The sequence below is a fragment of the Mauremys reevesii genome, linkage group 1, assembly GCF_016161935.1.
Source record: "Mauremys reevesii isolate NIE-2019 linkage group 1, ASM1616193v1, whole genome shotgun sequence".
NCBI lineage: Eukaryota > Metazoa > Chordata > Testudines > Geoemydidae > Mauremys > Mauremys reevesii.
This window is the reverse complement of record NC_052623.1, coordinates 304519270-304591358: the sequence shown is the minus strand read 5'-3', so window position 1 is coordinate 304591358 and position 72089 is coordinate 304519270. Positions and strand designations below refer to the sequence as shown.

The 72089-nt window shown below is 42.4% G+C and overlaps 2 protein-coding genes across 2 annotated transcripts; one reads left to right on the top strand and one right to left on the bottom strand.

Annotated features, from left to right (window-relative positions):
* The first annotated feature begins 4581 nt into the window (after positions 1 to 4581).
* On the top strand, positions 4582 to 12165 carry LOC120395496 (prolactin-like). Its single transcript, XM_039519947.1, has 5 exons — positions 4582 to 4712; positions 4802 to 4986; positions 5448 to 5555; positions 9243 to 9422; positions 11503 to 12165. The coding sequence occupies exons 1-5, from the start codon at positions 4694 to 4696 to the stop codon at positions 11695 to 11697; spliced, it is 687 nt and encodes a 228-aa protein (XP_039375881.1). The 5' UTR covers positions 4582 to 4693; the 3' UTR covers positions 11698 to 12165.
* A 9049-nt stretch (positions 12166 to 21214) lies between these two features.
* DBX2 (developing brain homeobox 2) lies at positions 21215 to 45402 on the bottom strand. The gene is made up of 4 exons (XM_039520658.1): positions 44743 to 45402; positions 29229 to 29324; positions 24465 to 24652; positions 21215 to 21724 (listed from the first exon to the last, which is right to left on the bottom strand). Exons 1-4 carry the CDS (start codon positions 45056 to 45058, stop codon positions 21395 to 21397), a joined length of 930 nt encoding a protein of 309 aa, XP_039376592.1. The 5' UTR covers positions 45059 to 45402; the 3' UTR covers positions 21215 to 21394.
* Between the last annotated feature and the right edge of the window lie 26687 nt (positions 45403 to 72089).

Here is a 72089-nt window from a genome sequence, read left to right as displayed (position 1 = left end):
ATGTATTAACTAAATTATACTGAAAGTACCCGTGTCACTTATTCAATGTGTGCAACCTCCCCCTCTTGTGGTTGATTTTTTAATATGCTTTACATTTACAGTGGAACCCTGTTTATCTGATCTAATTGGGACTGGGGCCAGATCAGATAATCAAAAATTGGGATAATCAGGAGAATTGGCAAAGAGCTTTCTATCCCTTATTTTAAGCTAGGAGGGCTTGGGGTTCTACTGCATATCAGTAAAATGTGTTCAGCTGATAGCTATATATATTGTGACTAGGGGAGTTAAAGTTCAGTGTTTCATTTGAATTGTGCAAAAAAATGTGGGTTTTGATGTCTTTAGGAGAGAATTTTGGTTTGTTTAATCACAGAAAACTAGGATCCCTTTTCATTGTTGAAAGATACAGCAGAGCTAAGAAAGTGAGAGCAACATGTTGACTTTAATGATCCACTTTAAAAATTAATTTAAGGCCTCCCAACAAGGCACAAGTTCTTGCAACAAACTATCATGCGGACCTATGCCACAACCAACCCTTCCAAGCTAATTCCAAGAGCCATAAGTAAACTGATGGACTCAAAGATATGTGGATTTGTGTTACTAAATGTGGACCTGTTGGAGAGTGTGGAAAGGCAGCATGGATTAAGCATAGGTGGGGGATTTCCTATATTTACCCACATTAACTAAACCAATTTACCCCTTGCTTAAATCAGTTTAAGTCCATCTACAGAAGGGGCTTGCACTTATTTAACTAAATCAATTTTAAGGTAGTTTAGTTAAACCAGTACAATATAGAAAAATCCAGAGGACTATTCCATGTTCATATATACACCTCTACCTCGATATAACGCGACCTGACATAACACAAATTCGGATATAACGTGGTAAAGAAGTGCTCCGGGGGGCGGGGCTGCACAGTCCAGTGGATCAAAGCAAGTTCGACATAATGCGGTTTCACCTATAACGCGGCAAGATTTTTTGGCTCCCGAGGACAGCATCATATCAAGATAGAGGTGTAGTTCTTTCTCCACAGAGAAAAGTCATCCTCTTATGAGGGTAATGTGTGAAGATAGTCCATGAAAGGCATTTTACTATCCTTTTGTTCAAATCATACAGCTTGCTATCTTTTCAACCTTTCTTCAGAGTAGAAAGGAATCTAATTTTCTTCTTTTTTTCTCTTTAAGGATTTATCTATTAACGAAGAGACTAGAGCTTAGCTAAAGCTGGAAGTCTTCTAGTGAAAGCAGAGGCTCTTACCAGCATGGAGAATCAATGGTTGTTTTTTTCTCTATATTTGCCTCCAGAAAGAGGCTGAACTTGATTTCCGCCATTTTCTGATCATTGGTTTCCATTAGCCCCCAGCCAACCTAGCTGTGGCTAATTTATGTAAGTGACAGGTAAGCATAGGTCAGCAGAAACAGAGATAACTTGGGTGTCCTGCTGTATAAAAATCCACCAGCAGAAGCCTCCCTGATTCTCTCATGTAGTTTTCAAAGGGGATAAAATGCTAGTGAACATGTTAAGAGTTATATAGAGAGTCTGATTCTCTACTTTGTTATTCCAGTTTTCTGTCAGTAGAGCTCTACTGTAATAAAACTGGTGTTACACCATGGAGACTCAGGGCTCTGGAATACAAATGAACAACAAAATGAGAAGCTGTAACCTACACTTACTGTTAATGTTTCTCTATTTGGTTAATGTTTTTATTTTGTGCATTCCATGTGCTTGCCCTGGATTGTTATTTTTTAAGATTATCCGTGGTTCTTGCCTGGTGATGTATTCAACCTGAAGCTGAAAAAAATAAAGAATTATGAATATGCATCAGCAAAAGATAACTCAAGCACTGTTGATGTTGGCGATGAATAGACTGAAGGACATTTTTACCTTGTGGATGAGGGTGGTATCAATGGTATCCAGAAAAATTTAACTATGGCACAATAAGGCCCAGATCCACAAAAGGATGTAGGTGCCTAACTTTCCACTTTGGACACCTAAATCCAAGATTTAGGCATCACTGAGATTCTCAAAACCCCCACTCAGGTGTTGCTTAATCCTGTAGGAACCTAAAATCCCTTGACACCTAACTTTTTGCTGTAAAAGTTCCCTAGGCACCTAAGATTCTGCCACTGGGCATGCAACTAACAAGTCACTCTAGATGCCTGCATGACTCACTTGTGCCTCAGCCCCACTAGGATCCTCAAACCAGGTCAAGGTGGGAAGCATTGCCCTGCTTATATTGCCCAATCAAGTAAGCAGCACACCTACCAGATTGCACCCCATAAAAATTTGTCTGGTGGAGAAGCTGGTGGTATGACCTCTCACTAGCACAGTGGGTAGAGCACTCACCAGGGATATGGAAGATCTAGGTTCAATTCCCCCCATTTATTGCCTGAGGAGGGCTTTCAGAAGAACTCTCACCAGTGGGAGATGGGTTATTCTTATATAGGGCTCCCACAGGAGAGATTGAGGAGGCTGTTCCACTTTGTATTCATACTTAAATAGTAATTACAGAACCAGATTGGACCCTAGACTTTCCTCTTTGTGGGTGAGTGTTCTAACCACCATCCTAGTCATTTTCATATTCTACCTCAATGATTACCTAAGTAGTGTACAGCGTGGAACAGCTTCAACAACAATCATTGCGAGAGCCCCACATTACAATACCCTGGTGATTAGAACACACTCCTGAGAGCTAAGAGCAGTGCTTAATTTGTGTCAGGGCTTGCCAGAGCTGAGCCTGGTGCCTCTAAGCTTGGCAGTTCATAGCCCTGGCACCTCTGAGCTTGCCGCATCAGTTATGAAAGTAAAAAAATTGCTTGAGCCCAAGCATCTAATTGCTTGAGCTCTGGCACCTCTTTCATTACAAATTAAACACTGGCTAGGAGACCCCCAGTTCAATCCTTTCTCTGCAACAGGCAGAAAGGGGAATTTACCCTACATCTCCGATCTCCATGGTGAGTGGGCTAACCACTAGTCTGAAAGATATAAGGGAGTCTCCACCTCTAACATTTCTTGCAAAAAACAGCTTAGGCACCTGACTCCAGGAGAGGATTCATGGCTAGGGATCCTAAGCAAAGAGAGACACCTTCCTTTAGCTTAGGGTGGGAGCTGCCTATTTTGTGGCTTGCATTCTCAGGCACCTATCTCTCCCCATTCATTGTACAGGAGAGTTTACGGGTGGGATCTACAAAGGCACTTGGGTGTTGCAAAGCTGAGCGCCACAGCACCTAACTTTTAGGCATGTAGAAAAATCACTGGAACAACACTGAAGGCATGGCTACACTTGCAAGTTAGAGCACATTAAAGCAGCCCTGTGCACTCTAACTCACGACACATACACACTGGCAAGGCATATAGAATGCACTGACTCCACGGCTGGAGCGCTCCTGCGAGAGGCATAACACTTGGTGCACCATGGCTGGAGCACCGCAACACCAGTGTGGACGCCCTGGTCTGTTAATGCACTCTGATCGGCCTCCAGAAGTATCCCACAATGCCTGTTCTAACCACTCTGGTCATCACTTTGAACTCTACTTCCCTGCCCTCAGGTGACCAATCGTCAGACCTGCCCTTCAAATTATCTGGGAATTTTGAAAATCCCCTTCCTGATGGGGGTGTTCAGAGCTGCCCTTAGGGGTAAGCAACATGGGCAACCTGCCAACCGCCCAGGGCACCTTGGTCAGGGGGGCACCATCGAAGTTCTGCAAGCTGGTGGGCCTGGGTTGCCAGAGCAGGGTGAGTGCAGGTGAGCCCGGGGCTGGAGCACCTGGCCAGACAGGCAGAGGGCAGGCAATACCACCCCGAGTTACCAGTCTTGGTGGGGAGGTGCAGGCAGCAGGCCTTGCCCCTGTGGAGCCAGTGGGCCAGACCCTGGGTTCCCCCTTCCTGTGGCAGAGTAGTCAGTGGCCGGGGGATCCTGCCTGTGCAGCCCTTCTAGTGGGTGATGGGGGGGAGGGGAGCTGATGGAGCCTGCAGGGGCCACAGGCAATGGAGGCGTGGTGCCTGCAAGTGCCAGGTGCCAAAATACAAGCTTGCCCAGGGTGCCGTTTTCCCTAAGGCCAGCCCTGGGGGGGGGGGGGTTTGAGAGAGGGGGGTGGTATGGGGCTAGTATGGCTGCTTCTGTGCCGGCCAGGGGTAGCTGGGGAATCACCAACTTGCCTGCTGTGGTTCTCTGTGCTGCCCAGAGTAGCATTGATGGAGGCCAAGGCCATAGTGTGCACCGCCCCCCCGCGGTGTAGGTGCTATGTACAAAGGACCTATTCTCTGCCTTGTGCCAGTATAGATCAGGCCTCATTCCACACGGAGTCAGGGGAGTGACTGGTGAGGCCAGTCCGGTGACCGTTCATGAGGGGCACGCAGGCTGTGTGCAATAGCCAATACCCCCGCGCAGCGTTTCCTCGCTCTCCCATAGGCCCCTAGTTAACACTCGCTCTCCCGGGGTTAACACTCGCCGCCCCAGGGGAGCGCGCTCAGAGCTCGGCCTTTCCCGGAGCCAGGGCCCCGCTCCGCGCCCTTTGCTAACCCCGCAAGCCCGGGGGCCCGCGCTGAGGAACCCAGCCGTGACGAACAGCAGCCGCCCCGCACGCACCCGCGTGGCCTTAGCTCACCCTGGTGCCCAGCGCCACGCGCGCATATATAGGGGCGCCAGGGGCATCCCAGAGCCACCCGGCCCAGCGTCCGCCCTCCCGCCTGCACCATGCGCGCCGCGCGCAAAGGTAAGCAGCTGCCCCCGACCCCGCGCCAGTCGCGCCACAGCGTCGCCTGCAGGGTAGCGGGCTGGCCTTGACCCATCCGCTCTTCCCAGGTTACGCCTGGCTGTGCGCCCTGCTCTGGCTGCTGGGGAAGCCGCCCGGAGCCGTTTTCGTGGCAATTTGTGCCCGGCAGGGAGACTCGAGCTGCCGCTTCTTGTCCGTGTCTGATCTTTTCGACCGGGTGATCCAGCACTCGGACAGGCTACACAGCCTCTCCACCGCGCTCTACTTGGACTTGGTGAGTGCCCCGTCCTGCCACGCCACAGGCTCCCCTGCTCTCCCAGGGATCGCCTCCGCTGCCCACCTGAACTGGGCACGCAGCGATCTCTGACCTCAGGGCATGTTTGCCAAAGCATCTGGCTTCCTCTCTCCTCCCGACAGTTCAAGCCCGGGGCTGGGTATGCGGTCTGTCTGTTGCTTGCTGTCTCCGTTCTGTATCGCTGATCACCTACGGGAGCAGCAGGAAAGCCTTGGCACTGCCTGCTCGGTGTGCATTTACTCACACCACGTGAGACATAGTAGCTCCATGGGCTAGCTCTGCTCACAAGTTTTCCCGCTGTATGTCCGTGTTTTGATTGTAATGTGGGGGTTTGGCAAAAGGAAATATGCAAGGTGACAAAGTGGCTATTGAAAACCACCAAAGTTACAAACTACAGTTCTACAACATCTGGTGTCTTGGGTTCTTTTTCTTTCCCTTAGGAAAAAAACTTTCTACCCAATGGAAACGAGTTGGGCAAATGGACAGGTAAATGCCACACCTCCAGGATGCTAACGCCTAATGGCAAGGAGTATGTCCAAAAAATACCGGTAAGGCCCTATTAGCTTGCACTGGATTTGATATGGCATGCAGTGATGAAAGATACAGCCACAATTTGTATGGGGAAACTCAAGGGGACAGTTTGTCAAACTGAGCTGTGCCAGATTCTAAGGAAGGAAGGAAGGTCGTCACTGAAGAGTCAGGCCCGATCCTGCAAAGTGCTGTGCACCCTCCACTCCCCACGGGCTTCAAAGGAAGTTGAAAACGCTCAGCATCTGCGGGTAGGGACCCCCACGTGGCTAATAGGTGAATTCTCACCATAGTCCCAGCCAGGGGATTTTTGTACTCTTGGAATGTTATAGCTAAGGCTAAGATTTTGTCATGGATATTTTTAGTAAAAGTCAGGGACAGATCAGGGGCTTCCATGATTTTTAATGTATTGCCTGTGACCTGTTCCTGACTTTTACTAAAAATATCCATGATAAAATGGGAAAGGACTGGGCAGCTGTGGGTTGGCTGGGAGCTCCAGGGCCCCCACCACCTGTGGGGACTCAGAGCTCCGGGGTCCCCCTGCATGGTGGCGGCCAGGGAGCTGTGGGGTACCCCTGCCTGTGCTGGCTGGAAACTATGGGGTACCCCTGCTGCCCATGGCGGCTGGGAGCTTGGGGGCCTAACTGCCTCAGGTGGTGGGGGTATCTTACAGCTCCCTGCTGCTGCGGGAGTTGTTGGGACCCTGCAGCTCTCAGCCGCCAGGGCTGAAGTCCCAGAAGTCTTTGGAAGTCACGGATTCCGTGGCTTCCACGACCTCTGTGACAAAATCATAGCCTTAGTTATAGCTGATGCTTCCTCTTTAAAGTTCTTGCATCCTACATATTTGCAGAGTGTAAGCAGGGTAGCTGATGAAATTGAGATCTCACAATTAATCCCAATTTCCTTCTATATTGTAAGAAATAATGTTTGTGGGGCTCTATAAGATTAATTCATAATCATTAGTTATAAAAATGGCACTGAAATACTTAAACAAAGGTGAGACATCCCAAAGGACAGAGAGGGATACATTTTCCCTTTAATTTACTCTGGCACAATGAAAGACAAATCTAGGAATTAGCTGTGAACTCTACAAATAAATTTGATTAATCAGTGCCACTGTAAAACTTAGACAGCCATTTTGAGAAAACCATAGAGGGGATGGGGAGAGAAGCAAATATTTTTAAACAGAAATGTTTCAAAGAGGAAAAAGTATAGTGAGGAACAGAAATCAAGCAAAGAAACTGTAAGAGCTCAAAGCTAAGAAAAGTAATCAGTATTTTAAAAATAGTGACGAAAAGCTGACATTGAAAAGCCAAGGACACAAAGACAGGTGTGAAAAATATTGTAAAAGGGGGATGGATAAAAAGAAAAAATGGGAGAAAAGAAAAAAAATCTACAAAAGTGTTATTTAGTAACTTTTCTCTTTGGTTTTGACAGTTAAAATAATGGGGAAAACAAATGAAAACAGATTGGCTCAGAATACATACAGCTGACAAGAAGGATAACAGTTTCAAAAGCAGCTAAGGGACTTTAGTGCCATTTTCAAAAGCAATTTAAGCATTTAGGAGCCTAAATCTCATGGAAAGTCAGAAGCTTAGGCTCCTAAGTCACATAGCCCCAGACCCAGCGGTATTTAGGTGCCTAAATCCCAGTTTTGACTCCACTACAATCCACAAAACTCCCACCAAACCCTATAGGTGCCTATACTCACTTGGTGCCTATGTTTTTCAGTGTAAAAATTCCCTAGGTATAGAAGTTCCTGCCTCTGAGCATATGCACTGCTGCCTCCCTAGGCACCCAGAGGCCTATCTCCTGCATAAGCTCTGGAGCAATCCATGAACCAGGGGACACACAGGCATTTGGCCACCTAAGGTGTGCTCAGAGGTCGCCTACTGCATTGGGTCCACTTCAAAAATCTCACCAGTGGAAGTGTTTCCAACCTCCCAACTTTTAGCCCAGTGGATAGAGCATTCACCTGGGATGTGGGAAACCCAGCTTCAATCTCCCCTGCCCCCCCGCCTGAGAGGCAGTAAAAGAGTTGACCAGGAGGGTCTCCCGCCTCTCAGGGGGAGCTCTAACCACTGAGTTACAAGGTACTCTGATGTTGGGCTCCCTCAATCTCTCCTGTTAAAACTGTTCCACTTGGCTAACTAATGAAAGGGTGATTGGAACAAGGCAACTGCACCTGTGTCTCCCACCTATCAGGTAGTGCCCTAAGCACTGAACCAGTCATTCTTGCACTTTTGCTCAATGACTATTTATTTATCCACAGTGGAAATGTAACTGGGCCACAGAGACTTTGTAATCTAGAGATTAGGGCACCTACGTGGAAGGTGGGAGACCCAGAATCTAGTCCCCCTGCTCTAATCACTCTTTCATTAGTTAGCCACAGTGGAAGAACTTCAAAAGGAGAGATTCAGTGAGTCCCCACATCAAACTATCCCATAGCTCAGTGGTTAGAATGCTCCGAGGTGGAAGCCTCCTGTTCACATCCCTTCTCCCACTCAGACGGGGTTGGGGTGGGGGACTGGAGCTGCATTACCCTCATCTGAAAGGAATGCTCCAACCACTGGGCTAAAAGTTAGACAGTAGGAACCAGCAACTCCTCCTCTGGGTGTTTTGTGTGGAGCAAGGCAGGTGCCTAACTTATTCCCACCAGAAACTACTTAGACGTCTAAGATACCTGATTCCAGGCAAGGGGGTTTCCTTTGTAAATTGTTAAGCACAGATAGGCACCTCCCCACAGGCTGGGCATAGGCACCTATCTTCCTGAGAGGGGCCAGGCTCATCACACACACCCCTCTCATTAGCCTCTCCATTGGCTAGTTTAGGTGGTTCTCCACCTAGCATGCTGGCTTTTGTGGATTGCAGACTACACTTATACCTCAATAGTGAAACAGCTGCAGCTATGCCTCTGTAGTGCTTCATAGACCCTACCTATGCCAATGGGGGAGTTCTCCCATTGATGTAGGCAATCTACCTCCCCGAGAGGCTGTAGCTAGGTCGATGGAAGAATTCTTCCATTGACCTAGTGCTGTCTACGCTGAGGGTTAGGAAGGCATAGCTACATTTCTCATGGGTGTGGATTTTCACTCCCCGAGAGACATAGCTATGCTGATGTACGCTCCCAATGTAGAGGAGCCCTAAGGCAGCTATCTCTCCCCATTCATTGTGTAGGGAGCTAGGCACCTAACTCAGGCTTTGTGCATCTGAGTGTTTGTTCCTGTGATTTTTCTAGGCACCTAAAAGTTAAGAGCAGCAATGCTTGGTATTGCAATGCCCGAGTCCCTTTGTGGAGCTGGGCCTTAGGCACTTTTGAAAGTTTTCCCTTAAGACTTTTTTTTCCATCTAACAACTCGGCAGTTTAGCATCTGATATCAATTTAGCTCTATTTAAAGAAGTACCACCACTTTGATGCAGAATTTGATTACAGAATGAGATCCTAAGCAATTTGGGAAGAAGTTGCATGTGCAAAGTCATTTTGGTTTTTTGTTCATACTAATGTACAACTAGAGAGAAGAATCCCATTAAACTGTTATTTGCTAAACATTTGAAAGTTAGTTATGAATTGTATGCATAGAGATTTTAAGTGTGCCCAGATTTTAAGTATCATTATCTGTTTAAGTATTCTGTGCCCAATGAGAACATCACTGTTCATACGCTTTAATGCCACTAATAGGAAAGTTCTTTCATATTTTGTTTTCAAGAGAGAAGAACTAACTCACTTGATACTGAGACTCTTGCAAGCCTGGAAGGAACCACTTTCTCACTTTGACCAGAATATTGGTCATCATCAAGAATTATCTAGTGACAGCCTGAGCAAAGCAAAGCAAATCAGCAATATGGTGCATGAGCTGAAGACTGGAATGGAGAAAGTAACAGAGAAGGCAAGATTTTCAACCTAATTTTTTTTAATATCAATTATACTGAATCACCAAAGGGTTCTCGAGGCCAAATTCGGTTCTCAGTTACAAAGATATAGCCCTAGCATGGGTGTTTACAGTGGAACAGCTTCAACAGGAGAGACTGAGGGAGCCCCACATCAGACTATCCAATAGCTCAGTGGTTAGAGCATATTCCTGAGAGGTAGGAGACCCCACTTCCAGTCTTTCCCAGGCCTGCCAGAGAGAGGGGAGTTGAACCCGTCTCCCCCACATCTCAGCGGAGTACTAGCCTAAAAGTGATCAGGTGGGCCCCAGCACCATTTTTCTCTGGATGCTTTGTGTGGCACAAGGCCAGCACTGAACTCATTCCAGCAAGAAACTACCTAGGTGCCTAAGACAAGGGAAGAGTTCCTGTTCCTGCAGAGCTAGGCACCTCCCTGCATCCTGGACTGAGGCACCTATCTCTGAGAAAGGGGCATGGTCTTAGCAGGTCAGCATCTCCCATTGGCTAGCTTAGGCAGCTTCCTGCCTAGCATGCTAGCTTTTGTGGATCTCATTCTTAGGTGGCTTTCTCTCCCCATTCATTATATAGGAAGCCTGGGCAATTAACTCAGCTTTGTGGATTGCTAAATTGTTCCTGAGATTTGCTAGAGGCCTAAAAGTTAGGCATTGCAACACTGAGTGTCACAACACCTAAGCCCCTTTCTGGATTTCACCCCTAGCTACTTAAATAACTATTTTAAAGCCCTGTGACAAATGCTTTCTGGTAAATGTACATTGTGGCATCTGATTATATTTGCAGCTCTCTCACTTTTAATTACCAGATAGTGGGCCTGATCTTATATTCCATGTGCACTCACAACTCAGCTGGAGCTGTGACTGAACAAGGAATGTAGAATCAGGCCTATTTTCTTTGTCTCTGACAATTAACATGTTTATTCCCATGCAGACATCCCACTAAACAGTTAAAAACTAAGAGAAAAAACCTTACTATCTCACCACAGGATGATACAAATTGAAATGGACATACAACTCAGCATATACAGCAGAGGGGTTATTTTATCCACTGCTGAAATGCAGCCACCAGAGAAGTGAAATTGAACAGCACCTCACAGGACAGAGCTATAAACGGGGAAGCCCAATCTTCAGTTTGCTATGAATATGGATTAGAACTTCCCCAGAATTCAGGGGCATTTAATATCTGGATTTTTGTTTAGTTCATCATAGAGTTGGAGCCAAACATAAAATTCAAAAACAGATTCAAGCTTCGCCCAAGTTCAGGATATTTGTATCTAGGCTTGTAGCTCAGGCCCATTTCTACAACATGTTTTGGGGAAATTCTTGGATGGGAGGCTCTCTGAGGGAATGGCAGCTATGTCCATAGTGTTCTGTATGTGCTACCAAGGTTTCACAAATAGTAAAGTATAAGAAGGAAACAATATCAAATTGAAACTACCTGTTGCATAAACAGTGTCATGTGACAGTATTTTTCCATATTACACTGAGTCTGGGCTTGATCTTGCCAGGTGGTGAGAGCACTCCTTCTGAGAGGTGGTGAGAGCCCTCATTTTGCATTGACTTTAACAGCTCTTGGGGGTGATCAGCACCTGCTAGAAGCCCTAGCACCTTTCTAGATGAAGCTCGTTAAATAAGGCTACAAGTCTGAAGAAAATTGATCCACTGTACTGTCTTGAGATGGGGCAGCCATACTGAAGAGTGGCCTTTACCTACTCCATGTTCAAAGAGTGTTATGTCCTTGATAGCATTGCCAAAGTTCTGCTTCCAGAGGCAGAATTTCTTGAAACAATATGAGACCACTTCCGACTAGTCAGACTCTTATGTAAGCCCTGGGTAGCAGGAAATGCAATACCATCGTTCTCTAGAGAACTTTGCACAATTTTTTTCAGTACTTGCATAAAAAACCTGGAGGTGAGCAGTCCACATTAGCTGATGATTTCATTAGTGGGTGTTCTATAACTAATAGTGTTGTTAGTTTCAACACCAGCATTTTGAGGATTTTGGTTCTTTGCACGTTTCTATCCATTGACAGGTTACAGTCATACGTATTCTGTTTTCAGTACAGATGCAGTCAATGGGGATCATCAGCAATTCATTGAATGGAATGGGATCATCAGAAGCAGCTGGTTTATCCATTAGTAATGAAGCAAATCTGATGAGTGACTATGAGTTTATTCACTGCTTCAGGAGAGACTCCAATAAAGTACAAAGCTACTTAAAAATTCTTAAATGTAGGATTTGGCCAGGAAATAGTTGTTGAGTTTTAATCTCTGACAGGCAATTTTCAAAATCAAAGCTACATGTTGTTTGCAAAGTTGGAACAAAATAATTTATAAAGGTTTTATGCCATTTACAGTAATAGTAAATTATTAACAAAGAAAACTAGTTTTGAATGGCTTTGCCACTTATTTATTTTACACTGTTAACCTACACAGTTGAAATATTAAATAAGGCATAATGTGTGTATATGGGTTTCACACACCAGGGAGAGTGGATTTCAGTGGTAGTGCATAAATCAGTTTCTGTATTTACTACAGTATGTCACACTGCAATTTAAATAGTTCACACATTTTCAGGTGTACATATTGTCATTGAAGCTAAACATCAATAAATTAGCTAAGTCTTGGTACAAAACATGTATATTTTTATAATAAAAGTTGATTCATTATCATGTGACAAAAGTATTTATGTTTAAGAGTAAGGAACGTATGGTATTACTGATGGGTTTAGGAGGATACATGACCCTCTGACTACCCTTCTTCCCCATCAAACTTCTAACTTTTTTCCTAACTGGCTGCAGGCTTTTACAAGTATTGATGTAGTTTCTGGAGTCTGATACTCTGACACTGAGTAGCACCTTACTCCATGAGTAGTCCCACTGAGAACTCTTATGGAAAAAAATACTATGGCACATGAGTAAGGGCCTAATTCAGGGGTGGGCAAACTAGGGCCTGTGGGCCAGATCCAGCCCGCAAGCCATTTTAAGCCTGCTCGTGAGACACACCATGCGGCTCAGCCCCACTCTGGCCGGGGCACTGGATCGGTGGCTGGACCACACAGCTCGGCAGCGCTCCAGCTGGGGCGCTGGGTCAAGTGCCGCACAACGCAGCTTGGCCTCGCTCCAGCTGGGGCGCAGGGCCGCACTATGCGGCTCCCGGAAGCCACAGCATGGGCCCACTCCGGCTCCTGCGCGCTCCACTGGGAGCTGGAGGGGCAATGCCTGTGGATAGGGCAGCATGCAGAGCCGCCTTGCTGTGCCTCCGGAGAAGCCGGAGAAGGGACATGCCACTGCTTTTGGGAGCCACTTGACGTAACACCGCTCAGAGCCTGCACCTCCTGAGCCTCTCCCAACCCCCTGCCCCAGCCCTCATCCCCCTCCTGCTCTCCAAACCCCTTGATCCCAGCCCAGAGCACCCACCTGTACCCCAAACCTCTCAGCCCCACCCCAGAGCCCACACCCCCAGTCAGAACCCACACCCCTACCCCAGCCCTGATCCCCCTCCCACCATCCACACCCTTCGGTCCCAGTCCAGAGCACCCTCCTACACCCCAAACTCCTCATCCTCAGAGCCCGCATCCCCTCCCACACCCCAACCCCAATTTTGTGACCATTCATGGCCTACCATACAATTTCCATTCCTCGATGTGGCCCTTGGGCCAGGTTTGCCCACCCCTGTCCCAGTTACTGGTTCAGTCTCAGTGCCGAGTTTGGACGGGGTGTGTTTCCTGCACACATATCCAGAGTCAGTGCCAAGATATGGGAGGAGCTATTTTATATTTTCCTAACTATAACGAATGAATGGCACATAATTTGAATTTACACTAGTCGGGAATAAAACATCTTTGCCTTCTGAGTCCAGATGATGCATATGAGTAGGCATTTATAACTGATTTGAACTCAGTGTTGGCATTCATGATTACCTGGGCCCTGATCCTGCAAATACTCATGCATGTGCTTAACTTTATTACTGGGAGCAGTGCCATTTGGACTACGAGTACATTTTTGCAGGAATTAGGACACAGTTTGCAAGCATATGCACATTTACTGTGGGAAACCATAGAAAACCAAAGAGATGACTTAGAACTGAACACCGAGCAGCAACGTGTCAAGTTATGTCTGAGCGTCCATAATGCAGAGCTGGCCTTTTTCAGAGGATATCTGTGAGAACTCAGCATCTCTGCAACACAGCCCAAGTGATTTTGCTCAGGTTGTCTTCAAACAACAGAGTGGAAAAGGTCACATTTAAAATAGCATAATGTTAGTTATCCACAGAGAGCTAGATTCACAAAGGGACTAAAGCACCTAAGTCAAACATTTAGGCACCACTGGCATTCACAGACCCCCTACTCAGCTGCCGCCCAACATCCCTAGGCACCTAAGGGCCTGCAAAGGGCCTAAATTTAGGCAACTGAGCATGCACACAGTCTTAGCCCTGATGCCACCCAGCAGGTTGGTGCCTAAGCCCCAGTGGGATTCTCAAATGAGGTAGTCTGCCTTAACCCCCACAAAAAGGCCTCACAAGGTTGATCAGGAGAGCCCCCTTTTAGGCCAGTGGGTAGAGTATGCATCTGGGATATTAGAAACCCAGATTTGATTCCCTCCTTTGCATGACGAGGAAAATGGGGTTGAAACAGGCTTCCCACAACTCAGCTGAGGGCCCTAAGTACTGGGCTAACGGTTATAGGTACCTGCTTCTACATTTCTTGCAAAAAGTGGCTTAGGCACCTTCTCCAAGAGAGGGCTCACAGCTATGACTCCCAAGCAGAGTTAGGGATCTAGTTCTGTGAGAGGGGCAGGGTTTAGGCCACAGCCATCTGCTTGGCTTTTTCTAAGGGCTAGCTCAGATGGCTCCCTACTCAGTGTGCCGGCTTCTGTGAATCCCATAACTTTCCCCATCCATTGTACAGGGAGCCTGGGTGCCTAACTCAGGGTTGTGAATTCCACTGGGCAACAGGGCATCTAAAAGTGAGGCATTGCAGCAGCCCCTAAGTCCCTTTGTGAATCTAGCCCAGAGTCCCTTTGCTACTTGGTAAGTTATTGCAAAACTGGTGAAGGAGCCAAAATCCAAAGCTCTTACTAAGCCTATGAATAGCCAAAACTTACAGCTAACTACAACAAATGTACAATGTCTTATACGACCATAGCAAATACAGTAAATGCGAAGAGACTCAACCAAGAAGTTCCCTGAACTTGCCACTTGTCCTCTTCTTGTAACAGTACAACCAAGGAGGGCACCTGAATGTTGTTTTTATCTACTAGTGGGATGTGAGTTGCTTGGATGGAGATGGTCTTCGTGAATCAGGCTTTCTATGGCTAAGCTCTTGCTCATCTCCTACCTTTTCATGCTCTGCATTGTGTATCTCCTCTGATTGGAGAGAACTAGGCACAGTCAATTAATTCTCCTTTCCCAGCCCATTCTGCTCTGCACAAGGACCACCTTTGCATTTGCTGGTTAGACAGAGGTAGGAGGCAAGTCATGCAATTTATTCCTGCTCCCACTTTTCACGGAGTTATCAGTAATTGAATGGAGCTCACATTGCCAGTTGCAGGGAGTATAGCAATTATTAATGACTATTTATATTATATAAGCACTCAGAAGCCCCAAGCAGAACTGGGACCCTGTTGTCCTAGACATAGTACAAACACACAGGAACACATAGCTCCTGCTCTGAAGATCTTACTCGCTATAATTCCTTAGACAAGATGATATTACATATATATTATAGAATACAAAACTAATTATTTCTGATTTCCAGTGTTTTCTAAAGGAACTGTGGCTTCTTATAATAACGAAACTAGAGATTTGAGAGACCAACAAATGTAGGCATATGGAAAAACTACGGCTTGTGGCTATGCTACTCTCTCATGCTCCCAATGCCTTTTTATATTCCCCTCTCTCCCAACAGTGACATTGCCTCTGTCACCAATCGGGAATAGCTATTTACTGATCAGCAAAAGAAAGTTGAAGGATATCCCATCAATTGCCATTTAAATCATCTCTCACTAACAATACTGTATCTATCACAATTAGATTTCGTTGTATAGATAATTAAATAAATCAAGATACCAGCATAAAACTGAAAACAGAAAAAAAGAGGAAAACCCATTGAAATGTTCAATGTAATAGGCATCCAAACAGCTCCTTCTATATTAAGGCAATGTATCCTCAGAGCAAATGTTAAGAGAGGGAATTGGAGATGGACACCTACTAAATGTAGCCCTTATAGTGCAAAACTCAATTTGTGTGTTCATGACTGTCAAGATTAGTAACAATTGACAAGTGCACCATCATTATGATTGTTTACAGTACTGATCTTGCATCTGACGAAGTGGGCATTCACCCACGAAAGCTCATGCTGCAAAACGTCTGTTAGTCTATAAGGTGCCACAGGATTCTTTGCTGCTAGTACTGATCTAGTGATTTCATTTCTTTTACCTGAATAACAGGTCTAGAAAGCAATTCACAACACCCTCTTCTACATGCTGTTGACATCAAGCAAATATGAAAGTTGGTCATCAAAAATATGGTTACAGCTATGAACCAATACAGCAAATTTACACTGTACTATGGGCAAAAATCACTCTAAGCTGTGGTCCAGTATTGCCATTTACTTACCTGTACCAGCACTCTAATGAATGTGTGGCATCTACTGTGCCAATTAGGGATGATCCCATTCTCTGTGATGCCAATAAAGAGAGAGTACAACAGGAACACACATTGATTAAGGCAAAAAGATTTTCTCTGATGTAATCTGCCCACTTACCAACATTCTCTCTGCAAAGTTCATGTCAGTCAGAGGCTTGTACTTTTAGTACAGGTATCACACATCAGGAATCCAAAGGTAAAAAACACTGTAAGGGTTAAATCATCAAAAATGGAACCAGCAAAGGTGCAGCATGAAGGAATGGCATACTTACGAAGCATATAATACAAATGTGTCAGCCACACAGAAATATTTCTACTTCTTTGATCTTATTGAATCTTATGAGAAAGGAGGCTATACATTGTCTCACCTTTCGGAAGGCTTAAAGAATGCCATTCTTTTATTAAGTGGCAAAGCCCAAAGCCAACAGCCAGATAAAGGGATTAAGTACAAAGGACTCTCTCAAACCAGCATGGGCTAATTAAAAGAAAGACAAGATGTACGCTGGGCATAGTGGGGAACAAATCTGATTTTCTCTTTGATGTGATGCCCAAGCTGCCTGTATTTGAATAAGCCTTGTTTGGAATGCTGTCCCCACTCCTCTGTTTACATCACAGATGTCGGGTGGGATTCATTTCCTGTTTCTTAGTTAATCTTTTTGTTTGTGCTTCAGGTAATCCTTGGCTCCCTCTACTCTTGCTGCCATTGCTGCAGGGCCAGAAATGCGTCAGAGCCAGGCCAAAATGTTTTCCCCTCCTTCACTTGTCATTTAAATGGTCTGACCAGGTGGATTTTCAAAGTGAAATATGAAATTAGCTAAGACAGTGGAATTCATTCATTCTGATCTCTCCTATGCTGGTTTTATACTCATGTGATTCCATTGGTTGTGGTGGAGTTACTATTTCATGGAGGTAAATGAGATCAGAATCAAGCCCAGGATGTTATTACAGGACACTGAGGAAGGCAGCCTCTGTGGCAGCTGGTCAGTGGGGCGAATGAGGCCAAGCCTCACCAATAACGCCACAGTTGCCAGATACACTGTAGGTGTGTGTAGCAGTGACTGATGCACTGCAGGGTGCACTATCACTTGCTGCCACTAAGGGACTCCTGCAGAGGGTGAAACCGTTCCAGGCCCTGAAGGCTGTAGGGCACCTGACTGCCATGGGGGTCTCTGGGCCCTGCAGCACAAATACTGCAGGCAGCAGCAGGAGGAGGCACAGAACAGGGAATACAGGCTTCTGTGGGGATGATTTCCTTCAGTTCCAGATGCAGAATACCTGGCTCTTTGCACATGAATGCCACAGCATAGAGCCCCTCAAGTCCCTGCAACACAGGGCCTGCAAGGAGCCGAGGTAAAGTTGCCACCACTGAGATACAAAAAATCAGGACACAGATGACCCTGAGCCCATAAAACTGGACACCTGGCTGTGTACTAAGCACCCTTACAGATATCCCAGGATGGTTACCTCAGAAAAGGGATGGTCCTGGTAAAATCTGGCCAGGTGGCAACATTAGAAGGTGTAGAGCAAACACTCTATATCCTCACAGAGACAGCCTATAAGGTTCCCTGCACATGCGCCCAGCAGCCAGTTTTTCCTTCCTACCTAGCATCTCCAGGTCCAGCATGACATAGGGGAAGGCAAGGCAGTGACTGTGGGCTAGTCAAGGGGTTCTGAGCTGGGTGATGTTGGTGGGTGCCAGCTAGGGAGGGGAAGGGTTCTGGGCTGGGGTTGGGTTTTGTGACCTGGGGAGTTTGTGTGGCAGGGGTATTCTGAGCCTGAGTAGGGGAAGTTACAGAGCTGAGGAAGTGGTTTAGAGTTATGAAGATGTTTGGTAGGAATTGGAGGGATTCTCAGCATTGGGGCTCAGGTGTGTGCAGAATGTCTACGAGCAAAGGGTGGAGAGAGGTTGGGGAGGTTCTGAGCTAGGATGGGGACAAGATGAGTTGGCAGGGCTGAGGGTGAATTGAGTGGGGGAAGGTAGAGATGCAGCTGGAAATTTGTATTACCCATTTCTGTTCTCCTTTGTTCCGGCATAACTGATGTTTATAAATTATTTAAAGAAAATGCATGTATACTATTTGATCCATCGCTAACGTATGACATTTCAGGAGAGAATGGCAAAGTAAATGTCTTGTGATATTTACAACATTTATGATAAGTGGTGCTTCTTTGCTGAAATTTCATAGTGCAGGTTGAAGGGAAATTTCCACTTTAAATAGCATTAAGTAAGAAGGATCAAGGTTGTATGTTTTACAGGTTTAACTTTATTTTGGTGTTAAGGACTCAGACCACTCTAGTTATGGTCCAAAATTCACAGTGTTTCTGGGGGACTAAAGAAAGTCAAATTGACATTGTACAGTACATTTAAAACCAACATGTTGAAACTCTTCCCTTTGCTTTTTGGAAGTCTTGTCGCACACCTAGAGTATTTTATGGCCAGATCTTCAAATATGTACTGAAGTGATTAACTGCCTCTTTCAGCTGCTGCTGTCTAATCCTGTAGGTGCCTATGTTTCCTCTGGTGGGCACGCACAAAGCCACTTAAGTCCTGACACCAACTCCACAGCTAACAAGCTGCTCAGAGAGCATTGGCACAAGACAGAGCCCCAGCAGCTCCAAACTATTAGGATTCTCAAACTAGGCATTGTCCCTGCCTGTCTCACCAGTGGGGCCTGACCCTTTAATTGTGCTCTGAGTACACTGAGGGGATGTCTAGACTGCAAAAAACCTCTGCAGCAATAAGTCTTAGAGCCCACGTCAATTGATTTGGGCCTGTGCTTCAGGGCTAAAAATGGTAGTGCAGATGTTCCCACTTGGGCTGGAGCCCAGGCTCTTTAACCCAGCAAGGAAGACGGGTCTTAGAGCCTGGGCTCCAGCCCAAGTGGGAATGTCTGCACTGTTATTTTTAGCCCCAATACACAAGTCCCAAAAGCTCAAATCAGTTGACCCAGGCTCTGAGACTTACTGCCACAGGTTTGGGGTTTTTCTGTGTGCAGTGTAGACATACCCTTATAGGCTCAGGCCCTGCACAAGAAACATAGGCACACATGTCAGAATAACCCAGTGGTTAGGATACTTGTGGCATAGCTGAGATTCCCAAGCAGAGATAGGTGCCTCCCACAGGCCCAGGAATCAGGCTCCTAAAGCTGAAATCAATGGGATTTGACCCTAAGCCCTATCCTCTGCATTTCAGCTGGCTTACATGGCTCCCCACTCAGCTTGTTGGATTCTGAGACTCCTACATGCATTAAATGGGGAACCTGTGCACCTAACTCAGGGCTGTGAATTCCAGTCAGCAGCTAGGTGCCTAAGGGTTAGGTGTTGCAGTGACTAGATACCTTTGAACCCCATCTTGAGTGGCAATTCACCTGAGTCTCCTCCTCCCTTCTCACCAAGCCCAGGGGCAGCTTGGAGTCTCTGGCTCCCAGCGCTGTACGTATGAGAGGAGGAGTTTCATTCAGCTTGTGGGTTCAGCACTTCTAGTCCTTTAGGGGAAGAAGGGTGGGTGCAGGGCCGGCTCCAGGCACCAGCGCAGCAAGCACGTGCTTGGGGCAGCCAACGAAAAGGGGCGGCACGTCTGGGTGTTTGGCAGCAATCTGCCGGCAGGTCCCTCGGTCCCTCTCGGAGGGAAGGACACACCGCCAAATTGCCACCAAAGAATTTAGCTGCTGTCGATCACGTTTCCCCCCCCCCCCCTTGGGGCAGCAAAAATGCTGGAGCTGGCCCATGGTGGGCGAGAACTCTGCCTAGTCCAGGTGGTCAGTCCCTCAACGTATAGCCTAGGTCTGATTGGTTACTCTTCCCCAAGAGGCAGGGTAGTGGGGAAGGCAGCCAATCAGACTCTATGGCTATATCCCTGGTAAGAGGCACTGAAGACCTGCAAGTTATAGAGCAAACCATGTAGAGTTGGCAGCCCTGGATATAAAATACATGCTTTAGTTCAACCACAAGTTATAGGTGTCCAGGCAGGAATTACCAGGTGAAATTCTATAGTGTGTTGTGCAGGAGGTCAGACTATATGATCATAATGATCCCCTCTGGCCTTAAAAAAAAAAAAAATCTATGAAGGGAGTCAAACAGCTGTGCCCTTTTATGTTCGAAATTTCTCCAAACAGGGTATTACATCTGACATAAAAAGATCTCTAACCAGTCTCCTCAACAAACACATTCACAAAAAACATACAATAAGAAAACACATTCCTCTTTTTTGGAACTAAAAAGCTTCTCAACTGAACAATAATTGATTCTTAAATCCAACAAAGTGATTTCCTTAGAGTGGATGAAGCAAGCAAATCATTTCAAGTAACACTATTTTAATACTACTATTTCAGGCTAGTTATACACATAAAATACTGTACTGAATTTAGGAAGAGATGCATACCCACTGGAACCAGCTTAAATGAACAGTCAAGAATAAGTCTGGTACAGCATGTTAGCTGTCAAGTATTTTTTTATAGAGAGTAAGAGTGGCAGTTTGCACAATTATAGTACTGCTGCCGATTCCATGTGGGTTCTAATTTTCCCTTGCGCTATCATCAATTTTAAATGCAAAAAACACGATACAAGAGACTTTACTGACAATCTGACAAAGGCTACTAAAGCTAAGGACATTGTATTTTTCATCTCCAGGCGAAAAGACTTGACTCAGTAAATTGCATTTCCTGGCATTTCCCAGCTTGTGTCCAAATTAAAGTGAAGTAAACATGGAGATTTTTTTTTTAAATTCAATTCTTTCATTAGGATAACTCATCTGAGTTGTTGCACTGTACTGTATACACAACTGGATCCCGATATAAATGAGGAAAGATGGAGAAATACCACTAAAATACTTAGATGTTTTCAGTATAAACCTATTGTGAATGTCACACGCTGTAAGCAATTTTAAAAAAAAATATGCGCTTTAGAGAAAGGGTTTTTCTCTATCCTATGGGCAAAAAGAGCTTAATGAGTCTGATTACAGTAAGAGAGAAAAAGTATGGTATCAGTGTGTTTTAATGAATATGTATATACAGCACAGTATGTAAATCAAAGCAAAATGTCAGTTTCATACTCTTCGCTTCATTTTACTTACCATCCCTTCCTAATTCATTTGTAAGTTCAGGATAAGACCAGAAAAGACATGAGAGAAGATTGAATATTAAAGAATATTTCTTGCAGCATTAATTGTTTGTCATTTTAATGGTGTTAGATTTTAGTAAGTGATGAGGTATAAACTAGTTACCTTTACAACGTTCAAACATTGTTAGTTTTAAAAAAACACCCATTTAAAGTCTATGTTCTTTGATCAATTTTCAGAACTCCATCATTCCTTTATACTGATAATGTAACTGCCTTGTCTCCAGTGTCTTGTTCAGGGTACAAATACAATGTGCCCTGAAATGAATCTGTTTCTTGAAGTGGCTGTGCGCTATTTCTATTATTCAGTCTTTCTGAAGGTTCTGCAGAATTCTCCCTCCATCTCAGACTTGCCTGCTGTTGAGACACTTCCCATATAGATGGGCATGGGGAAGTAAAATTCAGAGTGGATCTTGAGAAGTAGTTCTCTTGAAGACCCTCTTCTTGGAGGCACCTGTTTGAAAGCACTTCTTTTTCTTTGGAGTTTCGCCATTTCATCCTTCGGTTCTGAAACCAAATTTTCACCTGTTCCCAAGTTAATTGGAGGTTATTATTGTTTTCTTAAAATAATTTTACCTTAATCCCTTTTTTCTTGAAATCCCTTCAATTTTACGCACTCCTCTCTGGGCCTGACTGAAGTCAAGTTCAATGTAGCTCCAGTGAAATCAGCAAAGCTACGCCGACTAACACCAGCTGAGGATTCAGATATTATTATTAACAACAGTCAGACCAAACACTCCCCTCTACTTCCACCAGCACAGGTGAGGTGAGGATTTGGCTCAGCAGACTGGAAAGAGGGCAGGTGGTAGCCAAGGAGACAACAACTTTCTACAGCATAGCTACAGGAGCTGTGGGACTTATACCCACAAGAGCCGCTGACCACGGCCTAGCTGCAGGAACAACATGGCTATTGACAGTGGGCTGCAGGCCAGAAGGCAGAGTGGTGGCACTGCAGGCTCCAGGGATCTCCTAGGATCCATGTGGCTCTCATGTGGGTTTGGGGACAAAATCCTCTTCCTAGTCCTTAGATGGCAAATCCCGCCCCCAAAGGGTACAGCCAAACTACAAACTGACAATCTCAGTCTCTCCTGTGTTTTATATAGGAAAAACCTAGAGAGGAATGATGCCCTATTATTTTTATTAAATTGTTTTTCTTTTAGTATTAGTAGTAAACTCCCTCTCAGTCCATTTCCTATTCCCCTGGGCTCAACAGAATATCCAGAAGGCACAGGGCCAGCGCAACTCATTAGGCGACTTAGGCGATTGCCTAGGGCGCTAACATTTGGAGGGCGGCGACCGTGGCGGCCGGACCTTCCGCCGCCCCTGTCAGGGGTGGCATTTTGGGGGGCGGGACCTTCTGCCACCTCTGTGGGGGGCGGCATTTCGGGGGCAGGGCCTTCCGCCCACCTAGGGCGGCAAAAAAGCTGGCGGCACTCCTGAGAATGCAAAAGAATGTAAGAGGGAAATACCTGCAACATACAGTATGTGAATACACACTGTGAGGATTTTAGAAAGCTCTTTGCAGAGTGTGACTGTACACTGTCAGCATGAAAAGAAACAGTTTGTCCTACGGTGATTACTACTCTGCTTCAGCTAATAGACTGGAAAGGGTCTCAGTCTGTGCATTCTTTATTGTTTCTGGCTGAAGTGTTCAAGTTAAAAATTACAGTAATGTACAGTGCTCTCCCCCACCATTCCTAGCCTTTATATCCCACCAGTTATCTTCTCCCTCAAGCACCTCTGGGCTTTCTCTTATGCCCCTTATGCATGGAAAAAGCTCATTCTAAAAGTGTACAGCCACTATCTCTGCCTCTTTTGAATTCATCCTTAAGACTCACCTCTCCCAAGATGCCTTCAAAACCCTGCTTGCTGACTATGGCAAGGCAGGTGATATATTAGGACTGTTCCTCTTCTTATTCCCTTTCTCTCATTCACCTCTCCCCTCCCATTCCTGCCACTTCCCCTCTCCCTGACCATTACCTCCATGTAATTAATGAAATTGTGCCAATCACACAAGCTTATTTTCTTGTGTGTTCTATTCCTGTCCCCATCTTTTGTTTGCCCTGCAAGCCCTCCAGGGCAGGTACTATCACTTTAGCTATATTTGCACAGAGATCAATGCACTGGGGTCTCAAAGCTCACAGGCACCTCTGGGTACCATCTTACTATATGTATATGGTAAAAGTAACACTATAATGATATTAAACACTGAGCCAAATCCTGAAGTCCTATTCTGGGACAGATCATACTCCCATAAGGAAAAACCCCTGTAAGGTGGCCAAGGAGAGCTGGGAACCTCCAGTAAGGTCACCTCATAGAATTTTCATTCTAACGCTTCTCTCAACCCCATAGGTCTCCCTCTGCCTCGATCCAGGATCAGCTGAAAGGTTGCTGCCTCCACTGCCCATCTCCCTAGATGGCATGAGTCCAGTAGCAGTTGCATTGCCATTAGCATAGTTCCCTGGTGGCTCTCAGTAACAGGTACAAAAACAGAGGAAACTAAAACAGCTCTGAGCCTGGATTTCTGTGCACACACCTAGAAGCAGAGCAGAAGACGGTGCCCTGCTCCCAGATCCCTGTGGAGCTTTGTGCATGCAGAGCCCAAAAGCAGCCATCAGTTAGGGCAATGGGGTTACAGAGTGCTGATGTTCAAAGGAGACTTTCCTCCACCCTTGTATGGACAGGGGCAGCTCCAGGCACCAGCACGCCAAGTGCGTGCCTGGGGCGGCAAGCCACGGGGGGAGCCCTGCCAGTCCCTGCCAGGGTGGCAGGCAGGTTGCCTTCGGTGGCATGCCTGTGGAGGGTCTGCTGGTCCCGCGGCTTCGGTGGACCTCCCGCAGGCATGCTGCCGAATCTGCGGGACCGGGGACCTCCCGCAGGCAAGCCGCCAAAGGCAGCCTGCCTGCCATGCTTGGGGCGGCAAAATACCTAGAGCTGCCCCTGTGTATGGAAATGGAGATATTAACTTTTGAATGCAGATCACTACAGGATGGGGACTCTCTTTTATTCATTCTTTACTCAGGTAAAACTACCACTGACTTCACTGAGACTTTTGCCTACGTAAAGACTATTGGACTGGTCCTGGGCTGTTTATATCCCCACCCCTCTCCAGCAAAGCTATTTTGAAGATTTTTGTTTCAAAGACAGAAAGCTGTGAATTATTATTATTTATTACTTGTCTTACAGTAGCACCTAGGAGCCCTAAGTCATGGGCTGAGACCCCATTGTGCTAAGTGCTGTACAATGTCTCCCCACCCCTCCATACCTGTGACTCTTTCAGACCCAAGTTAATGGCAAGTTTCTTTCTGTCTGTTTTGCTGATATACTTCTGTTTCTGAAACATCTTCTCCAAAGCTCTTCTCTGGTCTTCAGAAAAGACGGCTCTTCTTAAAATACCTCTCCGGGCTTTGGAGTTGGAGTCCTGGGTCAACAGAGGCAGAACACTTTCCTCTCCTAGAGGAAATGGAAGATAGCGTTACACTATGTATAACATATATCAAAGGAAAATTAAGCATTATACTTTACACCACTATCAGACTGGAGTCTCACTTTTGAGTTGTTGGTGTTACAAATGTGTCACGATGATTCAGTCATGTTCAATAAGGGTCAGATTCTACACTGGATATGGCTCTGATCAACTTCAGTAATGCTGGGATCTAGATGTGTTATAGATGGGCAAGATTCTGCTCTTTGGAGTGATAAAAGCATAACCAGATGAGTCTATGTAGGGGGTTGAATATAGAGCTCTTTTTAGTGTGAAATCCAGATATGGTCAGGGAGAAACATCTACACTTTTACTTACACAATATGATCAGGGTGAGCAAACTGCAGTGAGTTTTTCATGGGTGCTCATTCTGCCCCAGTATAAAATGCATAATGGGATAAGAATAGCTTAAGGATGGGGCTAAGTAAGCAATGCTATTTATATAATGTAATGACAAGGCTTTCGTAGTAGACTTTTCCATAGAAAATCATTGGCGATTCACATCTTGATTATTATGGAAACCATAGATTGTTTATTAAAAGCTCTCTGGAGTACTTGAATTTATTCCATTCAGTCTAATTTTTAATCCTTTAACACTTTTCAGCAAGCCCTTGTATGGCAGTTTATTCTGGGCCCAGTCACACCCCTTTGATCTGTGCTCTGAGGGGACCTTCTGCTTATCCAACTCATGGAGCAGGGGCATTCACATCATCCCTCTGCCAGCCCCAAAAAAGATGATGATAAAACCTAGACCTGTATCACTTTTTCATGTGCCCTTTCCCCCACCTCCAAAGAAGGATCCATCTATTTTCCACAGGAATCCACAAAGCAGCTGCTGGCTAGGAGTGCTCTGGCAGTGCACCTCCAACAGCACCAAATTCCAGAGAGAAGGGCTTGGGGGAGGTACCAGAGACCCACTAAATATGTGCTGAACCCACAATATTATATGTGGCTTTTGGGCAAGAACAAATATACTCCATAATCACTACCTACAGGAAAGTGCTTTCTTTGAGTAAGAAGCAGTTTCCACATCCACAAAGCCTTAGACACCTGTGGACTTCCTGTGGGCCAGCAGCCACAGAGGTGGCTTTGTTTTGAAATCACAGTCATTTTAGACCCTAACGGTACAATCCAAACATCTTAGATATAACCTTCTCTCTCACAGAAGCTTCAGAATTTTTGCCTTCTTAGTACAGTGTCCTGATCATTCTCCCATTGAATTAAGTGAAAAAAAATCCTATGTAGAGATGACCAAAATAATTTCAGGTTTTGAAATTTTCCAACAAAAAACTGAATTATTTGACAACACAATTCAAGAAAATGTATCCCTTCTTCTGACAATTTAAAAAAAAAATTCAGTGAAAAAAATTTCAAACACATTTTTTCCACAAAAAACATGTCCCTATTGAAATGCTAGTCAAATTCAGCTGCAGCTTTCACTAACCACTAATTGGGGGTGTACTAATCTTTAACTTTGACACATTATATATACAGATTATGTGTGTGTTTTTGTAGATAGATACACACACGCACACTTTAGTCTGAATAGAGTCCTAACATGTCCCCATTGTATATATCGCAGTTTATTAGATATTTTTGTGATGAGTGTTTGAGTGGTTTTAAAATTAAATGTTGGTATATATGAAGTTACAACTTGGTACAGCCACATTTCAACTTTAAAACTGATATTTCAAACCACTCAGACACAAACATCAGCGTTTACTGGATACTTTTGTTATGTTTATGTATGTAATGCGACACAATAGGACTCTGTTCAGACTCAAATATGTTGAATATGGCATACAAGCCCCAGAAAGTCAGTCATATTTGAGACTTCTGAAGAAGGCCAAGCTATTCATGGAAAATTTCAACACAGTGCATAGAACCCTCTAAAACCCCATTCTGCTGCTGAGAGCTTCTTGGGGGAAAAAGAACCTCATGTAAATCCAAATGTTGCCTCCCATATATTACACGTTCCTGATCAAGGATGGTCTCCATCCCCCACAGGTAAGCATAGACAGCAGGGAGATACAGCCTTAAAGTTGTAGTCAACTCATATATGGCTGCAGTAGGAGGGAAAGAGTTACGTCTGGGCTGCAGTTTAAAAAATAGCTGGGGTGGTAGTTCCTGACCAGTCTGTACAGCCTCCAGTGAAACAGGTGGAAGAGATCTCTCCTCTCAGCCCCACAATTGCCACAGGGGAGGAAGAAAATAATTTCTTAGCCAACAAGGCTGGTCCTCACCTCACCTCCCTTGCTGAGCTCCAAAATGGAACTGTCAGCCAAAGACAGGGTGTCAGATTATGTGACGGTTAATCTGTGACAGTTTTCTTTCCTTGATTATTGACTGGCAGTCACTCAGCTAAGAAACAGCCACTAGAACACTGAGTTCATGCACCTACCTGCCATACACAGGAAGCAGGTAGGTGACTGTTTTAATACCAATATTAGAATGATATAGTAGGGAAGAACCCACCCAGTTTGGGGAGAAACCTCTCTGACTTTGTATACCACAGTAATGGATGTACTATAAATGCCCAACTAAACAAAACCTAACAGTGAGCAGAACCACAGACAAGCACTAGTGAAAAGTGGAGCCAGCCACTTGGTCAAATTTTAAACCTAACATTTTTAGGGAGGTGAACATTCAGATAAGAAGATGGTCTAGGAATTTTGTTTTAACTGCTCTATATTAAATAATATAAAATACACCAAAACTGTACACATAAAAGCCAACCTATGATCTTGTCGATGGAGTGAATACGCTAATCGTACAAGTGAAATCCACCGAGTGTACATTGTCTATTTTTCTGATACTTGGAGGCATGAGCTTACACACACAGCACAACAGTTATGTCAAAATGAGTTAAGCAAAGCAAGTCTGCACTCTGTCCTGCTGAACAGACACTGAAAGGTTTAATACTGTGTTGACATAAATGCTAATACGGTACCAAATGTTTGGCATGGTTTTTTTTGTTTTTTTAAGTCTTTCCTTCGTATCCTAATATATGGTGATAAATGTCTTCTTAATCTGTGGAACAATCTTAATTTGCCTTCATGGCAGAGACCACCTTGAAGGAGCGAGTAAAAGCTTTAGTCATGGTTTCCATTTTTTCATTTGAATTCAATACATTCTAGTTAAATGGACAATTAATAGGTCACTTCCAAAATAGTAGTGTATCAGTCCTGGTTAATAAACAATCCCCACAGTTGATAATGGGCCCTATGTATTCAGCAAGTCCCTGTATACACGCAACTCATCCACTAAATCCCTTTTCAGGTAGACAGGGTTATATGGGAAGATGAGCTAGAATGAGTCTATAAAAGTCAGTTTCATTCACTGCTTTATTTTTCAGTCAAGTGCTTTAAATGCTGTCCAGAAATTCTCTTGGAATGTGAGACAGGAGAAAAGACTGGCACATAGAGCATTGCTTTATGACCATACAAAAGGGCAACTGACCCTTGCCCAGGCCTTTTCAATGTGAAATGGTTCCTAAAGTTCATCTGCACAGTGAAAAATTGTGGTGAGGTCGCGTGTGGATGAGTAAAGTGAAAGTGGTGATTGGTCATGGTGCTGTCAACCATTGTGATGGAGCCGGGGCCATGTAAAACGCTCTGTGGGAAAGTGTCAACTCCCTAAAGAGGTGCTCAGAAACTTGCAGCTCATTAAACTGCCAGCATTTGCTGCCTCACTTGTCAGGAATCATTCGACTTAGCAACTGCCCTTCGGAAACATTCATACAACACATACACATAGTCCGCAGTGGTTTGAATTCAACTGTGATAAAAATATAGCTGCAGAATGCATAACTTGCAATTTCCATTTGGACTGACACACAGTTCTGTGCTTTTTACTCAATTCTGAGGAACTAAAATGTATCCTCTGCTTGTCTTCCTTAGTCATGAACATCAAAACTCTTTAATAAAGAATCTTATATGATGCACAAATCTCAAAAAATCAAGGTTAAATTTAGACTTGGATTAAGTGGTAATATAAAACAAAGTTTTCATCCCAAATGTATAATACTAGGACCAAATCATCTTCCACATGTCTTCCAGTTTTAAAATTATAATCTAAAACATAATCAAATTAATACAGGTGTTTATCTGCTATGAACAGAATGGCTGGGTTTTGAGGATTTTTTAAATGTTTCCTGAATCATAATTTATGCCAAGCAGACATTAATATGCAGTGTCCATTTTATAATCTTTCAATTCTTTTCTTTTCCTGTTTGCAAATGCGTATTGATACAGATTTTAAGAAGAGTTATTGACTCTTAAAGGATCTTTTCTAGCAAACTGAAAACAAGGAGCGTTCCTTAGTTAGCTGTCTGGATGTCTCAATGCCATTAGAAATCTCTCACAATTGCTCAGTGTACTTAAGTTTGATAAATCTTTGGAAACCTTCTGAATAGGATTGCTGTGATTTTACTGAGGAATTAGCTGCTGCCATTGCATCACCAATTAGTTTTCCAGAACACATTAAATCCTGCTGCTTTGGTTTACAGAATAACTCAAGCATTACTGATGAAGCATAAAAACTTACTTGGAAAAGCAGTGGGGGATACAGGGTGCTGACAGGACCCACCGCAGCATGCTGAGTAGAATGGTGGGGCTCGGAGAAAAAAATGTTTGGAAAGAACTGCAAATAAAGCATAGATCTAATTGATTATCCATTAATCTTAAGTGATATTCACAACAACAATTTTCAAAAAGTCAGCATTTGAAGTCCTGCCTCACAAACCCTGATTCCCTTTTCTTAAGCAGAGATTTTTTATAGCAAAGGACAATCAGCCAAGTAATCTTTAAATAACTTAATCAAGGCTAGTTTTAACTCATTTATTGCTTCAATTATGACATACTGAAGCATCACAGTAAATTTATCGCAAGACTGCAATTCCGAGGATTCAATATTTATTTGTTTTAGTGCCACACATCCTAAGTAATATATCTGAACACATTGGCCAAAATTCATAACTAACTGTAAATCCATCTAAAAGTTATTTTATACAACCTTGCTAGGTAAAACGTACTGGGGAGGGATACCTTAAAAAAAAAAAAAACAGAACTGACAGGCACTGCCTGGCAATAAGTATCTTATTTACAGGTCAGTTTTTGTACTTTTACTCACATGGAGTAAGGAAATCAATAAACAAGCTTTTAATGAAAATGCCTGTAAAATGTAATAGAGATAAATCAACTAAGTTCTATAGAAATTATTCTAAAATGGCACGGCCTGATTCTGCCATTCTTCTGATAAATAGCATCTCACAACACAAATAGTCCCATTTATTTGTAAGAAATTGCGGAGGACGATTCTATTAAATACAACTAAGAGCTGCAGAACTGGGCTCAGAGAATTTGACATCTCTATAGGGTTTTTTTAACCAGCCTATAGAATTCTGTGTTAATTTCTACAGAATGCCAAAAAAAAGCACAATAGAAAAAGATCACATTCTGTAGTAAATTCTATAGGATATTTCCATAAAGATATTTTTTCTAAGCATACTCTTGATTACATTCATATTTTTGCCAGCACCAATGAACGATTAAAATGTGTTTTTTCTCTTTTTTTTTTCCCTCCATGTTGAAGGCAGACATGCTGTAGTTGAAAAAATAATATTTTTTCAAAATTTGATCTGCAATGTAACCACCACATCAGTTGCTTGACTTATTGTATGGGGGGGGAAATCTTCTGTGTGTTGTGACACTGGAGATTTAGACAGATTACATCTGAATAAAAAATATTTTGTAATAAACTGCTTATTTTAAAAAGACTTCAAACAACATTATTTTTACTATAAAGAAGCAGTGAATAATCAGAAGTAAAGACTGGTCAAAATGAGTGCATTTGTCTTATCAATCTGCCTCATTTATATGGTTTTTTTAAAAAAATTGACATGATTTTTAAAATGAGCACTCAAAATTAGGCTCTTGATTCCATATTCAGACACCTTCATAAGTAGCTTGATTTTCAAATGTGCTGTACACCTCCCATTGTAATCAAATATGGTCTTAGAAGCCTAACTTTAAGAACTCATTATTTAAATCTTGGCCTTTATGTTAAAATTTATCTTAAAACATGACAACCCTTATTGTAAATTTCTTCTCTTTTGATTATACAGCTACAAGGATATTAATTACACCTCTACCCCGATATAACACGAATTTGGATATAACGCGGTAAAGCAGTGATCCGGGGAGGTGGGGCTGCGCACTCCGGCAGATCAAAGCAAGTTTGATATAGCGTGGTTTCACCTATAACGTGGTAAGATTTTTTTTGGCTCCCAAGGACAGCGTTATATCGGGGTAGAGGTGCTTTGGAGGCATTTACAAACAGACAGGATCATCAGACATGGAACTCTTTACCATCAGAAACAGTTATGGTAGGCAGTTTAAAGGACATCAAAAATATAAAGTCAAAACTTGCCCACCTTACTCATCCAAATAGTCCCGTTGGCATCACAATGACCTTAGAGTACAGGGCATCAACAGAACTACTGGGGCAAGTAAGATGGGCAGGATTTGGCACTAATTACAGAATCACAGAAGACTGAGATGGAAAAGACCTATTAGATCATCTTGTCCATCTCCCTGAAAATGCAGGCCTTCCAGTACATTTGCTAATGTTTTGTCCACTATAGTTTTCACAGTCCCAAGTGAGAGGATTTCACTGCTTTCTTTGGGAGACTATTCTACAGCCAAATAGGTCTTGCTGTTGGAGAGTATTCTCTGTCAGTCAGCCTAAATTATCTATTTCTGAATCACAGCCTATTAGTCCTCACTGAACTCCAGGCACCACACTACCTTGGTGTTTAAATCATGCAAATATCTAATCTGTGGGCTGTTATCATGCCCTCCCCACCCTAGGCCATCCTATATCTATTTAAGGTTTTTATCTTTATAAGTCATTCCCGCCTGTCCCGTGATCTTTTTTATTGCTTATTTCTGAATTCCCTCTAATTTTTTAATATCTTCTTGAGAACACGGTGCCCAGAATGCCCTTGCAATATTATACTCTCATCACCTGGATATATCACAATTGAATATACCATCACTTCAGAGAGGTGGATAGCATACTCCTGCATGTAGAGTTCTCTCCATTCACTAAACCTTTATGCTTCTATATATGACTTGTAAACATAAAAGGCCTGCTCCTTTTATGTCTATGTCCTTTTATGTCTATTGAAGTAAATGTTAAAATTCCCATTGACTTCAATGGGAGCAGCATCAGAAACTAAAACACAATCCTGCCTTATAAAACCTGAAATAATCTATGCAGTTGCATGAAAGCTGCGGACAGCACCTGAATCCGCTGGGATTCTGCCATCATGCAAAAAGAGAAGATCTCTAAAAGCCTGCTCTCAAGTCCAGCAAAGTCAGTGAGAATCTTTCCTTTGATTTCAATGATCTTTTGATCAGGCCCAAAAACTGCCTCTCTGTTGTATTTGTGATGATGCACCCAGAAATAAGATGCAGATGACATCCTTCCACAGATCTCAAACAGGTGGCTTCTGGGGCTGTTTTTTTAGATTAATCTATTCCAAATCTTGTGGGATAAACAATGGTCCTGAGTTTCCTTAGATGTATAGCCAATGGTCATTAAACATCTTTAAATCTTTCAGCTATGAGAGATCTACATGCCAATTCTTAGAGACACTGGGCCAGATTTTCAGGAGGTGTACATCAGTGTAGTTCCATTGAAATCATTGTGTGGGAACTACACAGATTTACATCAGCTCAGGCTCAGGTCCATTATGGAGATGTATAGCACTCCACGGGGGACCCTGGGTCCATAAAAACATAGAATCATAGACTATCAGGGTTGGAAGGGACCTCAGGAGGTCATCTAGTCCAACCCCCCTGCTCAAAGAAGGACCAATCCCCAACTAAATCATCCCAGCCAGGGCTTTGTCGAGCCTGACCTTAAAAACCTCTAAGGAAGGAGACTCCACCACCTCCCTAGGTAACCCATTCCAGTGCTTCACCACCCTCCTAGTGAAAAAGTTTTTCCTAATATCCAACCTAAACCTCCCCCACTGCAACTTGAGACCATTACTCCTTGTTCTGTCATCTGGTACCACGGAGAACAGTCTAGATCCATCCTCTTTGGAACCGCTTTCAGGTAGTTGAAAGCAGCTATCAAATCCCCCTTCATTCTTCTCTTCTGCAGACTAAACAATCCCATGGATGGTTTATCTTGATTCAGACAAGTACATTTTTATGTATGACAGATATAGTAAATAGTTTTCATTTTATTAAACTTTTTTCAAGTACCATGTGTGAAACAGTATAATAGAATGGAAACTGTCTGCGCAAAATGATGCAATACATATTGGTCAGGTTCATTTAGTCCTGAATTTTATGCAGCATGACTGTAACTGTAGCTATCATGTAAAACAAATATTGGATATAAGGATGGGAAAATATTATATACATTTTATTTCCTTGTCATATACGAAATGGTAAATCAATCTATTTGTTGGTCAAGCAATTTCAACCAAACATTTTTTAGTCCTTACATAAGGCCAAGAACAGCTGCAATGCCGGTTGGTTGCTAGGAAACCTGGGTTTTTTTTGATAGCCAGAATTAAGCACATGGTAGCCATAAAACTGCTTATGTACAGACCCATCTGTGAATTAAACATTAACCTTGGGCCAATCCCACAAATCTTTACTCATGTGTCTACTCCTCTCTCCCCTTAGCATTCCCATAGAATTAAATGGGACAATGTGCAGGACTAAGAAGCACTATACATCGGTGTAAGGGTTGCAGGTTTCGTCACACAGATCATGAAACTCAAAAGTCAGAATAAGGAATAAATTCCACTGCCCTGATTACATATGAAAGAGCTCAAAAATTATTTTATGCGCTTTTTTCTTGAAAGTGACAGTACCTGGTCCTAAATCTCCCAGGATTTAGTATTTGAAACAATGATACATTCTTGTTATACTGTAACAGGATGGTGAATACAAAATATAATTAATAATGCTTATTTATATTCAGCTTTATATAAACCCAAAGCATTTTACAAATACTAAGCAATTAAATATACTGTAGTATACTTGTACATGTAAACTGAACCTTAGCATTCAGCAAAGTGTAAAACTTAGACATTATCTCAGACACTGACATTCCAAAATGCTTTCCAAATCTGAAAACAAAATAGTTCTAAAACTGAAAATTCTGCCACACTAGAAACTCATGTCTACAATGCAGACAGAGGTCCCAAAACACAGTCCTTTCCATAGTCAAGTTTCTAAGTACAATTCACATTAAATGAGTTTAGATTAAATCATTATGAAATTCTAAAGTGACTTGTTTTCAAGGGGCTTCTGGGGTAGGGTATTTTTTTAAAACTCTAGCACATTGAAACACATTAGGAAGTACTCTAGGGCCTAATTCTACAATTCACTGTGTTGCATCTATGTGGAGTCCTAATTCTTTCAGCTGCAGCATTGAGACTCTCCTTTCTGCATGATTAAAGACCTAGATAAATGTATTTGAAAATATACCTTTCCAAAATATTAGACCTGAATAAATAATTCATCTGATAAATTTAGCCTTTTTTTCTGCCCATGGAGTAGATACTAAAAAAATGTGATTTCCTCACATTTATTCATTCTTCAAAATAATTAAAACACATTTTCAATAAACAGAGTTTAACTCTATAGAATAATCATGAACACTTCTCTGCAAATAGCCAATAGTGGATAGTCCAGGGGAATTGGTTAGTTGTGATTGGCCAAATAAGTCACACAGTGTTGTTTCTGTTCACAGATTGGAGGAATGTTCAAGTCTAAGGGACCAGAGCTGCACACACCATGGTCATTAGAGGGGATTAATCCCAAGACTTTTTCAGCACCAAAAGTACAAGCTTTCACCACCTGACCTAAAGGTGAACTTCCTGTCTGTGAGACAGCAGCAGATTGCCAAGTTGCTTAAATCTGCCACCACAGGGAATCACAATCACATGCACTTGGCTAGTGTATTGTGCAAGCTTTACTCCTGGGGGAATTCTGCACCAAAAAAATAAAAATTTGGTGCCAAAAAAAATTGGCACATAATATTTTAAAATACTGAAAAATTCTGCAAATTTTGTCAAAATAAATTATATAACTACACCAATTTCAATTATTTTAATAATTTATTTCAAAATACCTGTCAGCAAGTACGTCTGTGACAATACAGACACACACAAAAATTCTCCCAGGAGTAGAAAGTTAAAGAAACCCTTATGACAACCCAGTTCATGTTTCTCTGCCCCCTCTCCCCGCCCCCGAGCCCAGCTGCAGGGCCTCCATAGTCCAAATACCCACACCCCCTCCAGAGCCCAGCTGCAGGACACCCTCTTGCCCAGATACTTGCACCCCCTTCCCTCAGAGCCCCCCCAGCCAAGACAGCCGTCCCCTCCTCATCCAGAGCTCAGCCATGCCCCCGCTGCCCAGACACCGGCCCCTCTCTCTCCCTCTGGATCTCTGGACCCTGAGGGGTAAACAGCTTGATGCTGGATCCCAGGCTTGTGTGGAGTTTCCTGCATGCCACTGTCTCCTTCCCTCAGGGTGTGTGGGGAACTGCAGCTGCCAGGGACCCTCTAGCTTCCTCCCACTCCCCCCAGCAGTGTCTTCTATGTATTAGCTGGGCTGTGCCGCATCCACTGGCCCCTAGTGGCATCCCGTTTCTGTGGGGAAAAGGAAATTCTGCACACATTATTTTCTGCAAAATTCTGCTTTGGGCAGTGGTGCAGAATTCCCCCAGGAATAAAGCTGTTCTGATGCATTTACTGTTGCAAATTTAAATTTGGGTTTCTGTGAATATTCACACATGCCTTTCTTTCCATGAATATTCAGGTCAATAAAACTTGATGTTCAGACAGCAAACATAAAAGCAATGCATGTGTGGCAGAAATAGATCTATTTAAAAATGTGAGCAAATATTCCTCAAAAGTATTTTGCAATTCTTTTTTTAAAAAACACCCAAAAAAGTATTTTAAAATCCTGCATAGAAAGTTAATGGAAATAATTATGTTTTCATTTTTATTTTATTCGTTTTCAGTAGGGCTTTCAAAAATTAGCCAGTTAGACACTGTAAAAAAAAAAAAAAAGATAACGTCACCCAAAAGGGGTTGAAATATGCAAGTAGCAAAATGATCTTTCCCTTGCAGCCACAAAAATCAGGCAGATGTTAAGGACACACCTAAGGTTAGGTGACATCTGAGGCTCTTTCATTTTTGTAAGCTCCTTATCACCTTAGGTGCTTATGCACATTTTTGCACATTTCTCTATGTATCCTTTATCTTGGGGACAATCTATATGGCAAGAAGGGTGCACTGGAAGCATGCCATGTGGGCAGGCTTTGGTCAATGGCATAGCTGGCATGGATTTCACATATGGGAACTAGAACCCTTCTGTGCCAATATTAGGTACTCTGCAAATTTTAACACCACATGTAGACTGCAAAACAATAGTAGAACATATAGATTTTGTGGCATGGTTTAGGTAAACAGTCTCAGCACTGTCTGCTGATACTCATGAAGCTACTGCTTTTAGCACATTAGAGACCAATCACGTCCATTAGAGTAGCTGTGCTAGAGTGTGGCCAGATGTCTGAAGGAAAGAAAACCTCCTGCTCAAGCCACAAAACAGCTGTGGCAATGCTCTGTGGAAGCTATTTCTATCTATTGGCTGAAATTAGGATTGCCAACAGGCCCTTATTACAATGGCCATCCCTTTTTTTTTTTTTTAAATCTCTGTATAACAAAATCAGGAGTTGCAGAGTGCTGCAAAAAGCATCAAGAAATATCCTTGGTGAATGTAGGTGAGTACTACTTAACAAGTAATCAAATTTAAAAAATAATTAAATAAATTAAATAAATAATATCAGGAGGAGGGGTGAGGTGGTGGTACTAAGAAAACAGTCCCTTATTTTGGAAATGCAATGTTGGCAATTCCTTTTACACAGCCTAAACAGAAGATCTACATAGTGGTGGATCCATTGGCTTTGTCGCCAGGCCCATCCTCCCCTTGTTTTTCTCCCGCATGCTACCTATGTACGGCTGTGCCAGGGCTCCCTGCTGCTTATCTATTGTCTTATTGTGACACTAGAGTTCTCAGTGCGAATGTTCCTCCTGCCCACTCCTCACCCACTCTCTCGCTCACTCACACAGGCACCCATGTACAACAGCAAAAGAATATCCTTCTCTTGTAACTACTAAGGACACCGTAAGAGGCAAAACAACAGAATTCAGCCATAAATGGACTGACAGATTTTCCTTGTATTCTTCATAAAATGTCTTTGTTTAAAAAGAATTCCCTAAACCCCAGTGAAATTGGGGTTATGTGGTACAATTGATTAGAGAACTTGCCTTTTGCTGCCGCAGACCTGATTTAAAATCCTGCCTTGGGCTACAACTGAAAGTAAAGGATTCTCACCATTTGCAACTGAAATGCACCTGTTATTCTAGTCCTGGGTCTCTCTTGGTCAAAACTTGCCAATTAGGCTTAAAAATCATGAGATTTTAATAATAAAATAATAATAATAAATATTGGATTATTTTTATTTGCCTTGTTTTAAGACTTTATGGTTCGTGTTTGCAAGCTTTTCGCTGCAACCACAAGGGCTAGTATTTACACCTGTTAAAATGAAAACTGAGATTCTCAGCATAATCTCATGACTTCGGGAACTGAGGCTTTAGGAAAGACACCAAATATCACAAAACTCATGATAAAATGGTGAGATCTGGCAACACTGTAAATGTTGTATAACAACCTAGGTAGACCAGCATAATTTGGTAATATACAGAAATAGGCATCCTGTTGACGGGAGAATTGTGGGAGTAAGGATTGCAGGATCAGGCCCTTTCCTATTTAAAACCCACTCTCCTACCCCAATAAGTAAGTGTCTGATGTTTCAAAAGCCTCCTAGTGTCTAATATATTGGAATATGTTTTCATCCTTAAGGCTGTCAAGGGTTATTAGCCACAAAAGTGCAACTCAGAACAGTTAAAGCAATTGTTAGCTTGCAGAGCTGAGTTCTCCAAGGAAAGTTTCCTGAGGGCCTCATTCAGCAAGCAATACATGCACAGAACCCCCACTGAAATCAATGGGAGTTTTTCACACAAAAAATCATGGCATGAAATAGCCATAATTTTGCAGTCAGGAATTTAAGCAACTTACATGATCAGATTAATCTTTATCCCTTTTCATTCTTCTATTTCTTAATAAACATAAGCATATGCCCTGAGGTTCCTGTTTCAGAAGCATCTCATTGTGCAATATAAAATCCATGTTACAATAACTGATTTCACTAAATTTAGTGAAATGACTAACTCCATCATTTCCCCCCTAAGAACCTGTTTTTTCTCCTACAGACCCAGATCCTTGACCCTGCTAATGCTGCTTTGTGCTTCTCCAGCAGTGCTTAAACCTTGCTTAAAGGACCAGGTCCAATACCAATCCTTTCCTCAGACTGCAAGGCAGAAGACATGGCCAGACTATCCCTATGCTCTGATGATCTCTGCTGCAATGGGCCCTGGGGGCTGTACTTAAACAGCATCATTAGGCTAGCCTGGCAGCCCCAGCATAGGGGGAAAGCAAAGGTAGTGTAAAGCCATCTTTGCACCCACTCTACTGCATTATGCTGGGTACCTAAAGACCTGCCTTTAGGAACTGGCCCACAGACTGCAAAGGGAGCAAGAAGAGGTCCTGAATAATGTGAAAATTAATGTTACATGTACCTAGTCACCACAGAATCCTTTGCATGTCCAGAGAGAATCATGGTTGCAATACTGTGTCTGTGAGAGTCCCTAACTCTTATAACAGAGAGTCTACATTACCTAGTGAGAATCCAGAGAGTTCTGATAGTTAAAAGCACTTGATTCTTTTCTTCTTTTAATTTCAATGAAAGCTACAGAGTTACATGTCACTTGAAGACACATTCTGATTGTCAGCCAGTTTGGAAAAAATAATTAATAATGCTTTTATTAGTGTAAATCATAAAAAGTGGTATGGACTGAAAAATCATTTAATTTCAGTAAAACATATTTACCAATGGCTAGATTCTAGAAGGAGTGAAATGTAAATTTGCCACAAGCTTCCTATATGACCTTGAGCAAGTCACTTTATGCCTCAGTTCTCCATCTGAGGAAACGATAGTGCTGGCACTTCCCTATCTTATAAGGGGTTCTGAAGATAACTGCATTAAAAACTGTGAGGTACTCAGATACTATGTTAATAGAATCCTGTAAGTACTTTAGCTAGATTTCTGTTAGTATGTGTCTGATTTATTATAGACTTATATATGTTCTGTGTATATACATGTATATATTTTACTGTAGGTAAAATTCCCGTGTGTTCAGTAACCCAGCAAAGTTTGTAATGCAAGCATGCCTGCTATTGCATTTTATTTATTTATTTCCTTGCAATATATATCAGATGTGCTTATCAATACTCTAGGCACATTACAAAATGTAAAAGCACAGGGCCTGATTTTGGTTACATTTACCGTAGTGAAAATTCATAGTCTCCAATGGATTTGCTGTCATTCTGCACGGTGTGGATTACTTGAGAAGTACATAGCTTTCTAGTGACTAATTTTCACAACTGTCGAGCAACTGCAACGTTCACTGAAATCAATATGAGCTGTGGTCACTTGGCCCTTCTGGAAATTAGGCCATAAGAAAACCTGACAAACAGACCTCCTAAAAGCCTTCCCAGCCCCAAAACAAACTACATCCCATCAGCCCCTAATGTGAATCTCTCACTCCAAAAAATGCTTGGGAAAACAAATGAGTGTTGCAGTATAGTCTAAAGGGAACCACACGCAGGTTCTGGTGGACTAGAGGCAGAAGCAAATTCCAAGAGCCAAGGAACACCTTTTCTTACCAGCCCCCTCCCATTTAAAGCAGGACTGGTCAGAAGAACAAGGATCTTAAATGTCACCCCCATAGTAATGGATAGTGCATAGCTATAAAGTGCTCCACTGGGTAAAACACTGCCTACTAAGCATGCCACCAGGTTCTACAACAGCTGTAATTTGTAATGGTTAGAGGGTATGGTATAGCCCCACATAGCACACACTGCAGTAATGCAGTGTTTTAAAGAGGTGGCATGATTCTTCACTGCCTTGCACTTTGTGCAGTCATTTAGACTTGTGAGTGCAAAGTGGATGTCAATTTTAACCGGAGCAGAAGGGTAGCATTTTATACAGGTGTAAACAACTACACAAAGCAGTGGAGCATCAGGATCAAGCCCATAGTATACAGATTAGGACAAATTCTATCCTCTGATGTTTCAGAGTAAGTTGTAAGAAACCCAGCAGTAGGTGGTTATGGGATAACCTATCTCCAGGGAATCTTCCCTCATAACTCCCAGTAGTTAATGGCTGGCTTATGCCCTGAAAAATGAAGGTTTATATGCCTCCAAAACTCCTCTTTATTATTTTAATATTTACTGGGATAACTCGAGATACTCTTGTTATTAATATAAATATTTAGTCCTTTTTAAAATCCTACTAAGTACAAGGTCACAACTATATCCTGTAGTAATGAGTTCCAAAGACTACTTAGGCCTGTCATTCCAGAATTAATGGCCAGGTGTTTAAGCAGTCAAATTCAACAGTTAAAATATTTTTTCTTTACTAATTGTGGTGCAAGAGATCCTCAGCTGGTGTAAATTGACATAACTCCATTGAACTACAACCAGTTTACACCAGTTGAGGATCCCATTGTGTTTGCCTTTACAGTTTAACTTTTATATAGTATACTATTTGCACATAATAGTAATAATTAAAAACCAAAATAATTTAAAATAAGCTTAAAGTTCCATAATTCAGTTGTACAACTATATAATCAATACAGCGAAGGCAAGCATTCATTTTAACCCTTCAATGGCCTCATAGCCAGCAAAGGGATGTCTCTTTGAACACTGTTCACAGTGTGACATATCTCATAGCGTGATGCTTTGTGGATGACTGTTCGTCATCCAGCTTTTCACTGGGGACATTTTGGCGCTATTATTAAAGTACACATGGGGCTAAAAATATGGAACTATAAATGTAGACCCTTTGTAACTCACAACAGGAATGAAAAGGCACATGATAAAGCACCGCTGATGGAGAGTCACAATGGCTGAGGCAGTCAATGACCGAGCTCTAATGCAATCAGATGTTGCCATGGCCAGATGTCACAGATAAAGGGTGTCATCCTGCATCCCTTGCAGGCACTGATGGGAGTTTTATGGTTCAGACAGAAACCAGGATTTGGGTTCTTACACAGTATTAGAAGATTTTATAAATCAAGCCCATTTGTTAATTTTTTTATAGAAGTTGTGGATACTTGTTATTTTCAGGACTGTAGCAAAGGTTCAGTTTATTCAGATTTTCAGTTTCCAGACTGATTGTGCATTCCTTGCTCCCCTAATACTCCCATTAACCTCACTGGAGTTTTGGACACATAAGCAATACAGGATTAATACAATATTTATGATACATTTCAGTTCCCCTTCATTGAAAAGTATACTTTTTTCCTTTTAAATATAACTGAATGCTAAGAAATTCTGCGACAGTAACTAACTCAAAGTATACATAAAGCTGTAAGAGTTCAATTTTTTTTGTCATGATCATTCATTTTAGTTAAGACTTGGGCCAAGATTTTCATCAATACTGGTTTTGAGTGCTGAACTTGAGACAACTTAAAGGGGTCTGATTTTCAGAGGGTGAGTGCCCAGCACTTTCTGAAAATCAGGCCCTTTTAAGTGACCTCGCATTGCATATCCAAAAACATAAGTCAGTGGTCATTTTGAAAATTTTGACCTCTGCAAATTATCCTACTGGGATATATAGTAACGCTTCCATGCACATTTACTATGTGAAGAAAAATCTTATAATAAACATTGTGACATTACCCAAGCATATAGCTTTCTAAATGGAAAAAAGTAAGTATCTCTAGATACCACAAAAAAATCAGTCAGTCAGTAAGAATAGTATATAGTATAAACCTTCTAGTTAAAACATCTTTATTTTGCTCCTACCATCCTTACTCTGACAAAATTCTTGTCCTTCTAACGGTTGCATCAACAAGAAAAATAACATAAGGGCCTGATCCTGGCACCTTTACTCAGAAATATAGCCCATAATCATGTGAGTAGTTCCATTGGGATTAGTTTAATGAGAAAGGACTCCTTACCTGAATATGGGCTGTAAAATCCAGCAGTAAAGACCAGTTTCTGAACTAATTTGCAGTTATTAAAGTTATGGGCACCTCCTACAAGGCAACAGCTTCTGCATTTACACTGATGTAACTGAGATCAGAAACTGTCCATATAATGTTTATGGCTTTTTAAAAACATTACTGGGAATTTTGCCTGAGTAAATAAGGAAGGATTGGACCCAGCATTCCTTGTTTCAAGTAATAAGGGACGGATCCTTCAACCCAAGGTTCCTATTGAAGTCAATGGAAACTTTGAGCTCAAGAGAAACTTGGATCAGGTCCATTGCCACTTGGAGAGTCTCACCCTGCAACCCTTTACTCATTTGAGTATCCAGAACTCATGTCCCCATGGCCTGTTGGCAAGGTAAGAACTAATCATGCAAATATTTGCAAGACTGGGCACTCAGTAACTTCCACCTAGTTTCTAACTATTAGAAATAGTGATGAGATGATCTTTAGGGAATTCATTTCCTTTTTTAATATAGACAACATTTACTCAAAATCAGGTGAAATGTGCATCCTTTCCCATTTCCTTAACTGCTTTTAACTGAGTTAGTATAAAGTAAGGGGGAAAAGTAAGTTAAAATAGTTTTAATTTTTTTTGATTATTTGAATATTTAAACATGCACCTACCTGGCCCAGTCCTGCTAATTTCTTTGAGTAGACTCACTGAAGTCAATGGAACTACAAGTAGGAGCTACTTGTAGGATTTCATTTAAAATAAAATAAAAAATATTCCAGAGCATTTTAAAAGCATATACCATGTTTTTGTTTTTGGTTTTAATACACACCTTTTGCAGTGCTAGTTTAAGGTTGTACTCCAAGTAATATTTTTGTTTGTTACTTTGATTTTAAATACATATTTTTTTAATTTAAATATACTCCAAGACTCTGAAAATATTGTATTGGTCTAGAACAAGTAGCTATGTTCTAGTGGGAATTTAAATTAATAGATATACATTTAATTCATTATAATGAATTAATTTCTAAACCAGCTTTGAACACTTCCATAACTGGACAAGGTATATATTCCTCAAACCTATTTTTTTTTAATTTCTAACAACAAAATGTACATGTAAAGTAACACACTAAAGAAGCATAATTTGTCAGGAAAAGCTTTGTATGGTTCAAACTTGCAGTACAGTTAAACCTGGGCATAACAAATAAAAAACTATGATTGCCAAATAGTACAGCAAAACTTTGCATGGTTCAGATTACTGCCAAGTAGCATTACCAGTTTAAGTGACAAACCTTTCAGTATCTCTATAGTCTAATAAAGCAGTGGCTTTTATTTTAATGTAGAAGTGACTATAGTATTAGACATATTTTGCAAACTTCTAATAAAGTTTTTGTGGTGAATTTTGCCTCTAGTGTTTTGTCAGAACTTCAGGAAAATTGTAGCTATCTCTCAGTTCAATTTCCTTTTGCTACAAAAGGCCCAATCTTGCATCCTTTGTTGTACCTAAGAATCTGATCTTTCTTGTATTTCCTAAACTCAGAAGGATTTCAGGTCTATCATGTGTGTTTGTTCATGGTTAACCCTCTGATATCATTTCAGATTGCAATCATTTAGCAGCACTGAAAGATCAACAACTAAGGAAGATTTAAAGTCCTCATTATAGTGTCAAAAATTGTTACACATTTTGCTGTGGTTATTAATCCACAGGCATGCAAGACAGTAACCTTGTTTTAATCAGATGTTATATGAGGAAATGGGTCAAATATGACAGATTAATGTTTACTGGTCATTCTGTACTACCCTCTTGAACAAAGAGAAAGACCACAACAGACTTTCTTTCATAACCCTGCCATTCAGAACTGATTTAAAGAACACTTTGGTCTTGCACAGAGGGAAATTTTCCTTAAGAAGATTTAAACCCCTTTATAGTTGTATATTCTGTCATATAACAGCAGATTCAACCTTTTACTTCGAACACAAGGCTCTGTTTTTAATCCATCCTGGTAGACAGTGCTGCAATGAAATCAATATCCAAACTGCCATTGAGATTTCAGTGGGAGCAGAAGCAGCCCAATGAATAGTTCTCAATTTTCATAGCATCAATCCTGATTTCCCCAGAGGTGTTTGAAAACACTAAAAATATTAATAGAAGAAAAAAATATTTAACACAACCTCACTGATATAGCCACTCTGGTTATAAGACAGTCGTTTTTTGGGGGGAAGCATTTTTTTTATAAATTGCACTTGAATATCTATCACCCCCTCTCTATAATCTATATCGATAGTAATTTGAGGGCAGAAACTACAATTCCTTTTACTCAGGCAGTAGGACTCTGCCTAAGGAATACTATTTATTTAGATACGTCTAAGGGAACAACGGGGGAATTTACAGCAATTGATTATTGATTTTCCAATCCGTGCAAAAAAATGCTTTTTAAAATGCAGCTGCACTTCTTTGAAGTGTATAACTGTATTTACCAGTACTTTGGAACTGGCCAACCACACTCCGCAAACGCTTCCAGCGAGGTGTTTGCCACACAAGTAAAGCACCAGTCATCCGCATTAGCAGCTAAATGGAAGACAAGGGCTGGGCAATTACACAGCCGGGCACAAGGTTCGGGGGCTTTATCTGAGCAATTTAAAAATATTAAACCAAAGCTTATTGTGCGCGGGGGGGCGATGAAATTGCGAAACACCCTCGGGAACATCCCCGCCCCAGGGGCTGCGGCAGAGCCAGGCTTTCAGCCTCTGGACCGGGCTGGAGTCGAGGGTGTCTCTAGCTGAGGAATGACTCCGCCCGCTGCCTAGCGAGCTCCCAAGGGGAGGTTTGGCCGGCGCTGTCGGCGGCCGGCCCCGGGCGGGGCGCTGCTGCGGGGCGAGGGGAGCGCGCTCACCTGTGGCTGCAGGAGGGAAGATGCCGGTGGCTCTGTCCGGAGCCCGCGCTGGCGGCCCGCTGCTGGCCGCGGCGGAGGGGTGAAGCCGGGGACAAGCCCATCGGGCCGGGCCGGGGCCCCCCGCGGGGCGAGCTGGTTCCGCCGCCGGGCACAGCGTGAGCGGGCCGGGCAGGGGCTGGGCGGGGCCCGGCGGGGCCGCCCGCAGCAAGTTCTCGATCAGGAAACTTTTGCCCAGGTTGCCGGAGCCAGGCGGCGCCGGTAGGTCGAGCAGCGCCGAGGAGCCCGCGACGCCCCAGCCCAGGGCGGTGGGCAGCATCGCGGGGCCGCGCCTGGCCTGGCACCCGGGGCCCGATCCGGCCGCCGCGCGGCCCCGGCCCCTGGGCTGAGGAGGCTGGGCCGGGGGCCGCTCTGAGGAGGCGCAGGGGCGGGAAGGTGTGTCCGCGCGCAGCCGGCGTGCCAGGAGGGACGCGGCCCACAATAAAGGGCTGCCCCAGCCCCGGGGGCGGGGGGAGCGAGGGGGCCCGTCCAGCCCCTCCGCGGGCCTTCGCGCTGCGCGGGAGCGGGGCCGCTGGCACGAGCGCCCAGGACAACCCCGGCCTTGCCCAGCCCAGGCGGAGCCAACCGCGCCGGACTGCGGGGGCTTCCCCCGGGAGCTGAACTCCTGCTGCCCCCCTCCCCCCGGCCCTCCCCTGGGAGTGGCAGCAGCGATCCCGGCTTGGGGGAAATGCTCCCGCGGGGCAGCGACGTGTCAAAGTCCAGGCAACAACCAGCGGGTTCCGAAACTGGCTCAAACAAACCCGGTATGGAGCAAAGGCTGGGGGAGCTACAGGGCACGGGTCATACTCGCCCTAGCTCCCTGCCATTGCAAGCTTCTTTCTACAAGAAGATGGGAGGGAGAGGGGGGATTACGCTGTTTTATATCAAGACTCAGTAGATGTAATCACCTCCCATCCTCAGCGTTTTAATATTTTAAAACCTGGCCAAAATCTTCACCTCACTTAATCCAGAGAGAGTACCTCCAAAGGAACTACTCCTGGTGTCCACCTTTGTAGCTGAGATGGGCATCGGGCCCCTGTTGCTTGTATCATTATGGAAAGATGCCTCTGTTACTAGGTTAGAGATGGATGATCTATAAGAAACAAAGAAGTGATCTTGCTTCAATCTCATGATCTCACAAACAGTTCTCTCCTGGGCATTTATATTTGCTTGCTACATCTAGTTTACTTTTTAAACATTTGTATCAATTAGCTAATAAAATCAATACTACATTATTAATACTCCTCAGCAATCTGAAGGTGCTTTCTAGGGTGATGAAAATATTTTGGTACAATGACTGAATTTGTCTGATTCTCATTGTTTGAGGATATATAAAAGAAAACTTGGCAACAATCCTACAATAATTTCTTAGTTAAAAAACACAAAGAGAGCCAAAAATCTGTTCCCAAGATTAATAAAGTGGATTGAAGGGGATCACCAAACTCATATGAACTCTTTTACTTTAAGCAGCAGCAAAATATCTCTCCTGTTACAGTACTTCCTTGTAAGCTCCTCCAGATAAGGACTGTCTTTTAATAGGTGTTTGAACAATAATTGGACCATGATGCCTGACTGGCGTCTCCAGGCATTACCACACCAAATAACAATAATCACCCCAATAGTGGACTCATCTATATCTTCAGGTAGGTGAGAAGAAGGATGGCCTTATTGTTAAGGCATTAGCTTAGGACTCACAAGAAGTGTGTTCAATTCCTAGCTCTTGCAAAGGCTCCTTATGTGTCCTGGGGCACTTTGGGTGAGAGCCTGCCCCTACTGAAGTCAGGAGGGGGTTGCCATTGACTTCAACAGAGCCTAACTTGATCCTATGGGGAGGGGAGGCTCTAGATGCTATTGTAATATAAATAATAATAGACAGACTTATTTTTATCATTTTAAAAAGCCTGGAGATACAAGTCTTCCCAGGAGGGTATGTGATGTTGAGCAAGACAGGTAGCTAGCTGCCTTACCAACTAACCCTCATGAATCTGTCCACATTGAAAGATTTATCCTTGCCTTTCTTGCATAGTTCAAACTCCCATTAGGGGGCTGATACATTGAAAGTCTCTAAAAACACACAAGTCAGCACTTGGGAAAATTCTTTTAGAAATCACCTAATATGTCTCTGAATGCATTCATAAAAAATACTCATGAATAAAACATGACATCACCAGCAAATCAGGGAGTAGGGCTATCTCATCCAGTCCAAATGCAAGACTCAGCATCTTACCTGTGCAGTTTTCTCCAATGTAAACCTCCAAGAGTTGTGGATAAAATGTCACCACCAAAAATCATAATTTCATAAACGTTAAATAATTTAAATGCTCTTTACACTCTGCCACATCTAGCCCACAGATACACTGGCCTAGCTCCCGTTGGCATATGTGATGGGAGCTTTCTGCCACCACACAACACTCCCCTTTGGCAGACTCAGGTTCTCAAACTGATGTGTCATTTTGCAGAGCCAAAAGTGGAGGGATAGATAGATGAAAGAGAGAGACAACAGAAAGAGAGATGAGGTAATGGGGACTTTCTAAAATGTTCTTTGTGCCTAGAAACACTAATGCTACCCTACCCGGACTCAGAGTTTTTAATGGATTATTTGCATTACATTTTATTACCCCTATATTTTCTCTTAACCATCAAGGATTCCTGATAGGGTATAGCACTCTCTCTCCTGCAGAAATATGTGTCTTCTTTCCTGCAAGAAAGTCTCACATATACCAGCCAAACCAGCAATACATAATTCCCATCAAATTGTATCAGAACATCTTTGTACTTATCATGGAGATTCTGTCACAAAAAAATGCTTTCTACATATGCATTATAGTACAGTTGTTTATAATATGATCACATACTATTTCTCAATTAAAATATCATAGTATTTCACTGTAGCCTCAAGAGTATTTGTAGCCTCTTGCAGTACACTGCTCTGAGGGTACTGGACAAAGTCTGCAAGAGTAATTTAAAACAAATACAAATAATGCCATACTTAATATATGTCTATACTACGAAGTTAGTCCGGGCTCTTCCTCAAGCATTGCCTCTAACCCCGCCTCCCATCCATGCACAAAAACCTCTCATCTGAGTTTGGTGGTGCTTTCAACACAGGGTACTGGGCATGGTTGCGCATATGGATTAGAGCTTTGGTTTCATTTTCAGTTGGGCTGTTAACACACGCTTTGCAATGAGGATGGGGCTAAGTCATTTAGTTGCTGATAGTCATCCAATGCCTTCACATAATCCCCCCCACATGCCTAGAAGGACAGAGAAGTTGTCCCCACAATTCACTGGGAAAGAATCATAGGCTATGTCTACACTTACAGTGGCACATAGAGTACAAGCACAGCATACCTAGCTAGCATGTGTACAAATGGCAGTGTAGATAATGAGGCACTGTTTAGGAGAGATATGCCAAAACCGTAAAGTAGATACCCAACACAGCACACTACATGCCCAAGCCTCCCACGTCTACACAGCAATTTTTAGCAGTGTAGTCCCACTGCCTCCCTGCTTCCAGAGCCTTTCTGCGCTGCAGTGAAAGGCTCTGGCAGTGGGGAGGCAGCAGGGAAAAGTTCTGGCAGTTCCCCGCTCTTGGAGCTTTTCCTCCCCACAGGAAGTTGCTGGAGTTCAGCATACTGCAGCACAAAGCGTCATGGGATTCCCAGATGTTCTAGCAATGTACATGGCAAAGTGTAGCAGCAATAAGGGCACAGTAACTCAGGTACAGTTATGCAGTTTGGCTGCTCACACCCAAACTAGACTAACCCAGATGCAGCTCACCCAGGCTAACTCTGCAGTGAAGAAGTACCTTACACAATATACTATATAATATAATGAAGTATAATAGAGTGAACATAGCAGCATTAGCATAGGTTCTTGGCAGACCAGCATCAAAGCTAAACTCCTGCACTTGAGGAATTTAGCATTTGGTCAGGAGTTTATCTTCATGTATCACTGCTGCAGAGTCTCCATCCAAAGGCCTTGAGGAGCTCTGCCTCTGCGGAGCCTAGGAACTCTCCACTTACCTGTATGCTTCAATGGCTCATTAAGCCCTCAGGATTGAAACTACACTCCTGTTACTGAAGACTTTAGATCTGGAAAGTAACTTACCTGCATGCCTCAATTCAGTGCTCCTAACTCTGCAGAGCTGAAGCTAAAATGCTGCACAGCAATACAGGAAGTTTGCTCCAGAAGTGCTTAGAAAATTCTCAAGAGCTTATCCATACACAGGAGTGGATCCCATTTGCCAAAACTTTAGTTTCCCCTGGACAGTTTGTAGTCATTCTGACAATGATATAAACCACTGCACAGCTAAATTAATTGTGACTTTGATGTAATTTAACAAGCTTAATGAAATATTATGCATGCCCAGTAGGGAATTATTAAATTTTCATGATTTGGTCAAATCAAAACCAATTACTCTGAAACAAGGTTGTGCATGGATCCTTATAGAGAGCTATGTCCCTACGAAATTCCAGCTTTCAAATCTCAACCATTTCAACTGTATAGCTATTCAAAAATCATAGCATCATTGGACTGGAAGGGACCTTGAGAGGTGATCTAGTCCAGTCCCCTGCACTCATGGCAGGACTAAGTATTATCAAGACTATTCCTGACAGGTATTTGTCTAACCTGCTCTGAAAAATCTCCAGTGATGGAGAGTCCAAACCTCCCTAGGCAATTCATTCCAGTGCTTAATCACCTTGACAGTTGGGAAGTTTTTCCAACCTAAACCTCACTTGCTGCAATAGGTTGCAACTATTTATCTTATATAATACTATATTTTTTATTATATACAAATATCTGAAATGTTTTTGCTCAAACTTCTCCCAAAATGTACCATTAATAAAATACCAAGCCTGAAAAATATCAGCATGAAAGGTGAGAATTTCAGAAAGTTATGAAAGAGTAAAAACAGGACTGGAAATCAGTATGGAGCCTTCTCTGTAATGGCACTTGCCGTTATTATTTATTTATAACCTGTTAACAGGATTTTGTGAACAACTTTGAAAATGATTTTTTTAATCTATTCTCAGGGTTTATTTCAGATATTTGATTTGTGAGCCTCAAACTGGGCCTGCAGTACTGAAGGCTGGCTTGAGACCTTCCTGAAAATCAGGACCATAGAGTCAGTGACCTGACAACTGATCTACATGTGCACTCAGAGGTGAAAAGTTAGCACAGCATGGGCTTCGGAGTGAGTAGAATACATACACAGGATGAGTGTCAGGCTTGCACTACCTGCACTGAAGCTTGCTGCTATTGTTACCTGCACTAGCTGGATTCAAGTTAACTCAGGCTTTTGCTATGTAGACGTACCCTAAGTCAGAATATGAGAACAAAGTGAATTCCAGTTTTCCATTAAGCAAAGGAGTCGTGGAGTGGCTACCCTGGCAGGCTAGATAACAAAGTAGCATCAGTCCCATTTTACAGCTGTTGAAAGGTGAGGTACAGGAAAATTAAACAGCTTGTCAGTGAGGTGTTGTTATGTAGTGGATTAGTCATGTGTTTAGTAATCATGGGACCAGAGTTCTAATACTGGTTCTAACACTGAGTTGCTGTATTATCTTTGGCAGGTCTCGGAGCCTCAGTTTCCCTAACTGTAAAATGAGGATAATATTATTTATCTGTTCTATAGAGACATTGTCAGAACTATCCAATTAATGTTTGTAAAGTGATATCTATATGCCCAAACTTTTATCCAGTTCAGTCAGTGGCAAATGTGAATATAATTCAAGAAGTCTGGGCTCTCAATGCCCTGTACTCATTCTTGTAGGCAATATAATTTCCAGAGAGTTGTTCTTGATTTATGCCACTCTTCTTCCTTCCCTTCCTATTCCCTGCCTGGCTTTTACAGCCCTGATATGTTGAAATCTGTATAAGGTTTGCCAGGTTTGTCAAGCCCTTGAAAGGTTAGATTTAGCTGAAGCATTTCACATCACCCCAGGTAGCATACCCACTTTGGGATGAACAGAAAAAAACTGGACAGGAAATTCTACTGGGGATGGGAGCCTCCAAAAGTGTCAGATTCCACCTGAACAAATATACTTAACAGGAACTCCTACTGCAATTCCATGATAAGCTTTGTTGCTCTTAATTTCAAATGATGGAATCAATTTCCTTCAAACTTGGCTTGTTCCTTGGATCTCAACAAACTGCAAACAAGAAGAAAGAATCCAAGTTTGAAAAAAAATTGGTTCGCTGGTGATATATTATATATGCACAATATTTCTTACTGAAACATGAAACAAGTTTATTGTGCGATTTTAACACACACGGAACTGTACCGACATGAATGTTGCTGAATTTAAAATGTAGTGGGAAATGCCTTCTACCAAGTGAGTTTTCATATTCTTCAGCTGGGCAAAATGGACTCAGTTTTCATTTAGTTATAACAGTTCTTGTGAACAAACCCCTGGCAGAGGTTAGGGATGGCTAGATGTTCCTCTGGGCAGAAACCACATATGGAAAATTTCAGTCCAAAAGGATTTTACATCAGAATAATATGAGCAACTGAAAAGGAGGTTATATATGGAAGTTGCATTCCAATTTTAACTATATTGTAGCAAGATCTGTTAGTCCAACTATAACATAAAAAGCTCAGTAGACAGTATTTGAAACATACAGTGTGTTCCTGAAGATGAGTTACATTCCCGATAGTAACCGCATTTCATGTCAGCAGAGTCAAAAATAGGAACATTTATGTGACAGCCTTCAGTATAGCCTAATATACACCAGTATGAATTACTGCCAACGTAGAGGTGTGTTGTTTTTCCCACTAGTCTGCTGATGTTATAAGAAAACATTTCCTGAAGGTTTTCAGTGTCTCATGTATTTCAAGAAGCTAGAACTGTTTAATTTTTCACTCTGAAAAAAGTGAAGCTATTGCAAGGGAGTGTGATTGTTTTAGTGAAGGTATTTTAGGTATTGGACTAATTGGATGAAGTACATGTAGCATTGTGCTTGTAGTCAGAGCAGGGCAATTTTCTAGAGGAATGTATCTTTTACTGTATTTTTAGCCATATATAAATTATTAAATATACTTATAATAATCTGTGCCAGATTCAAATAGTGTAGAGGAAGTGTTAGAATCACCAATGTCTCCAGTCTCCATCTCCCACTAGGAGGCTCGTTCCCCTGCCTCTCTCCAGTGCTCTTGCTCATTCTATCTTCTTCCTGTTTCCAAGATGATCTATTTTATCACCACAGCTACCATTTCCTGAGCTTTAGCCACACTCAAGGCTCAGTAGACAAGAGGGCTCTGTGGGCTATTGCACTGTTCACAAATACCTAGGAACCTCTCTGATTGGACCAAAGTATCCAGATCAATAGAGCAAGGTAGACAATTTCTATTTACATTTTCTCAGCCTATGTTGCATGTCATCAGGCAAAATTCCCACTGAAGGAACTTGAAAATTTGCCTGAGTAAGGAAAATAGGATTGTTGCCAATAAAGGTAGAGGTATAGAGTGGGACATGTAGGATTCCATACGTAACCCATGGGTTTTTAATATGAAGAAAGTTCTCCACAAGTGCTTAACTTTTCGGAGGAAACTTATTAGAAAAATTATATCTTGTGTTAAGTATATGCATGCTCCATACTTTATCTTCCCACTATAAGTCTTTTATGATTTGTATGCGCATGGCTGCTTCTCAGAGCAGATAAACTCTTCACACTTTCTTTGAAACAGTCATGATTAATTTATTTTTTAAAACACCTTTAAATATTGGAAATAATTGTTTCCCAAAATAGCAGAGAATCAAAGTCCATCTGTGGTAAAAGGAGGTCATTAGCTTGCTTTATTTGACCTACTTAATTAATTTCTGTTAAATTTAGTAACATATGCTAGGGAGCTACTGTAGGTGGGTTACTGCATTAGCATTTCACCTTTAGAGATCCAGGTTCAAATTTTGATTAGGTTCCAAACGGCTATGGGTTTGGAGGTGGCGGGTGTTACTACTCGGGAAGAATAATGGAGAGTGGCAAAGGCAGATAACTCTTTATTTTTTTACTTCCAATTTGCCAAAGGAAACAAAACTTTGAGAGTTGGATCTCATCCCAGTCCTTAGCACCCAATGGTGCAACCCTTCCTCAGACAAAATTCTCACTGAAATCAGTGGGAGTTTACCCTGAATAAAGAACTGCAGGATTGGGCCCTTAGTGAGAGTTTCTCTGTACCACAAAACTATCATACAATTCAGCATGTTGTATGATTATCTTTCCCAGCCCTGATGGAGATCTCTGTGGAGCTCAAAAGTTTCTCTCTTTCACCAACAGAAGTTGGTCCAATAATATATCGTACCTCACCCACCTTGTCTCTAACTTAGCATGTTGGTGTTTTTCCTCTAGAGAAGTCCATTACCAGAATAGCAGGTGATGGTTGGCAAAGATCAGAGCAAACAGGACAGTGGAAGCTGAGATGGACAAAATGAGCTATTTTCTCATTGTGAATTTTGCATGTGAAAGCTGAAGTCTGCACAATTTTTTCATAATAATCTACTCATTAGACCCAGCACAAGGTTGTTCTGTTACTGCCAGCAAACAAACTGGGATATATTTTCAAAGTGAGTATAGTGCAATTGCTAAGGTAACATTAGTAACTGATCACTGTACCTGCACAATTCAGGGCCATCTTTTTGGTCCGTGAGAAAATAGTATTTTTTTTTTCTCTGGCACATATGAAAGACCCAAACATATCTTATCTAGCTAGCTAGTTTATACCATGCTTGTCAAGGCATTTGAACTCTACTACTCACATGAGTTTGGCTTTGCAATACTGGGTCTTATAATTTCCCAAAGGAAATCTCACAATTTTGCATTCATAATTGTTTTGCTACATAGAGCAGTTTTTTTCCCCTCACAAACCTGCTTTTCATTTTCATGCAAACAAGCAAAGGACTTGAGGCAGAGACTGCATATGTCTTGCTTCTTATGAAGCAAGTACAAATATTTCATGAGCAGTGAAAAAACATTATTGTAAAGTTCCGGTCATGATTGAGGGCCTAACAGTAAAATAGGTTGGGGATCTTGCATAACACCTGCCACCTGTACAAGGCTATTATTTCCATAAACACAGAACTGACCAGGTAACGCCTTTAAGATGACAACAGTTTTTCTGAAAATGAAGATCATAGGGATCAAATACAGCTTATCTAAGTTCATCCCATTGGTTTCAGTGGGACTAACCACTACAGTAAAGAGAACAGGATTAGATGCTACTGAACAATCCTGAAAGGATGTTTTGCAATTCAACTCCCACTTTCTGGGCAAATCTGCACATTTTTTCCAAACTCAATTTGTTTTATTTTGCACAAACAATTGTTTTAATGACATAATGCCCCATGTGGGGTTAGCTTCAGATGTTTTCTGCACATGTTCAAAATATATTTAAAATCCCCTATTTTTCACAGTAAGAACTTTGGCATTAAACATGGGTGAAAACTTTTCAAAGCTAATTGCTCATTTATAGCTTATTTACAATTAAATAACACTATTTTTTGGATGTGCTTTACATTTAATTAACTTTAACTACCACAGAAACCCCGTTGCATTGATTCAACTGTTTCTCTTGTACTGCATATTTGCCAGATAGTAGAAGGCAGTTATTGTCCTGCTTGCTACTAATATGAATAACAGAAAAAACATATTTACTTCTGCAAACCAATGTCTTACCAATAATATTTGTTTCAATTGTCTCCAGACACCAAGATACCTGAATGTTTAAGCATTTATCTATACAAATACAGCCTTGTCTCAAGAGAACGTCTGCCAGGCAGGAACTGGCCTGTCAGCTTCATCCCATCAAAAATACTTTCAGTGCCATGAGCTGAAGGCAGGTTCCAATTGTTAAGTCATTCTTGCCTGGACTGAATTTAAAGTCAGGCTCCTGTCGTTAACAGAAGTAGCTGGAAATGATTGTTCAGAAAGAGGCATTAAAATCATATGTCTAATAATTATTCTTTTGACTCCTTTACCCTTCTGCTTTTTATTTTCATATCCACTGGAAACTGAGGGCAGTGAATACTGCATAAGGGCAACAAAAACTGCATAATAGTTCTTGTTTTGGTACATCCACTTAGTAGTGATTTATTAAGGGCTGCTGAATAAGCCTGATTAAAATGCATAAACAGTTCTGAACAGTAAACAACCATGTCTAAGGATGAAAAAATGGGACCCACATGCTGTGCATGGAAATTGCCCTTAACAACATGGCCTATTGTTGAACAGATAGGAAGCCAAAGGTTGCTTGTAATCAAATTTGAAGTTTCCCATCACTTATAAAAGCAACACTTCCTTATGTAAATGTTTCAATTTGTTGTTAAAAACTGCTTCCTGACTTAATTCTTACAGGAACCCAGGATTTCTTTTGCTGCTAGGTAGAAAGACAATTTCAGATACAAGAGCATTTAGATTTTAAAAAGGTAAAACAATGCACTAAGCACAAGCATTCCCCCAGAAATAAAATCTAAAGATTTTAGATTTAGATTGAGGTTAACTGGGAAAATACTGAACCAGCTCAAAATTATTCTCTTTTGAAACTCTCCTGCAGATAAAAGAATGCAAAATAATAGAGAGACGTACATCACAGTACAGCAGAACCTCAGTTACTTAGTGTAATGAATGGGGGACCATTGCAGATTATAAAAGTAAAATTAGTTAAATACGGGAATTTGCAAAGAAAGTGTTAAATCCTATATTCACTGGAACCAACAGGATTTTTTCCACTGACTTTAATGGTCTTTGGATCAGGCCCTGTGTGAACAAACATGACTTGTAAAAATCAAAAATACTTTATTAATTTATTTTTAAAAAGTAGTTCAGTTTTACTGATAATGCTTCAAAGCAATGAAGTCAAATCCCAACTACATTGTAAATCCTGTGACATGAAATCTTGGCCCCTTTGTCAACAATGGGAGTTCTGCCATGGACTTTAGAGGAACCAGGATTTCATCTATTGTGTTTCGGGGCCCAGTTACGACGTGTTGTCCCCTGATGTAGTTAACCCATGGTTTGGTCTTGCAAACCCTATTTTAAATTGGGTCCTAAACCTTGCTAAAAGTTGAAGGATGTACCATGATTCAGAAGCAGGGCTAGATATACTTCATTCTAATCTACACTACGGGACAGAACCGAGTTTTAATAATGTTGTAACTGGGGTCCTCCATATGCAGAATATTTCAATCTTTGCTGAAAGCGGGGTTGGGGGGAAACAGTGTTGTGCTGAACCCAAACTTTGATTAAAAATTAAATTGTCCAGCATGGGTGAAATGTGGCAGGATGTTATTTTAATCTATACATACGTTAAGTACAATTGTCATTGAAAGAAAACATGGAACGAACTCCAATAAACAGTGTGCTCTGAGCTTGTCTGGATGAAAAAAGCTGTTAAACTGGGATTTTCAAGATATCTGGCAAAACTCTGCAAACCGGTTCTACCAACAAAGCAGAATTGTGTCAAGATGAGAGGAAATCTCCTCATATAGCTACGAGAATGTGCTTTAATTGTACAATGTTAATGCAACCAGTTTGCCACCCTTTGGGGCATTTATTTTGGGTGGAGCATTTGGTGATTTACTGAACGTGGCAGGGAGCTTTGAATAGCAGCATCCTCACCATACTGATCAGCACTGGCATCATCATTTGTCCACCATTATTCCATACTGGGACCTTATCACTGTTTTTCCAGATCTAGAAATATGTTTTGACTGGACCAGATGACCATCTCCACGGTTGTGGTCTCAGCAGTATCCAAGATGTGAACCCCTATCGTGTCAATTTCCACCCTCACATTATTTCTCCCACCTCATTCTCTCCTCTCTTTTTGCCTTCTGTCTAATAATAATCCTCGTTAGGCAAGCAGGACAAATCTAACTTTAACACTTTGTCATGGTCAATTTGGCAAGTTAAAAATCATAGAAAAATAGGGCTGGAAGGGACCTTATGAGCTCATCTAGTCCAGACCCCTGTGCTGAAGCAGGACAAAGTAAACCTACCATATTCCCAGACAGGTGTTTGTCTAACCTGTTCTTTAATAGGATTCCACAATCTCCCTTAGTAACCTGTTTCAGAGCTTATCTACCTTTATAGTTGGAAAGCTTTTCCTAATATCAAATCTTCATCTCTCTTGCTGCAGCCTGAGCCTCTTACTTCTTGTTCTACCTTTAGTGGATATAGAGAACAATTGATCAGTGTTCTCTTTATAATGGCCCTTAACATATTTGAAGACTATTTCAGGTCCCGCCTCAATCTTCTTTTCTCGAGACTAAACAAGCTGAGTTTTCTTAACAGGTCAGGTTTTCTAAATCTTTTATCATATTTGTTGCCCTCCTCTGGACTCTTTCTTAGTGTGGTGCCCAAAATTGGACACAATATTCCAGCTGAGTCCTCACCAATGCTGAATATAATGGAACAATTACCTCCTATGCTTTATATATGTCACTCCTATTAATACACCCCAGAATAATAGTCTTTTTTTGCAATTGCACCACATTGTTGGCTCATATTCAATTTGGAATCCACTACAAACCACAGAGCCTTTTTTCTGTGCTACTACCCAGACACTTTCCATTTTGTATTTGCGCTTTGATTTTTCCTCCCTAAGTACAGAACTTTGCACTTGTCTTTATTGAATTTCATCTTGTTGATTTCAGACCAATTCTCCAATTTATCAAGATCATCTAAGACTGCTCTTCAAAGTGCTTGCAACTCTTTCCAATTTGGTGTCATCCGCAAATTTTATAAGCATACTCTCCACTTCATTATCAAAGTCATTAATGAAAATATTGACTTGTACTGGATCCAGGACTGACCCCACTGGCTATGTCCTCCCGGTTTGACAGTGAACCATTGATAACTGCTCTTGAATACAGTTTTTCAACCAGTCATGCATCCACCTTGTAGTAATTTCATCAACACAGTTCCTTAGTTTGCTTATGACAGTGTTATGTGGGGCTGTATCAAAAGCCTTACTAAAATCAAGATATATCATGTCTTCTACTAAAATGATTGCCAAGCAAACAGATCTTTGTAATAAGTTTTGTTTGCCACAACCTAGCCAAAAGAAAACAAGGGCAGCCTAACCAAATATATTCCTGAGCCAGAGAAACAAACCCAGGGTCTAGGAGTGGCTACATGGGTCATATACTGTGCTTATTGTCTTCCAGTAATTGAAAGCCTCAGAGACTGAAGTTGCATATTCCTGTTGTTTGCCATTCATTTCTCTCTCCCTCTTTGTGTGCATTTATCTTGTTTAGTTTTAGGAAGAAACACCACTGGACTTAAAACAACAGAACCTGAGAGCTACCACCTATACCTGGCTTTTTCCCCCCCATTAAGGACATTTCATACTCTGTGAGAGACTTTCCACCAAGAATCTTTCCCTTAAAAGCCTTTTTGGGCTAGATTGTGACTTTAGGCACAAACCTAAGCAAGGGGTGGTGCATAAATTGTAGCACTCCAGGATTAGCCCTGGGAGGCACTGTAATTACATGTATATTGCAATCATGAGGTGCAATTGCAATTCGAGTAGTCATACACAAGATTGCTTTCATCTAGCTTGGGTACTGGAGCAGTGACACCACAGTAGCTCATGCTTCAGCATGGGCTAGCCTGTTAGTAATTACCCAGGCTTCCAAGTGGGCTTGTAAAGCCTGTGCTGAGGCACTTGCTGCCGCAGCTTCACTGCTCTGGGACCCAAGCAAAATAGATTAAAGGTAACTCAGTGGTAAATGCTGGTCACCTTTAACCGTTGTGCCGGGAATAGAGATGTTTTCATTAAGGTGGTGTCACACTTTGGAACTGGGAGTTCTGCCACCAGGCAGCGTCTACGCATCATTTTGAAAGGGTTTATGAAGATTCCTTGAGACATGAATCTCTTCTCTCGTGGGCCAGCTCTGGATGAGGGCCACTGAGAGCTTTTGAAATCTATCCTGTGTATTGAGAAGAGCCTGGAAACCGCAGGCTTTGACTGGGGGATCCTCTGACAATATCTGTCATTCTCATGCTTAATTTAATGGCAGCGTGATTTCTGTTCAAGTACCAATTCTCTCTTTTAATAAAGGTTCTAGATGCAGTTTGCCTTATGAAAAAAAAAAAATAGTAATTCATTCCTATTCAAACTACAATCTCACCTTGTGATTGCTGCATAAACATACTCTCAGAAACACCACTGATGTGTGCTACCCAGCACAATCCCTGTTTAACCTTGCTCCCAGAGAGTAGTAATTCATTGCTGGCCTATACCAGCTGTGAACTAGTTGCTCCCTGCATGTTGGCTCAGCTACTTTGGAAAGCAGATGGGGTGGGAGGGGAAAGGGAGTAGCCAAGACTCCAACCCATTTCTACCACTCCCCACCTACTCCAGGGAAGAACTAAGTGAGCAAATAGCCCCACTTCCCCCTGAGTGCCCAGACCTAAATTCTCAGTAGCCTAAAGGTTCTTAATCCCTTTATGTGTGGGCAAGTAATCTGAGGTCCTGTCTATATGGGGGGAGGGATAGCTCAGTGGTTTGAGCATTGACCTTCTAAATCCAGTTGTGAGCTCAATCCTTGAGGGGTCCGTTTAGGGATCTGGGGCAAAAATCTGCCTGGGGATTGGTTCTGCTCTGAGCAGGGGGTTGGATTACATGATCTCCTGAGGTCCCTTCCAACCCTGATATTCTATGGTGCCTTAGTCCATAGCAGGTGGGGGGAAATTCTACTGCATATCAGTATGTTGTGCACTAACAAAGCTGTATGGATCCTGCTGGCAGGGGCGGCTCTATGTTTTTGGCCGCCCCAAGCAGTCATGCGCGGGAGGCGCCCCGGAGCCGCGGGAGCAGCAGACCTCCCGCGGGCATGACTGCAGAGGGACCGCTGGTCCTGCGTGGCTCGGCTGCACCTCCCGCGGCTGCGGCCAGTTCGCGGGTCCGGCGGCTCCGCTTGAGCTGCCGCAGTGATGCCTGCGGGAGGTCCAGCCAAGCCGCGGGACGAGCGCTCCCTCCGCAGTCATGCCTGCGGCAGGTCCAGTCGTCCCGGGGCTCCGATGGACCTCCCGCAGGCATGACTGCGGCAGGTTCGCCGGCCCAGCTTGCCGCCCCGGCGGCAGGGGACGCCCCCTAGATTTTGCTGCCCTAGGCACCAGCTTGTTTTGCTGGTGCCTAGAGCCGCCCCTGCCTGCTGGTGCACACTAAAAGTTCCATATGGGATATTAACATAGTTCCTATCTATCTTTGTTGTGTCATAATCACCACAATGTGTACATTTAAGTTATATATAAAGAATATGAATGTACTTTCAGCCTGAATGAGCATTAATGCTTTTCAGGCTCACCAGTGTAAATGAACACAGTTTCACAGCCTTTACTAAGGCAAAGGTGAAAGCTAAATACCTCTCTCTGCCTTTTAACTTTCGGTGATAGCCATTTTGATATTTGAATACAAATAACTAGTTTGTTTAAAAAAAGTCTACAAAACTGGTTGGTTAATCAATGTATTGCCTAGATGCTTGGCCCATCTTTTCGGTGACTATTATTTGTCTTAAAACCTTGAGAACACTTTTCTGAGACAACTTTCTTTCAGTCAGGTTGTTGAGGTTGAGCTCCTTAAATATTTTAAGGCTGATGAGATTTGTTATCCTGAGTGGATGTAGAGGCTATATGGAATAGTATTGTGTCGTGGTGAAAGATTGGAGGGGAGAATTAATTTTTAAAAATGTGACAATGAATGTTTTGATATTTTGATCGAATGTGTGTTTATCTATTACTGTTTGTCAGTCTGTCTGGTTTGTTTAAGCCTTGAACCTGCATTTGACTGTTTTGTAGGAACTTATCAATTTAGTCAAAAATTTCAATGAAAAATCATCAGTGTTTCATTTCAATAAGATCAAAGCACTTCATTTTGACTTTATTTCAACTATTATATCATATTCAATTTGATAGAAACAAGTGCTTTGATAAGATCATTTCAATATTTGCAAAGGGTTCCAGAAATTTCATTTAACGGGAAGTTTTGACTTTTTTTGTTCCAGGTTGAGATCAAAGAAAATTTCAAAATGTCAGAATTTCCTACAGAACAGAAATTCTGATTTTGACCAGCTCTATATGTGTTTAGTTGTCTGGTTGTGCCATTCATGCCTGCCTCAGAGGTATCATGTTAGCTTCTCTCCAGCTACTACGTGGTATGGAGTTAAAGATCACCATTACAGTGACTTCCCTTTGACAGTTACAGGGTACAGATCATCCACTGCTGCAGCCTCACCTGTTTCCAGGTGGTCTGTTTTATTATTGTTTACTTTTAAACTTATCTTATTCTGCTTTGACTCATTTCCAGATTTTTTGTTGTTTGTTTTCTTGCCCAGCTGCCAAAGATGTATCTGTATTGTAGCATATTTTTACATCTCTGCTTGGCAAACATTGATGTGAAGAAGTTATTCACCCTACCTGCAACATTCACCCTTTCTTCACAGGGGGACCTTAAGTTTCTCTCACCAGCCTCTTGCTCCACATACAATGTGCTTGTCTTTCCATTCACATCTTATGCAGCGACCTCTCTTTCTGACCTTATTAAAATCCTTTCTCCTCTTAAGTATTACATTCTAGCATGGATTTTAGTAGTTTTATATCCTTATGCCTTTTAGACCCATCTTATTTTGATTTGATCACTTGCTATATTTTTCTGGTTATGTGTTGGTTCTATTCAATGTCCAGTGCTATGCACAATAGTTGTTCTCCTTACAGTTAACCTTTGCGGCCCTTGCAGGCTGATATTTCTCTTAAAACATATCTTAGTTTCCCTATTATTATTACTATTTAACATTTACATCCTGGTAACACCTACAGGGTAGCCAAGTCAGAGCCCCATTGTGCTAGGCACTGTACAGATAGAAAATGACAGCCCTTAGGCGTATTACTCAGTGATAGGTGCATTGTTCTAGATGTCCCAAGGATGATATTTTAAAACATTTCTATTTCAAGAAATTAAACATGAAACAACATGTGAAGTCCTACAGGACAGCATGGACCTTCAAAACCTGGCAGTCAGGGCCCCATCTTATTTGTACAATTTCATTCTTGTATATATTGGCAATTTGCGTTAACTTTCAGACTTGTTTTTCACACCTCCATTTTTACCATTCACTGCTCCAATATTTCTGAGGTGAAACTCTGGCCCCATTGAAGTTAATGTGAGTATTTGACATTGCCTTCAATAGGGCCAGGTTTTCACTCTGATGTTCTCTTGCATTGCTTCACCTTGGTGAGCTCCTCTCCCTTATATGATTTATCTTGCTGACCCAGGAATAGATTGGGCCTTGCCCAAGTGTGCACAGGGAAAGGGCACAAGGACCCTCACCCAGGGGCAAGGGCTAAGCAAAATGACAATCGTGTTCAGGGAGAGCAAGGCCAGCACTGCTAGCCACAGGGGTCAACTTTGTCCTTTCCCAGGGGGTGCTCAACCCCCACTCCACCCCAGGCCCTGCTCCCATTGCACCCTTTCCCCCAAGCCTGCACCCCTGCCCCACCTCTTCCTGCCCCGTTCCACGCCCTCCCCTGAGTGTGCCCTGCCCTCGCTCCTCTCCCTCCCTGCCCCCAGAGCCTCCTACACACTACTAAACAGCTGATCCACAGTGGGCGGCAGCAGTGCGTGGGGGATGCTGACTGACAAGGCTGCTGGCGGGCAGGAGGCGCTGGGAGGGATGGGGAGGCACTGATTGGAGGGGCTGCCTGTGGGTGCTGAGCACCCACTATTTTTTTACTGTGGGTGCTCCAGCCCCGGAGCACCCAGGGAGTCAGCACCTATGCTGATAGCTACTCCAAAGGAGCTATAGAGTTGGTTAGCCTATGGGGAGAAAAGTATACTGCATTCCCTATAGGGTTTAGCAGCAGCTGCATTCCCTTTTTATGCTAAGGAATTCAGGGAGACTGCCACCCAGTGTTCCTGCTGAGCTAGTACAGCTCCACTCCACACCCTACTCTGGGGCAGTGGTTAGAAGCCACAACAGAACGAGAAGCAGGCCCTCACCAAAAACATGGATTAATCATTTTGCCCAAAGTACAGTGCACTGAAAGTGTCCAAAAACAGTAAATCACCCCTTCATGTTCAAGAATGCAAATAACTTCAAACACAAGACATTAAAACAATCAATAACCTACTAATGTTTTTATGCTAGGTTTTATCTAACAAGCCATGAAGTTGGATAATTTTACTGTTAAAGGAACAATGACTTTTAGTGGATTCTGTTAGATTAACTATTTGGCTTTTGGTCTTTATTCAGCCTTGAAGAGGAACAGCAACTGGAAGTACAATTTATAAAAATGTTTGTTGACACTATACCTAAATGAACCAAGAGAAAGTCCCACGTTATTAAAGTGATAAATTGAAGGTGCTTCCTATTTACAGGGGAATAGCCACATCTCAGATTAAGTACATTCGAAGGTCAAGGACTTAATTAGCCCAAGATACAGTTATTGCCAAATCAAGGAGGCACCTCAAGTTATTATTATACTGAACTGCGTGCACTGTCCTTTCAGCCCCATGTTCTTCTTAGCTACTATAAAACTGTTCTTGGCTATTACCATGAGAATTCTCCATCCATGAAGCTAGAGGAGATTTGGCCAAGTCAACCTTTGGCCTCGTCCTTACTCCACCACACTATCTAAGAGTGGCCTTCTCAGTAACTTCTCTCTTACTCGTATTTGCCCTTTGAAGAAGGCCCCTCTTTCCCACTTAAAAAAAAAGTTGGGGATATGCCCATCTCCTAGAACTGGAAGTGACCTTGAAAGGTCATCAAGTCCAGCCCCCTGCCTTCACTAGCAGGACCAAGTACTGATTTTTGCCCCAGATCCCTAAGTGGCTCCCTCAAGGATTGAACTCACAACCCTGGGTTTAGCAGACCAGTGCTCAAGCCACTGAGCTATCCCTCCCCTCATACAATACCTTTAAAAATTGTATTTAATATCTGGAGTTAGATGGAAAGACAGTGAGAATTCGAAGCTGAGGTGGTCATGTTTGCATGGGCAAATGGATAGCAAATCTGAGAGCTGCTGTGTATCAGAAGAGAGAATTGCAGAATCATGGTATAGTTACTAAAAATTAACCTTGCAGTATTCTGGTTTATAATGGCTCCCAGCTGGATAGTGCACAGGAGTTTGTGTATCCCCATACAGTTATTGAGGATAAATTATATAGTCATTATACAAATTGACTCCACTCCATCAGTCAGAGAGCATGGACCGAGAAATAAATGTCAATGTATAACTCAGTTAGCATACAATATCCCTCCTCTCTGGTTGATACAATTCCATCTCAGTGTAATTGCAGGGATTTGACATTCCTCTAGCATATTCTGGGTCTAGCTTTTTTGTTTGTTTATTTTGTATGATTACTCTGCTAATTGGGCCAAATGAATTCATAGTGCAACGCTAAAGAAGTAAAAAAAATAATTTCAATTGGACTAACAAAGCCATTTTTCTCTCAGGCCGTATAGGTGTAATTCAGTTTTTGATATGTGTTGTAGATCTATTAAACAGAATAACAAACGCTTGCCATATATTATACATGTTGAGATAAAAAGGTGTGAAAACTACCCCATCTAGCTTTGATTTGTACATAAAATAAAACTTCCCTCATTTCGCTTTTCACTAGTGCTACAGTGAACATAAACATCCATGGCCATTTTTATTTTCTTAAATCACAGTCTTGCTGCATGAGTTTGACAAAAACCCTTACCCCAGGTAAATAAAGTTTTTATTAGGGGAGGATGCTCTCTGTTGAAATATTAAAGGCAAAATTATCTTTACATTTTCTTGCTTCCCACATACACACAACACTTAATGCTTGATTGGTAAAAGTGAGACCACTTGGGTTTGCAAATTTGTTGTGACTGTGCTTCCTAGAGAGTGGCAATTCTGAAAATAATAGAGGATCTGCAAGTGGCTGCTTCTACAGGGCAATGAGCTCAACCTTTCAAAGAAAATATTGTAATTGATTAAAAACCAGACCTTTCTTCGGTGCCTTAAATATCAAAGCACAATTCAACATATACTTAGGGCAGTGGCTATACTGTTATGAGCTGAGTGCCAACCCTGCAAGGGACTGAGTGCCCTCAGCAGTGAGCACTCAGTACCTTAGAGATGGAGGCTTTTATAATGAATGAAAACCAACAGTGACTTGCTGTATACATACTAAAAAATTACATACACTGAATGTATCGAAGATGTTGATATTTTAAAGAGACAGAGAAGATGGAACATGGACCAAGAAGGAAAAAGCCTGTTTTATTAATGGTAGAAGAACAGTTCTATATTCTCACTATATTCAGGGCCAGATTCTGGGATCCTTACTCCCCTTTAGTAGTGACTGGCTCCTCAATAGTCCCATTGAAGTCAAAGAGCAGTACAGTGCCATTGGAGGTGAGTAAACAACAGAACATAGCCCTTCCTCTATAAATGCTCTGCGGAAAAGTCTGTTAAAAATAGGCTCTGAATTATTGTTTTATTGCCTTTGGAACAAACACACACAGTTACTAAATCCCGCATTAACAAGTGGCAGCATAGTCCTGTCCTCAGCATGTCAGTTCATTTAAAATGTTGCTCTAAATGAAACTGGAATTTCAGGAAGCAAAGTTAAGGGATGCTGGTAAATGAATCTCTACCACAAAGGATGAAATGCTGGATTACAAATGAGCACTCCCTTTAGTTAGCTTGCTAAATTGGTGTGCAGGACTGGAAAAAGAGAACAATGAACACCTCCTGACACCAGGCTGTTTGTCTGGTGAGTATCCCTCAGTGCAAATGTTGGTACTGTGGGGGTATTTTTTGTGTTTCTATAAAGTCCTAATGAGCTCCTTGGGTGAGAGTGAAACCCTTTGCTTTTTCACACTGTGCTCAAGACCCATAAACTTCTTGGGGTCAGGCCTAAAGAAAGGGTAATGGACCATGAGGTCCAGCTTAATAGACCCGATATTAACACAGCAGCAAGAATGTCACCAAATGCAAAGTTTAGGGCAGGCAATGAATGAAGTATTTGTTACACTTAAATAATATACAAAGATTATAACAGAGTAGTTGCACTACATCAATGTCATCACTGCAGGACTTTGAAAATACCCCACGTATGAAATAACTCTGCAATGCATCCTTCCATTATAACAACCAGAATCTATCTACACACATTAAATGATGAATATCAGTACGTGCTAAATGTCATATTTGACCAGTAACAACTCATTATTTTAAGACCTTGAAAAATCTCATATAGAAAACTTCTGTAATGTTCCAGATACAAGTAATACAAAATTTGCATATGAGAAGAAAACCATTCTTTTGGAAAGAGATTCTAGTATTACTGAATCTGTTCATGAGAGCATTTTTGCAGGATTATAGAAAACAGAAGAATCAGATATGCTCACTTGGGCTCAATCCTGCAGTTCTTTCTTGTATAAGATTCCCATTGACCTACGAGCTGGTGCAACAACATGTGCTAAACTATGAACTAATATGAGATCTGAGCCATCTTGATTCAGATTTAACAAACGTTACAATCTGAGCTGATAAAATAGTACTCTTTAATGAGATAAAATTGGCAGTCTTCATAACAAGGAGTGCTGCAGACATGGAGAGCAACATCACAGGTCACCAGCAGAACTACATTTGTAGACAAATAAACCTTTTCTCAGCCCTCTCCCCCAATGTTGGTGTAGAGGAAGCTGCTTACCTTTCCTTCTGAAATTATACTACTTTTCATTTTTTTTAAAATGAAGGCGTTTTCCCTAGTTTGGCTTGCTACAGAAATTTAAAAAGACGTAGCAAAAAGCAGTGTAGTCTCTGATGAGCTACTAGTGAAACTTGCAAACATGGCAATAATTTTTCTTTTTCTTTTGTCTCAGCCCTGTTTTCGCATTTTAATAATTGATGGGGATTGTTGAACACTTTCCAATTTGCATTTTAACTAAGAATTAAAGTTAAAAACTACTCAATGATGGGTGGATGAAGCTGTTGTGAAGGAAGCCCCTGCACAAGTGTGAGGTATGGTGTTTGAATACAAAAGTAAAGATCTGGTCAATCTAGTAATTTTAAAAGTTAATTCAGTTTACAACATTAAATATTATTTTGACTTTATAAAGAAAAAGAAATGCCACAAGTGTGGCTACAGAACTGGATTCTGATCTCAGTTCCACCTGTGTAAATTTGGAGCAATTCCACTGCAGTCAATGGCAGTGAAGTCTCTGATTTGGGGTAAAAATTTGGCGTAAAAATTTAAAGAATACCTGTGTGATTTAGAGCCTAATTTCCATTAACATTCAGTAGAAGTCACAGCAGAATTTTCAAAGGTGCTTCAGTGATTTAGGAATTTAAGTCCCACTTTCAAAAGCAACAGATATTTAGGACTTAGGAGCCTAAATTCCATTGATTTCCAATGAGGCTAAATGCCTGTGTCACTTTTAAAATGGGACCTAGGAAAATGTTACTGTGATGCTGGTAAACCACATGCCAGCTCTGGCCAAGGCCATAGGTATTAGCTAAGAATGGACAAACTCACAGCTGAAAACCAAACCAGCTCATCTATATATTAGTTTTGTTCAAAATAGGTATTAGTCTCATACAAATGTATTGAGTGTTTAGACTCTATGAAATGTTTGTAAATTGCTGTGTGCATTAATCTTACTTGTAATGTCTGTATTCCATGCTATAAAGAAATATGTAAGTTTTGCTTTATCACTTTGAAAATGTTTGCTCTGAACTTGTAAACCCAGTCACAGGAATCATTCCTTCCCTTCCCTGCCCATCCAGGGGGACTATCAAAAATTAAGTGGGTCATTATAAAACAAAAGCTTTGTTAAATGCCTCCATCCACCCATGGAGAAATACTTGTGGAAGGCCTCCTCCTATTGGTTTGAATGCTGGAAGAGGGAAATAAAAATAGTTGTCAAGAGAGATGACAAATCTTCATGTCTTCTCATCACAAGGTTAGAGACTCTAAACTGAAGCAAGAGATCACTCAGGTTGCCCTGAAAGACAGCGTGAATTGACAGATCACTATAATTCTGTCACTTTTAGGGTTTAGATTGGAACTCCTTTGTGTTATATGCTTGCTTGAACCTGTAAATAAGAGTTTTATTTCTTTTTCCTTGCTAATAAACCTTATTTAGTTTATTACAGAATTGGCTTCAGGCATTGTCTTTGGTGTGAGATCTAAGATACCAATTGATCTGAAGGAAGCGACTGGTCTCTTGGGACTGGAAGCCACGGGAATATTTTGTGATTTTTGATGTAATTGACCATTCATCTCTAAGTCACATCATCTGAGTGGGTGGCAAAATAGACTATGGGGACTGTCTCTGACTCCATGGTAAAACTGTTATAGTGATCCAGGAGCTCACATTTGTTACTGAGTTGATGAGTGTCTGCCATGTTTTTGACAGTGCCATTGCAGACACTCTGACAGTTACCTGTTCAGTTATCCAGGTCCTCGCAGGAACTGGCCCATTTAAAAATCAAACATCCTACCAACACTCAATATATGGAGTGATAAATCAGAATACTCCAATTAATATCCTTTTTCAATGGTCCCTAATGCAGCTTATAGGGGAAACTCATGAGTCATCACTTAAGCTTTATAATTAAAAAAAGTGTACATTCAGGGGGGCCAGACGCTGCTCTCACTTGCATTGCTGTAAATCTGAATTACCTCCAGTTTACTTAAGAGGAGTTACTCTGGATTTACACCAATGTAAGTGAGAGCAGAGTCTGGCTTATTATACGCAAACCTCTCTGAAACATATATCCTGCATTCTTTGGTTATTTGTCCTTGATGTCCTCTTGCGTCCACATTGTGATGATTTGTCTCAATAATTTGTTGTGTCCATTAACTCACCTACCCACTCTTTCCCATACCCACAGTCAAATTCCCAGCTCCACTAAACAGTTCAGAGTCCAAACCTGATATTACCAAGATAACTGAGGTTGGTAAGGGTCCACCCATGCTGATTCTGGGAGAGGAAGAGGAGATACAAAGGCCAGATGTCCCCAAAACCCTGCCTGTGCAGAAGAGATATAGAATGTCAGGTATGTTCTGGTGTTGTAGTAATTATTAATCTAAGTAATTATTAACAATACAATTGTAGTTTGTCAGCTAATATGACAAATTCTTACGTGACACAGCTGACAACAGTAAATTATAGTAAAGTCTATTGCCCTGTGAAACTCCTTTGCAATGACAGATCCCAGCAAATGCAATATCAGTAACAGCCTTCAAATGAGGAAACAAACTTTTTTAATGATACCAGAACATCTTTCCTAAGCAAATATCCAAGCCTTTCCACCAAGAGTATAAGCAACATGGATCTTCTGTTCCAGATACATAACTGCACACATTTTCCCATCTGGTCCCTCATATGGAAAAGGGTCTTTGATTTCTACAATCTGAATAGAATAACTAAACTTCAGTTATTGTCTCAGTTTTATAAATTCAGAGGAGCGCCCCACTGAGATTCTGAATCTTTAGTGTATAGTATAATTCTGAGAACCATTTTTTTTGGTAGCCCTTGAGACACAATTTTCCTCACATGCAAAAAGCAAACATCTAAATTTCTGTTGCAGAATGGCTACAACCCTTTTTGAGTTTTATTTTATTTACAAATGGATCTGCACAGTACAGTGTGTCAGCCTAAGTGCCAGACTGTCACAGTGGAGACCAAGATATCAGACTTCCTGGTATGACTGGAGGCAGAGAAGAGAGGACAGTAAACAACCATTCTGCATCGAGATGTTTTACTGCAACACACCAAGCTTGTGTAGTTCTATTACAAAATGAGGTTTTCAAGTGCTTACCAAGGCTTAGACCAGCAGTAATACTGTATCTGCATCCAAGGGATCCAGCTCCACCCACTAATTAGCATAACTCCTCCTAGTGTATGTTTGGTGGGGATGGGGATAATTCTATCAAAGGATAACCTCCAATTTGGACTGTTTTCTCCAAACAAATAGTTTGTTGCAGAAAGAGCCTGAAAGGGGTGGGGGGGGGCGGTGAATGGGATGAATGGTTGGAGTCCTAACTCCACTCTTAACTCTGCACCCATGCATACCCAATTCATACAAAAAATAAAATTAAAAAAACAACACTAATTCCCTTTCTGAGGTTGTCCCTTAGTCCTAATTTAAGACCAACCCCCACCCCCCAAATCTTAGTCCAAGTTTCCTCCTTAGCTGCCTGTTTCTGGGGAGGTTGTGTCCCCCCCACTCCCACTACAAGTCTTATATCAGATCCTAGTCCCATTTTAGCTTAGACTCCCCAGGCATGAGATTGTCCCTGTGAAATGCCACCTCTATTACTCCTGGGGGAATTCTGCACCACTGCACATGCGCAGAATTTATGTCCCATGCAGATGTATTTGCTTCCCTGCAGAAAAATGACTTTCTGACAGGGAAGCAAAAGGAAGCCACAAGAGCTGTCATGTGACCCTCCCCAGCAGTATGTTTTGGGTGCCCAGGGCAGCCGGCAGAGCAGGAAATCACTGTGGGGCAGGAGGTGGGACTGGGGAAGACCTGGCTGGTGGCTTCTACCCTGCGCCAGGCTCAGCTGCTAGTCCTGGCTGGGCTCGGGAGGACGGGACTTGCTCTTCCCCTGCACGCTATCTGGGCTGGGTCAGAGTCAGACCCAACCCCCAGATTTCTCCACCGGCTGCAGGAAGCTCTACAAACTCCTCCCCTCTCCTGCTTCCTGCACCCATAGCTCCTCAGCTTCAGGGAGAGGGATCCCTGTACACTGAGCCGCTCCCCCATCCACCTAACCCCCATGCATCTAGACCCCTTCATACCCAGACCCTCCTGCCAAGCCTCACCCCCCCACACTCAGAACCCTGCTGATGAGCCCCACTCCCCTTGCACCTGGATCACCCTGATGAGCCACCTGCACCTGGATCCCCACCCCACTGAGTCCCACTCCCCCAGCATCTGGACCCCCGACTAAGCCACCCACACCCAGAACCCGCCACCAAGTTCTATTCCCCCCACACAAAGACCCCTCCAATGAGCTCCAAACACCTTCACCTGGACCCCCTGTAGAGTCCCATTACTGTTGCACTCAGAACCCCCCAACAAGCCCCTGTGCCTCCAGATCCCCCACTGAGCTGCCTGCACCCAGATTGTCCCACACAGAATCCTCTCAATCCACACCTGGATCCCCCCACATTATGCCCCTCCACACTTGGATCCTGCCTGGCTGAACCTGCCTGCCCACACAGAGGGGCAGGGCCCTGGGGTGTTTCTGGGGCAGGCCGGGTCCTTGTGCTGTGTCAGGGTGGGTGCAGCCTCACCACTGAGTCCCTGTCCTAGTGGGGAGCTGCACAGTGATCACCCACCTCTGTGCAGCCAGTGGCCTGTGCTCCCCAATGCCAGGCTGGAGCCTCCACATTCATTTGACAAATAAAATTTGCAGAATTTTAAAATATTGTGCACAGAATTTAATTTTTTTTGGCACAGAAATCTCCACTGGCATAAAACTGACAGAGGCAGCTTCTATGTCTTTTGGTCTGGAACAGGGTCAGGGAAGAGACATGACAGGGAAGGAGAGCAATGGTGAAGTGAAGCTCTACTACCTCTGATTCTCCAGTGACAAAAAGTCCTTGAGAGCCCTTACTTCAATAGCATCAATTAAAGCTGCTTCCTGTACCAGGGGGCCACGTGATTGAGAATAAGATTGCTGTGATGAGCTGCCCAAGAGCTCCTCCTCAAGCCCTCAGTCTCTAATTCAATTGAACTGGAGCCAATGAGACCTACCTGCTCTGGCTGCCAGATGGGTCAGCAGAATTACCCTGGAATGTCATCCAGAGTCCTGGAACTAAATATTCTGTCACAAAAGGAAGGAGGGAAAGAAAGAACAGAGGTCTATCCCAATACTGAAAGAAATATTTGAGATAGAGCAGAGTGGGAACTCTCGTCCCAGCCTATTCTTTCTCAAATTAGAAAGGAAAAGAAACAAAGGGAAAGAAATAAAGGGTCAGAATCTGGGGTGAGGTTGTTTTGTGTCTATTACATATTTGGCATTGGAATGAAGAAGGCACAAAGGTGGAGGAAAGAGCCAGACAACAAAGAGTATCTTTTATTCTAAGGACTTCTACTGAAAACCTAGGAGTGTTCTCCAGAAGCCACATTAGTTTAGTAGCACAAACATGCTCTTATACTACCATGCTAATTCTCAAGGTAACTCACATTACCACAAGGATGGCCAGCTCCAATTGGTATGATGCTCCTGCATGCTGTCCTGGGAATGTCACTCCCACCATACACCAGTAGTAGAATCCATGCAGATTGTCCCAGGAGTGTTATTCTCCTCCTCC

Coding starts and splice junctions, on each gene's coding strand:
- LOC120395496 (XM_039519947.1), top strand. Junction 4,987..5,447: donor CCGCGCTCTACTTGGACTTG/GTGAGTGCCCCG, acceptor TCTTTCCCTTAG/GAAAAAAACTTTCTACCCAA. Junction 5,556..9,242: donor AGTATGTCCAAAAAATACCG/GTAAGGCCCTAT, acceptor TTTGTTTTCAAG/AGAGAAGAACTAACTCACTT.
- DBX2 (XM_039520658.1), bottom strand. CDS start 45,058: ATGCTGCCCACCGCCCTGGGCTGGGGCGTCGCGGGCTCCTCGGCGCTG. Junction 29,325..44,742: donor CTTCCCTCCTGCAGCCACAG/GTGAGCGCGCTC, acceptor CTTTATTTGCAG/TTCTTTCCAAACATTTTTTT. Junction 21,725..24,464: donor TGGGTCTGAAAGAGTCACAG/GTATGGAGGGGT, acceptor ACTTGGGAACAG/GTGAAAATTTGGTTTCAGAA.